The sequence below is a fragment of the Cornus florida genome, unplaced genomic scaffold (assembly GCF_030987335.1).
Source record: "Cornus florida cultivar Cherokee Brave unplaced genomic scaffold, ASM3098733v1 CherokeeBrave_3.0.0_Hap2_Chr06, whole genome shotgun sequence".
NCBI lineage: Eukaryota > Viridiplantae > Streptophyta > Magnoliopsida > Cornales > Cornaceae > Cornus > Cornus florida.
In genome coordinates, this window is record NW_026775576.1 from 34,225,324 (window position 1) to 34,297,412 (window position 72,089).

At 35.6% G+C, this 72,089-nt stretch overlaps 3 protein-coding genes and 1 non-coding gene across 5 annotated transcripts; all 4 read left to right on the forward strand.

Moving 5' to 3' along the window:
* Positions 1-4,913: 4,913 nt before the first annotated feature.
* On the forward strand, positions 4,914-5,023 carry LOC132315282 (small nucleolar RNA R71). The gene has a single exon (XR_009483612.1). It is a non-coding gene; the product is annotated as a small nucleolar RNA R71 (small nucleolar RNA).
* Positions 5,024-25,160: 20,137 nt separating this feature from the next.
* Positions 25,161-35,038, forward strand: LOC132311310 (enoyl-[acyl-carrier-protein] reductase [NADH], chloroplastic-like). 2 transcript variants are annotated; one of them, XM_059809190.1, is made up of 13 exons: positions 25,161-25,370; positions 26,569-26,906; positions 27,466-27,575; positions 27,735-27,790; positions 27,869-27,953; positions 28,044-28,091; positions 32,626-32,700; positions 32,782-32,893; positions 33,039-33,090; positions 33,222-33,273; positions 33,367-33,424; positions 34,314-34,412; positions 34,519-35,038. In XM_059809190.1, the coding sequence occupies exons 2-13, from the start codon at positions 26,630-26,632 to the stop codon at positions 34,671-34,673; spliced, it is 1,179 nt and encodes a 392-aa protein (XP_059665173.1). In that variant the 5' UTR covers positions 25,161-25,370; positions 26,569-26,629; the 3' UTR covers positions 34,674-35,038. The 2 variants fall into 2 exon arrangements, with proteins under 2 accessions (XP_059665173.1, XP_059665172.1); XM_059809189.1 differs by having other exon boundaries at positions 26,593-26,906.
* A 4,070-nt stretch (positions 35,039-39,108) lies between these two features.
* On the forward strand, positions 39,109-45,673 carry LOC132311311 (octanoyltransferase LIP2, mitochondrial). Its single transcript, XM_059809191.1, has 3 exons — positions 39,109-39,299; positions 41,904-42,016; positions 44,753-45,673. Exon 3 carries the CDS (start codon positions 44,756-44,758, stop codon positions 45,431-45,433), a length of 678 nt encoding a protein of 225 aa, XP_059665174.1. The 5' UTR covers positions 39,109-39,299; positions 41,904-42,016; positions 44,753-44,755; the 3' UTR covers positions 45,434-45,673.
* Positions 45,674-48,875: 3,202 nt separating this feature from the next.
* LOC132314836 (G-type lectin S-receptor-like serine/threonine-protein kinase LECRK3) lies at positions 48,876-50,507 on the forward strand. The gene has a single exon (XM_059813640.1). The coding sequence runs from the start codon at positions 48,954-48,956 to the stop codon at positions 50,247-50,249; it is 1,296 nt and encodes a 431-aa protein (XP_059669623.1). The 5' UTR covers positions 48,876-48,953; the 3' UTR covers positions 50,250-50,507.
* The last annotated feature ends 21,582 nt before the right edge of the window (positions 50,508-72,089 follow it).

Consider the following 72,089-nt stretch of genomic DNA (forward strand, 5'->3'; position numbering starts at 1 on the left):
TAGCCCACTTGGGCTTGGCCTTGCTGATGTAGTCAACGTAGATCTTCATCATAAAGCTCTAATATAAGGCCAGAATAGAAACCCAGTACCCTGTGTAGAAAGCATACAGGGGAGTCAAATAATCGCTTCGCCTCTTAATCTTGTGGCCGGCCATAAACACGTTTCGGTACAAGACCGAATCGAAGAACCACAAATCATCGGGCAAACAGGTCTGAGTAGCAAATGTCTCGCCTTCACTATAATGGCCTGTAAGTGCTACAACCATGTCTACATAAGAAGGCCTCCTCTCCAGAATGGGATAATCGAGCTCAAGCTCAGGAGGGCAAACATGTGGGCATCGGCAAGATCTAGCCAGAGTTTCCACTATAATGCTGATAGGATGGCCATCGATAGTAGTGCGCAGCTCCGTCAGATTACTCGGGGCAGGTCGGAGGTTCTAGAAGAACATCCGAACAAGTCTCGGGTAAATTGGGTATGTAGCAGGGGCTATAATGGCTGAAATGCCCCTGCGGTCGATGTCCTCGTAGGCTGCCCAGGTCAGAATGTACCGAGAGAAGAAAGAGATGTCGAAAACTGACTCATGCTCCATTGTAACGTGTGAGTATCTTGGCAGAGGTCTGTCTAAGGCCTGGCCTGGCTGTGCATGAGTCGGAGATGGAAAAAGTGATGGTGTATCCTCAGCCTCATCATGGGATGATGAAGATGCAGTGGCTGAAGACTGTAGTCTAGAGTCAGCTGAGGGGGACTGAGCTGGATTTGCCTCGATATAAACTTCTAATTGCTTTGGCTACTCATGAATATGAGAGGGCTCTGCCTGATGCTCGGGCTGCTCCTAAACATGAGAGGGCTCGTCTGGCCCCTCTATCTTGGGCCTGACTCGGCGTGGATGATGCCTATGGGCAACAGTCTTTACCCTAGCCATGGCCTACAAAACAGAAAGAAAAACACTTGCAGAAAAGTCAGTACAGGCATAAAGAAGTGAAGCACAGTATATAGAAACATGTTTGTCAAATAAGATAGACAACACAGAACATGAATCTACGCAAGTGATGATGTAACTAAATAAACAGTGACATTAAGTGAAGCATGCTAAATAATATAAGTATGAAATGCATCCAATACGAAAAATACAAGCATTGGGCGTGTATGAGATAGTATGAAATCACAAAAAAGAATGTGTAAAGTGTGGGATACAAATCTGTGAAGTTCGATTGATCACAAAAATGTGAGATCGATCTCTGTGAGATGGATCTGAGATATGTTTCGATCGATCGAAATGGTACGAGAAATTTGAAAAGTCACAGATCTGTGACGTGAATGGCCCGGGGGCACCCAAGCAAGCTTATGGGGCCCTCTCACACAACAACACAACAAGATTGGTCACTTGTTTGGCCTGTGACCCCCAAAATCAATTTAAAAATGAAATATATATAAAAACCTATACATATATATATACACACATATATACAAAAGCTTGACAACTTCAAATATGGCAAGAAATTCAACATAGCAACTTAGATCTAGCAAGGAAACTATAAAATCATGTAGATTGATGCTCGAAAATGGAAATTAAAACCCCAACTTACTAAAATGGAAGAGAGAACTGGTGGTCGAGAGAGAGAGAGACGAGTAGATCTTAGATGAGGGAGAGAGATTCGAGGTACAGGAATGCCGTCGGAGATGGGAGAGGTAGGGTTTGCAGCGGCGAGGGAGATGAGGGCTTAGATCGATTTCTTGAAATCGATCTAATGACCCTAGGGTTTTATTTTTAAAAACATTCCCCGACAAGTTCGATCGATCAGGGAAAATTTTCGATCGATTGAGGATAGATCGCTCGAAAAAATGTTGAGATCGATCTCCCTTCACTAAACGACAAAAAAAAAAAAAAAAAAAAAAAAAAAAAAAAAATTGAAATATTTTGAATTTTAAAAAATTAAAATTAAAAGTATTTTTGAATTTTTGGAGATAAAACAAAAGAAAATTGTTTTAGGGATTTTTGAATATATTTGTAAATAATTAATTAAAAATAAAGAAAATATATGGTTTTTTTTTTGGAATTTTTTGAAAATATTTGTAAATAATTAATTAAAAATAAAGAAAATATTTGCTTTTTTATTTTGAAAATTTTAAAATGAAAATAAAAGTAGAAATTAAAATAAAAAATCTTTTTGAGGTTTTTGAAGATAAAAAAAAATAAAATAAAATAAATTAAACGCTAAAAATAAAAATAAAAATGTAGTCAAAGTTAAAGTCAAGGTCAACAAAGGAGCACAGATCGATAGATCGATCGAAAGTTACTTCGATCGATCGAACAGGTGAAAACCTGCGGAGAAGTTCGAACGATGCATAGAGAGGCCTTTTTGTGGATCTCAAAAAAATTTCTAAGTGTGGAGTGAAGATCAATCTAAGAAAAGTTGGATCGATCTAGGAACTTTTAGATTGATACAAAGAAATTTTTGAACGATACGCAGAGAGCTAATTTATGCAGGAAATTTCAGATCGATGGAACAGAGCAATGATTGGATGTAGGGATGGGTGTTCGATCGATCGAACCTTTTTTGAGATCAATTGAACAAGGACAAAATGCCTATTTTTAGAATGAAAGTGTATGCATGCTCAATCAAAATCCTAGCCATGTGTATAAATTCTAAAACATATCTAGACGACGCAAGAAATGAAAGATAAAATATAAATGAGGGAGGAATATGGTTGTAAACCCTACAAAGCATTTATTAGTCTTTAACGTCTCTAGCAAGACGTTGGGCTCTTTTAGCCCGGATCAAACATCTTATAATGCATCCCCTCCTTGTCGGGGTGATAAGTACTTTGAATTCCACCCAACAAACGGTTCCCTAAAGAACTTGTTGGATTAGGTTCAAAGGAGATTGTTGGTCCGTTGTCAATATGATCTTTGGGCTTCTATGCCCTCTCAAAGCAAGATTTTGGAACATCATTGTTTGGATTCAAGGTTGAAGATGATTTTTTTTAAGTTTTGGTTTCAAGCAAAGACTACATTCTTTCACATTCATTGTCTAGACATTTTTCTACAACATTTACTTCTTTATGTTTGTCAAATGAATTTGGGGTCAGATTGAAGAAATTCAACTTCACTTTCATATGCCCAAATGAAATTTTCATTACCCCCGTCCTACAATTGATATTGGCATTTGCGGTTGCCAAGAAAGGACGGCTAAGAATAACGGGAATTTGGCTTTTGGGATTTGGAACCGGTTCCATGTCAATGACAACGAAATCGACCAAAAAGAATAATTTATCAATTTTAATCAAGACATCCTCAATGATACCCCTAGGCTTTTTGATGGATCGGTCAGCAAGTTGCAAAACCACCGATGTCAGTTTCAAGTCTCCTAAGCCCAATTTGACATATACCGAGTATGAAAGAAGATTAACACCTGCTCCTAAGTTTAGAAGAGCCCGATTAATGACATAGTCAGCAATGATGCAAGAAGTAGTAGGTGAACCGGGGTCTTTAAACTTTGGGAGGATGTTATGTTGCAAGATTGAGCTCACTTCCTCGGTCAAGACCACTTTCCTAGGTGCTTGGCTCTTGTTCTTCCTCTTTTGGGTGCAAAGATCTTTTAAGAACTTGGCATAAGTCAGAATTTGCTTAATTGCATCCAAAAGTGAAAGATTAATCTTCACTTGCCTAAACATTTCAAAGATTTCATTGGTCTTGGTCTTTTGTTTATCAAGATAAATGGATCCTTTCAAGGCATCCGGAAATGGAACGCTTGGCTCAAAAGTTTTTTCAAAAATTTTCTTTGAAGAATCTTCAACATAAGAATTTTAAAAATCCTTTTTCAAAGCTTTGTTCAATTCATTTTTCAAATCAATTTTGGACTCACTTTCCAAATCACTTTCTAACACTTTCTCATTTGAATGATCATGCATATGCAATGAAGGAGGAATAGGATATGAAACTGGACGGGTGTAAACTTTTGGTTGCACTGGTTCATTCTCTTCATTGGGAATACCTACTTTGTTGTCCACAATCTTCCCACTTCTCAAGGTTGTCACCGTATTGAAATGCTCAATTGTGGGGCCTTCCGATGAGGAATGAGTCTTCACAACACCTTGTTGCTTTGGTGGGTCATTCAAAGGCATTTTCCCTTTCTCTCTAGCATTTAAGGTATTAGCTATTTGCCTGACTTGGGTTTCTAGCTTAGCAATGGATTGAGAATGGGAATGAAGCAATTGAGTGTTCGCCTCTAGAGTGCCTAGAACGGTCAAAACTTTCTCTTCAAAGGTGGGACTCCTAGAGTTTCCTTGAGAATATGATGATTGGTTAGGAAAATGAGAGTTAGAAAATTGATTGCCATGTGATTGAAATGATGATGATTTAAAACCTTGGGAACCTTGGCTTTGCATTGGTGGCGGAACATACTTCCCTTGAAAACCACCTTGGGGAGGGTTTGAGCCTTCCCCTTGGCTTTTCCAAGAAAAGTTCGGATGGTTCCTCCAACTTGAATTGTAATGAGTGCCATAGGGATTATTCCCTTGATTGACAAATGTAGCATTGACTTGCTCATAGGGCTCACTTTGCACATGTCTATGAGGACAATTGGAAGTAGAATGCAAGACACTTGAACAAGCCATGCAAGATTCGTTAGATGCACGATGATGAATATGAGTAGGGGAGAAAGATACTTGATTTGCCAAATTTTGGTTGATCAAAAATTGATCAAACCTTTGAGATAAGGATTTTATTTCGGCGGCTATGTCATTGGAGTTGTCAACTTGATGTAAGCCAACATTCTTCCTTCCACGTAGGTTTATACCATTTTTAGAAGATAAGGACCTATGCATGGAATTTTCACTCATACTTTTATACAATTGCCACACATCATTTTCATGTTTATCAAGATAAGAACCACCCATAGATGCATCAACTATACCCTTGTGATGAGGGCATTTTCTAAGCAAATCATTAAACCTTTCCCATGCCTCATGAAACATTTCCCCATCCCCTTGAGAAAATTCTGTAAATGAAGTTCTCATGGCATTGGTTTTAGAAACCGGATAGTATTTTTTTAAGAACTCTTGTTGCATTTCCGCCCAAGAGGTTATCGAAAAAGGCCTAAGATTGTTGAACCAATATTTTACCTTGTCTTTAAGGGTGAAAAGAAAAAGTTTAAATCTTAAAACTTCTTCCGGCATGTCCGTGTATTTCACGGTGGAACACACTTCAAGAAACTCATCCAAATGCTTATAAGGTTCTTCACTGGGAAGTCCATGATACTTAGGAAGCATTTGAATGGTTTGTGGTTTGATTTCATAGTGATGTGCTCTAAATGGAGGCAATTGAATGCAAGTGGGTGCATTATACTCATTAGGCACATAATGGTCTCTTAATGCAATGGGAGGATTCACAATTGGTGGTGCTACACAAACACCTTGATTAGCTTGAACCATGGGAGGTTGTGGAATAAAGATTGGTTGAGGCATTCCCAATGGAATTTGGCCTTGTTGTTGTGGTGGAATGAATGGTCTAGGCATGCCTAATGGTACTTGGACATTTTCATGATGCACATTAGGGTGGAGGATGCCTTGTTGGTCTATATGGCCAAGGTCCTTCACATAGTCGTTATTCAAATTCTCCATTGATGAAATGGAGTGATGAGAATTACCTCTTCCCCTAGGATTATGAATAACTGATTCAAGATGAAAATTAAGAGGGATAAGAGTAGGATTTAATGACCTACGACCATGCATGCACTAGCAAAGACAAATAACAAGCAAATAAGTAAGTAACAAACACTTCGCCCCCACAACAAATTAATCAATAAATCTTCACATACAATGATCCCATGGTCCCATGCTTGAACGACATGCAAGGAAAAGTAAATTGCCTTCATATGGGTTCATGATTTATCTAAAAAATGAAAAACAAACCTCCAAGCGGGCCGACGATTTAACTAGAGCTTGAGTTAGAAAGATCTCACAAAGGGTCCTTAAGCAACTTCAATTCATTTTCAACTTCCAAGCTTTGCTATGCTTTGTATTTTTTAGATTTTTAGTCCTTTTTGTGCTTAGCTTAACTCCTTACTTTGAATTCTCCTTTATTCAACTTCCTTCACTAAATTCACCTAGCCAAATAAGAACAAGCACAATAAGTAATCAAAAAAAAAATTAATAAAGACACGATCAAAAGAGTACTAATTCCTAAATGTTTCCAAAACACGGCGTTGCCAATTCAATCCCCAGCAACGGTGCCAAAATTTGACGGTGGCCGTTCCTATTTGCCAAAATAATGTAGTGAATGCACGGTTCAAGAAAAGCCTTTTGGGTCAAGTTTAAATTTATAAAAACCACTACTACCACTACTACTAACGTAGTAAGGGTGAGTAGGGATCGTCCCAATGGATTGGAGGGCTACTAGTAATGGAAACAATGCTTAGGGTTAGTAGGTCGAATGATCAAATGTAGATTGTTTGGTTGATTAAACTACAATTAAGATTAAGCAAGCTCAATATAAAACAAGTAATTAAAGGATAGAGAAAACAAGAGAGAGATAGGTCCTAGGACTTAGAGATCACCACTAAGCATCACTTTTCTATACACTCAATTCATAACTAATGAGGGAGAAAACACATGTTGCAACAATAGTGAGTGTGTGTGGTTGTTTCAACAAGTATGGATGACCAATTAAGTGTAAATTGTCTAAACAACACAATGAATAACACAATATATTAAACTAAATCATTAATCCTTCCTTTAAGCTCACAATCCAAATGCATCACATAATTAGAGAAATATACTACTTGCATTCATAAGTATAGAACATCAAACAACAAGCATGGATTGTCCTCCCATTTAACAACTAAGGTAACTACACTATATCTAAACTAATGACATGAAAATTAAACTAATTAAACTAAGGGCTATCTCCATGGTAGCCACTCATAAATGGTGTCCTCCAACTCTCAAGGGCTATCTCCATGGTAGAAATGTTCTTCTTCTTGAAGTAGATGGAAGACCTCCCAAGAATGTGTCTCTAGCCTCCTCTTCTCTTTTCTTCCTCTATAAGAATAATCAAAAATTGTATATATTAACTCCTAAAAGCATATCCAGAAAAAACTCCTTTGTAAAAGTGGCTCATAATCCTTATATAGGTAGCTCAAATGTCACACCCAATGGTCTAGGCTCGTACACAAGGGCTCCTCCAATGATTGCACCATGAGACAACTTTTAATGAGTTGGAAATTAATTTAATTCGTACTTAATTGAGAGGGTTCGATTGATCGAACCTATACTGAGATCGATCAAACTTGGCTGAGATCTATCAAACTTTGGCTGGATCGATCCTCCTATGACGGCGCCTTTTGGATAAGGACAGATCTGAGATATTTTAGGGAAAGAGACAAAAGTGGTAAATAGGGTGGTACAACAGGATAAGATGAAATCTTTTCATTCGATCTGAGAATTGTTGGATCGATCGAACTTTGTTGGATCTTTGGATAAGGATAAAAGAGCTTGGATCCATCTTGGAGAGTCTAGATCGATGAACTTTCGATCGATCGAAGTATTCTTGAGATTGATGGAACATGTTGATTTCCACACTTTTCTTCAATCTACTTCCACTTTGCTCATTTTTTCCATCCAGCTTGAGTTAGCTTCTTTTAAGGTCTTATTTGGCTAAATTAGCTTATTTTGGGGATAAGCACCTAACAAGATCAATAACACGAAATTAGTCTAAAATGGGAAAGTAAGATAGATAAAGGTCCTAGAATACCTAAGCTTAAGGGGTTTAAATGCACACTTTTCAGCGCTCATCACACCCCCAAACTTAAATATTGCTAGTCCCTAGCAATGAATTACAAAGTAAAGGAATGAAATGAAAAACTATATAACTATGAATCTAGAAAGTAATAAATGGATAACGCTACTTTCGTAGGGAACACAATTGCATTCAACACCTTGACCTTTTTGCCAAGTTGATTTTCAACCTCATTTTTTTAATATTTAAACATTTCTAAGGTTTTATCTTTACTTCGTAGCAAATATAGATAACAGTATCTTGTGTAATCATTGATAAAAGTAACGAAGTACCCATTTCCATGTCTAGTTGGCATAAATTTAAAATAATATAATATACTATATAATATTATATTACAAAAATAACTTAACCAATATTGAATTATATCAATAATCTATTTATATAAGATGTTTCAATTTCACATAATATTGAACACATCAATATTTAGCATATTATCATATAATAATGTATATAATATTATTTTATTATATCTCAACTATTAGTATAAAATCTACTTGTTTATATCTTAAATAAAAATATATAATAAAATCTACGCAAGGAATGAATCTGTCTTAAGATTGTTGAAAAAATATATGCTTCAAATGATATTTAAGATATAAGTAACCCTATACTAATATGCCATAAGATTTTTATGATATGCTAAAATAATTAATTAAATATTCACCTAGAATTTTAATTAAACATGCAAATTAAATCAATAAAATAATAATAATACTAAATAAAGAACCTGGACCGAGGCTAGTATTGGATACTATGTCCTTAAGACAAATTCGCCCCGTTATGGTGCTAATGGATTCAATGGCGTCTATCTACTAGGATACAACGGTCTACATTCACTAGTAGTAGTACTACACACTCGTGAATACAAGGAACCTCCTTCGTGTAATACTCTCTCTGACTCAAAAATGCATCTATACTATATAAATAATGAATTGGGTGCAATCTGAACCAAATGGCTTGGACCAAATTTAACATGGCTCAATGAAATTGGCTTTGGGCCTAAGTGGCTCAGACCACTTAACCATGGCTTGAACCCACACCCACTTCGGTTGGGTTCATCTTAAGAGAAGGAGAGAATAATGAATTGCGCACTTTAAATGGCAACCAATGGTGGGTATTTATAGAAAAACTGGTGCCTCTTGGTTAATGGACATGTCCCTTTACTCGCATCCATTCTACAAAATCTGGTTTAAATTACCCTTCACACACCTGTTCACTTTGGGTGCGGTTCACATTGAACCGACATAAATTTGGGTTGCATCTCTTCTTATCACAACCCTTTATCGCACCTTTTAAGTGCAATGCAACCCTTTGGAAATTTTCATTCAAAATACCAACATATTTTTCTCTTATATTAGATAAACATGGGTTTAGATATTGATTTGAATTTATTCCATGAAGAATATGACAAAGAGAAGGTTCCATGTGAAAATGAAAATATGATAGATGGTGAGAATAATAAGGAAGTGGAAAAAGAATTGGAACCATACAGTTGTCTGGAATTTGATTCACATGAAAAGGCATATTCATTTTACTTAAAATATGCAAAGTCCATAGGGTTTGGTGCCTCAACGAAAACTAGTCGCAAGTCAAGAGCAAGTGATGAAGTTATTGATGTAAAGTTTGCATGTACAAGATATGGGTTTAAACGAGGGTCTAATGCTTTCAATTCATGACCTTTTTTGAATATTGATTGTAAAACAATTTTACATGTAAAGAGAAGACAAGATGGAAAATGGTTTGTTCATGATTTCATCAAAGAACATAAACATAAACTTTTTCCTATCCATGCACACTATTTTCCGTGTCATAGGAGCATCAATCCTACTATCTAGCATAACACTGATACTTTGCATGGAGTTGGCGTGAAGACAAGTAAGATTTTTACTGCAATAACCAAACAAAATGGTGGGTATGAAAATATTGATTTTTTGGAGAAAGACATTAGAAACCATATTGACAAGGAAAAACGTTTGGAGTTAGCATCAGGGGATGCTTAAGCAATGTCTGAGTATTTTATGAAGATGCAAGAAGAAAACACTAATTTTTTTTTTTATGCATTGGATTTAGATGAAGATTAACGTTTAGGAAATGTTTTTTGGGTTGATGCAAAAGGACGAGAAGATTATAAAATTTTTAGAGATGTCCTTTATATATATATATACACACTACAATATAAGATGTCATTTCCTCCATTTGTTGGTGTAAATAATGACTTCCAAACTACATTTCTTGGATGCGCATTGCTTGCAGATGAGACTACATCAACATTTATTTGGCTAATGCAAATATGGATCAGAGCAATGGGTGGAAAATCTCCAACTGTTATACTAACTGACCAAAACAAGGCTATGAAAGCAGCTATTTCAAAGGTATTCCCAAATGCATGACATCAATTTTGTTTATTGCATATATTGAGAAAGATTACTGAAAAGCTTGGTCATGTAATAAGAAAGTATGAAAACTTTATACGAATATTTAGTAGATGTATATATAATTCATGGACCGAAGAGGACTTTGAGAAAAAATGGATGAATGTGGTTGAAAGATTTGAACTTACAAAGAATGAATGGATTGGTGCTTTATTTAAGGATCATAAGCATTGTGCTCCTATTTGCATGAGAGAATTTTATTTTGTTGGAATATTTACAAATTAAAGATCTGAAAGTATAAAATCTTTCTTTGATAAATGCGTGAGCAATAAAACTTCATTAAAGGAGTTTGTTGAATAACACATGGTGGCTTTACAAGAAAAAGAAGAGAAAAAGGCGTATGCTGATTTTTGTACATTGTACAAAATGCCTGCTTTAAAGTCTTCTTCACCTTTCAAGAAGCTGATGTCAATGATTTACACATATGAAGTCTTCAAGAAATTCCCAAGTTGAGGTTTTAAGAATATTTATATGTTATCCTAAAGAGGAATTGGATGTTGGTACAGTTAAGAGTTTAAAAGTTCAAGATTTTGAAAAAAAAAATTGAAGATTTCATGGTAGTATGGGATGCAAGCAAGGAAGAAATATTGTGTTTATGTCGTCTCTTTGAATACAATGGGTATCTTTGTAGACATGTGTTGGTAGTACTCCAATCTTTTGGAGTTTTTAGCATTCCATCTCAATACATCTTAGAAAAATGGACTAAAGATGCAAAAAGTGTTAATACTGCAGGACACATTCCAAAAGATGTTCATCCGAAGAAGCAACGTTTTAATGAGCTCCTTCAAGAAGCCACCAAGTTAAGTGAGGAGAGGTTAATATGCCTTGAGAGTTTTAAAATTGCATATCATGCACTAAAGGAAGATTTGAAAAAATGTGCAATGGTTAATAATTCTCTGAAGGGTTTTAAAGAACCTAATTGTTCTCCTGGTCTTGATAAAGAGAATGTTGACAATATTATGATGCGCGATATCTCAGTGTTTGATCCACAAGTAACAAATACAAAAGGAGCTCTTAAAAGGATCGAAAATGGGATTGAGAACAAGAGTAAAGAAGATGCAACAAATAATGAAGATGGAAGAATATGTTGTTAATTTATCTTTATCTATTTGCTTGGAGACACTGTTTTCTCTGTTGCTGAAGAATTGTTTAACTTTTGCTCTATGATGTTCTAAAGCTTATTTGTTGCATGTGTCTTTGTTAATTTGTATGTGTTTTTGTTAATTTGAAGAATTGTATCACTTTTACTTTATGTTGTTCTAAAGCTTATTAATAGTACGTGTTTTTGTTAATTTGAAGAATTATATAACTTTTGTCCTATGTTGTTCTAAGGCTTGTTTAAGATGTTTTATTCATTTTTTAGTTGCTTTCTGTTAATTGAGAATGTGAACGCCAGTTTAGAAAGAGAGAGAAAACAGTGGATATGCAAAGAGTCTCAACACTTTTGATAAAGTTAGCATTTTTCCTTTTTTTTTTGGTAAAGTTGGCGCCTTTTTCACCTGAGCTAAAGAAATTTGACTTCCTTCATGTGGGTGGCTTTCTTGTAATATTTGTAGAATAATGACCACTTTGTATTGTAGTTACCAACGCCTTTTTAATATAAAGTGGGATATATAATTAAACTTTAAAGAACCAATAACAGAGCACCACGTGGTGCAAGTGTCATGCGACTGCGACTACGACTGCCACTAGCAGTCCTCTTAAAACATATGTTTTTAAAATATGTATGTATTTTTTATTTTTAAAAAAAGGAAAAAAAAAATGTATTAACACTTGTGGATCAATAATCATGATTTGTGACAATATGGATGGTATACAACAGGGAATGTCGATCAAAGAGACATGCACTGTCGATTGATCGAAGGGTTGTTTACTTTTAATTTGATTAAAATTATAACATTTTGTGTTGATCAAATCAATTCTAAGGGTTATTTATATATACAATTTTTTTTTTATAAAACCTAGAGAGAGTTTTGTTACGTAAACCATATTTTTCACAAAGGTACGTTAATATGTTAAATCATATTTTCTTTCATTTTTTTTCATGATCATACTATTAATATTTCATTGAGTGTTTTCTTGTGAGTTTTTTAAGTATAGAGTTTATTTATTTTCACCATTCATCATACATGTTAGTGGTGGTGAGTAGATGATGTTTAGTTGGTGTTGATACTATTGTTATGGAGTTAGAAAGATCAAGTCAAAGTTGTAAAGTTGCACACTGCCATCTCATCTTTCTTTATCTCAAGTTTGTTTGAACTTTCACCTCATTAGTCTGCTTTGGAACTCTACTATGTCACAAGTAACGTCTCATTATTACGAATACAAAACTCACATCTACAAGTCCAATGGAGAGAAATTCGGTAGCTTACAATCTTGGACAATATGATACCCCTCGATTCCATAACACGGGTTGATCAGGCCCAAGCCCAAAACCGAAGGAATACCAAATAATTAAGGTAATAAATGAACACATAATACAAAAGATAAATAATAATAAATAATAAAACTGAAAATAAAACTAAATAATAAATTCTCCAACAATAATCCAATAAAATACTCCTCCAATATAAATAATCTAAATCCTCTGATACCATAAACCATTTAAATTACAACTTGGGAATCCATTATGTGGAACCCTAATAAAATCCCAACAGTAACAGCTAAAATAAAACCAAATTCAAAGACTGAAACATAAAGAAGAATCTTACGTAGAATCAGAAGAGTGAAGTAAACAGTCTTTACTCAGCACGAACAAGCTCTAAGTTTGGATTTGACGAACACTTGAAAAATAATAGTGTGTAACGACCTGGTCATTTGCCTTCATTTCCTTTTTCCTAAAATTTTACGGATAATTTTTTTTCGTTTAATTTTCTCTTCTGAACTCTGTTTCGTGTCGCTTAGTGTCATCTTAAGTGCTCGGAATTGGTTTCTGAGACTCTTTCATGTGAATTGACAACTTCCTTTGAGGACCGAGTCATTTCTGCATTTTCACTTTCGGACACTATGTGCTATTTCGTCCTTTTCCTTATTCTATCTTATCTCCGTTTGTCAATTTTTGGCACAACCTCACTTCTCATGCTCGGAGTTGGTTTTGACTTCACGTGCCTTCATCTTGAGTGGTTTTCTCGAAATACGTATCTTTACTTTTGCAAGAAAGTACTCTGGTTGCTCCCGGTGCTCACAGGGGCATGGATGCACAATTCTTTAGAATCTTTTTCATTTCTTGGGGTATTTTTCATAAATATCTTTTGAAGATATTTTATTTCAGGGGTATCTAAGAAAATATCTTTTGGAAGATATTTTCATTCTGGGGCAATTTCACAGTTAACCCTTTTGTAGGGGCCATTGTGCAATTAACGAAAGTTATTGTAAAATGTCTCGTCTGGAGTCTGGATCCTCGTACTGGATTCATTTTCACATTTCGTCGAGTTGTGGACTCTTAGAATTCCATTCTAGTCATTTTTCTCCAGTTTCAGAGTTTCTGGACCCGGTTGTCGCCGAACTTGTTCGGGGCATAACTTTCTGCTCGGAACTCAGTTTTCGATGCCGTTTCTTCCGTTATTTATATTTTCTCATTTTAAATCTTTTTCATTCATGGAGTTTTATCGTTTAAGCGCGTCTGCTCAAAATCCACTTTTCCAGACCCTGTAGGGCCCTTTCGAGACACTTTTTGTAATTTTCTATAAATAGGGGGTTTGAAAAATTAAAACATAATTTTCCTCTTCTTCCCTACATGTTCTGGACCAGATCCCATAGCCTTCCATGGCTGCCATCTTCTCTCTCCTCTTTTGGTTCACTTTTCTTTGATGAAAAGTCTTCCGCCTTAACGTTTAATGCTTGTCTTGACGCCGCGCCTCTTATGCCTTTATTAAAATCCATTTCCGATGATTTTTTGAGTTCAGGTTTGGAGTCAAGTTGGGATTTTCATGGGGCTTCTTGCGGATTCTTGTTCACAGTGTTGTCCCCGACAAAACCTCTAGGTATCGTCGGATTCGGAGCACTTTCGTTTCGGTTGGGATTTGAGATTTTCATCTTAAATTGAGGTAGGAGATGTTCTAGGTTTAAATTCTTGTTATATAGCATGCTTGTGATGCTTATACTACTTGTTTGCATGATTAAATATAAAATTTAGAGATTTTATTATTTATTTTTCTTGTACGGGATCTAATTTTCCCGATTGCTCGTGACTTGGTTTAAAAATGTAGCATGATATTATATTACCCCATGATATGCTCATTGTCGTGTATTAAAATTAGAGCATTTAAATAAGTACTAAAGCTTTTATTTAATATTTATCTTAGGTGAAAGATTAATTCACATGGCCTTAACTAACTTGAAATTAATATGTGTTAGCATATTATATTAGGCCCTAGCATGCTCTTCAACATAGATTAAATTGAGAGAAATCAGAATTGTTTTGAAATCTAGTAATATTTAATTAATTTGATTAATTAATTTATTTCGGGTGTACTATTCACCCCATTGGAATTCCGACTTGACATTCTTGGTATGCATGCTATATGGTTTCACATATATTAAATTTAGAATATTTGGTTAGGTTTTGAAATCTATCATTTATTATTTTTCTAGTATTAAAGTTTAATGCTCATGGCCATTCATTGCATGGAATTCATTTGTGTCGTGTTTTTAAATCATGTCTTGGTATGTTGTATAACATATTTAAAATTGAGATAATTTGGAAGACTTTCAAAAACTAGAGATTTTAATTAATGAAATTAATTAAAATCCATTCAATGGTTCCATGGACTTAACTCACATGGTGGTGTCTTGTATGCAATGAACTTGTAATTTGACATTAAATTCATCCATGACATGATCCTTGACTTGCCTTGTAACCTTAATAATTTAATCCCTTAAGTAGATTAAATTCCCTTGTATGCTTCCATCGAGTTAATCATACCTTGTTATTGAATTCTTATTAAGCTTGTGAATTTGACTTGCATTTCAAGAACTTATACCTTTTATCAAGCATCGTAATCCCTTGTATCTTGGTTTCATTAATGTATTTAATGAACTTACTCATTTGTCTTGGAATGGTTTATTTACACATGTGTTGCTTAGTGAGTACTTGAATCATGTATCTTATACTTGTGGTATATCTACTTCAATAGAATCCTTATGCTATGTACCTTGGTTATAATGTATATAGATGCATACTATGATTTCTTGACGTTTCACATTCCATCATAGTTGAGTACTTAAGGCATGACTTATATGTTCTAAAATCTTGGTTGTGCATGAAACGTGGTTAATGCATTTCTTGTATTTGATACAATCTTGACTTGCACAACTTGTTGATTTTGGGACTTGGGATATCAATCAAGAATTGTCATGGCTAGAACTTGATTCTAGTACAGGGTAATGTCCTCCTACAACTATAGTGCGCACTAGGGGAAAGGTACCCATGGGTTAGTAGCCCTAAAGTGATCTCAAGAGTATGGTTTTAATCCGGGCGATATCCGAGTTTTCACATTGGTTGATTTCACTCTTTAAATTTCAAGTTGCTATTCCTTGAAGATTTAAACTTGTCGTGTTATGTGAAATGCTCCAATCTTGTTTCATGGCATAGATATTATGCCCCATTCGTGATTTCAAGTATACTCTTTGTTATGTTAATTACATTGATAACATAATTCTTGTTAACATATGTCCGAGCATACTTATTGTCATATTATATGGAATTTTCCATCATTGTATACTTGCATAGATATTATGCCTTGTTCTTGATTCCGTGTACAATTCTCATCGTGCTAATTGATTTAATTCCAATCATGTAAATTGCATTGATAATGTGATCCTTATATTCCATTGTTTTCGTGTCGTGTTGTATGGATTGTCCCTAACCTTGTTCAATTACATAGATAATATGATTCATGGAAGATGGTAAACTTGTCATGTTGATCTGTATTCAAGTATCTTTCTTATCGTGTTCTTTGGATTATTCCAAACTTGACTTGTTTCATATGTGTATATGTATCATGATTCTTGTTGCTTATGCTCCATGATAGCTTAGGATGCGTCTTGAGTCTCACTTTGACATAGACGTTAGGTGGCATGAGCCCCTTTGACATGTTTCACCTTAAGGTGATAAAATTGTAAAATGCTAGGTTGATGCATGCTCATCTCCTACGAGTAACTTTATGTTGCTCACCCCTACGTTACTGGGGCATATTTTAGGTAAGAAGACTTGGTTCGTGATGCTTAGCATTCCTTGGATGTCGTGTAGCTTCAAGTTTCTATTTCATGCAATGGTTAGCATGAAATGTCATTTTGTAGACTTATATGTAAAACTTGTTTTCTTTGATTCCATGTATGTAATGTGTACTTAAGTGCACTCCTTTCAATGTATTCAACATGTATGAGATGAGGCCTATGATACCCCCTAATTTCAGAACACGGGTTGATCAAGTCCGCGCATAAAACTAGAGGATATCAAAACAATTAAAGTATTTAAACAAGCACGGATTACAAAAAGAATTAAAAAGAATAAATGATTCGCTGAAGAAAAACTAATAAATAAAAATTAATTAATGATTCTCCAACAATTACAACTCGGAAATCCCATAACTCAAGGACCCCTTAAAACATTATCCAATAATCTAATACTACTTAAAAAAAAAATACACAAGATGAATAGATGAATGACAGTCTCCCAGCTGCGGATCCTCAACCTCGAGACTGGAACCTCTAATAACCTGAAAAATAAATCGTGGGTTAAACTCTACGAGCAAGTTCTTTATACCAGACCTCTGAAAACCGATAAGTAGATCATCTCTGATCAAAACCAAACCTAATAAAATTTTAACCTTAATATATCATAATATACACATATATATAAATAATTATATACAGTATAACAATAACATCTAGAACTAAGTGCATTAATTCCAAAACCATTATCAAAGATTAAATAATTCACACCTAGTCCAATCCAATTTTCTTTTTAAAGAAACTCCTCTAATCTTAATTCCATCCTAGATAGCAATTTAATAATTTAACAATAACTTATAATTAAAGGAAGATTATATTTAATTCCAAAATCAATAATGATTTTAAGTATTTAAATCACATAACCAATATTTAGGCTCTGACAAATCATCCATGTCACCACCAGTATTATTTTATTAATATGTATAAAATAATACATTAACCTGTAAGTACTAGACTATTCTAGTTTAAGAATATCTAATCTTAATCCAACTTATCCATACAATAACAATAGATGATATATTTAAATCATCTAACACATAGCAGTATAATTACACTTTGGTAAATCAACCATGTCATTAGAAATATATTTATTTATATATTGACAATTCAATCATGCCTCCTGAAAGTATATTAATTTATACCTTGGCAATTCAACTATGCCTCCTTAAGTATATATTTTTATACTTTTAACTTAGCAACTCATCCATACTTTCTATTTATATTTTATTCATTCCTATACTTAGGCGATATATTTACACCTTTGGCAACTTATTCATGCCTACAATTCAACCATGTACCAAACCTTAGAAATTAATTTACCAACCAAACAATTCATACATAGACAAATTAACTTATCAATAAAATAACCCATACCTAGGCATTCCATGCATATCACATGCATATAAATAATTTAATAACCAGCCTATCCATATATACCGAACAAGACTAATATTTTAACAATCGTAAATGATATATACATACCAATATATTATACAATATATATATGTATAATACCTCCCACATATAATATATATATATATATATATATATATATATATATATATATATCCACCTCTCATTCCATCACAAAAAGTATTAATTAACTATGTAAACGTCAATTAAATGCTACTAATACTTAGTACTACTCTATGGCTCTCCGAACACCAATAATACCTCTTCTAATGGTTGCTTTCGACCCTAACAGCTTAAATATCAACTCTGAGAATTCACCAAACCCCACAGGAGCTTTCGGGACTCCAAACACTGCCTTACGCGCCGTTACGCGCTGCCACACGCGCCCAGACCTGCTGCACGCGCGTCCACGCGCTTCCCTCATTAGCAGGCGCGTCCACGCGCCTACACGCGCCCTTACGCGCTTGTTATACTCTCGGCGTGAGGTGGCTGATTCCTATTCGCTATTCCTCTGCGGTCTAATGAGCCGCGCCGCATTGAATCTATCTTCCTTCCTTCAATGCATCAGATCTGCTGTGCACTGAGATTTGGTGTACCTCCCTTCACCGGATCAATCGCCCATTGAGCTAGCCACATCAACAGCCATATCCGCATGTACATCAAACTACTATGTGCCGCTACACACCGGATATTCCGCTGTTCATCAGGACCATCCTATGGTCCTGATTTGGGGTGCACCGTAGTGCTGTGTGCTGCGCCGCGTAGAATCACAACCCTTTTTTGAATGCGCCGATGCACAGCCTCCAGTATATAACTACAGTGTGTGTGTGTATATATATATATATATATATATATATATATATATATATGTAATTTTACAAACAAAATAATAGGAAAATAAATTCTAATAAATTCCTAAAAATATCATAAAAATTCCAGAAAAATTCCAAAAAATAAAGAAACCCTAATAAACCTTCTTGGATCATAGATTCACCTATAGATTGATTTTAAAATATATATACAACACCTATATCTATTAATTAAAATCTAATAATCCAAAAATCAAATATAATAGTTATACTTTTAATTAATCCAATCCAACAATGATTTTTAAATAAGTAAATTTAATCTTAACATTGATACTCAAGGTGATAAACTTATGGGTTCTAAGAGGAGAGTTAGAAAAGAACTTGCCTGAAGGTTTTGAAACGAAACCGACGCTTCAAGCCTTGATTGTCTTTTCCAATTCCGGCATCCTCTTTCTAGATCTGACATCCTCCTTGTCAGCCATCTCTTCTTCTCTCTCTACCTCTTTTATTTTTCTAACGTGACAAACTTTTTAACCCTAAACCTTATGTGTATATTTATACACATTAAAACCTAAATCCTATTCCAACTAGGACTACCTAATAAGATAATAACCTTTAAATAGTATAATATATATAAACATATATTATATTACACACATATATATATTTATCTTCCATAATTAACCATTAGTTAATTAAATCATATAAACCTATATATATCAATAAATATATATCTCTATATATATCCTTCCCTAACAATTATTAATTAATTATATTTATATATAATTTTATATTTATTATAATTAATACAAAAATGATCATTTAAATAATTAAATAACCAAGGGCCTTTATTAATTAACCCAATAAGGCCTCCTTCAAGCCCAAGACCATATCCTTTGATCCAATTTCCCTTAAGCCCAAATCCAATTAATTTAAATAAAACGAATAATTAAATAAATACATAAATTAAAATAACTAATTATAATTAATTCACAATAAAATCACACTAGCATAAAAATTACACGTAATCAAATAAGTAACCTAAAACAACACAATCATGACATTCTCATAAAGCAAACCAACACATTAACTCATCAAATATAATCACGAAACATAATTTAATAAAAAATAAAAAATATTGACCATAACACTCAATTAAATAAAATAAATCATTTAAAAATAAAATAAAAGCAATTAATTCCAATTGAATCAAACAAATCATTTAAAAATCAAATAAAAGTAATTAATCTTAATTAATAAATCCTTTAAACAATCGGGGTATTACAAGGCCGGAGGCCATTGACATGTATATTGAATTTTTTGTAACTTCTAACTTCTTGAAATATTAGGAAAATATTGAAAAACTCCAAATCATTATCTCACCATGGTTGCATCGGGTGTGGGAATTCCGTTTTCATTCTTTCATAGGGTCTTATAAATCATGTTTAAAATGTGGCCAAGGGCCAAACGGTCATTTGACCCCGTTTTGTATTTTTGGATTCCGAGTTTTCATTCCAAGTTTTATTTTTGCCTTTTTGCCTCTTGGGGAGTCGGATTTTGCATCAGTGGTATTTTTAAGTCGTGAACTATTGTAGCACGTCCTAATAGGTAAGTTACGTTTGCGTGCATGGTCGATTCCGGGTAAAACTTCATCCTTGGTGATTTGAGCCTCTTGTGAATTCATTTCACATTTTTTTTGCATAATCTGACATAGGGGCATTCTGGACCTTTTACATCAGTTTTATTTTCTTTTTTTGATATAGTCGCTTAGAAAACATAATTTTAGGGGGGGTTTCTTTTTCGTGTTTTTTCAGAAAATGTCTTCTTGGTACCGGAAATCGATCGCAAAGTTCAGTTTTTTGTTTTTTTTTTTAGCAGCTTTTTGGACCTCCATGACCAGATTTCATGGAGGGGCATTTTGGGCATTTTACATTGGTTTTTTTTTTTTTTTTTTTTTTAATTCTCTCGTGTGTCACGTAGAAAACTCAATTTTGAGGGGGGTTTCTTCTTTGTGTTTTTTCATAAAAATTCATCTTCTAACCCGTTTTTGCTCTCTGTTGTGGGTAGATTTTGAAAAAACTCATGTAGCAGCTTTTTGGGTCCATCTTGACCTATGCTGTTCAAGGGGCATTTTAGGGACTTTACATCGTGTTTTTTTTTGGTTTCTTCCATGATGACAGGTAGAAAACGTGATTTTAAAGAGGGTTTCTTCTTTGTGTTTTTCCAGAAAAACTCGTTTAAGGGTCCGTTCATAGCCTCAGTTCTGTAAAGAAAAAAAAAAAATCAAATGTGGCTTACTGTTACAACACTATTCATGCCCAGATTTTTGACCCAGAAAGTGAGTCTATTTTTTTGAAACTTTGAGGCTTCATATCTTCATCATCCGGACTCCAAATCAAGTGATTTTTGAGTCTAAGTTTATTAACTTTTGCTTGTTTATCCAACGGTATGCACAATTGCATCCAATTCTATCTGAAAAGACCATTTTACCCCTTTGTCAAATACCCATGCCGCACTGTTTTTAAACCCAAAAGTTGATTTTTTTGAAACTTTGACATTTCATATCTTCTTCGTCCGGACTCGAATCAAGTGATTCTTGAGTCTAGATTCATTAATTTTTTTCGGTCTATCTAATGGTAAGCTTGGTTGCATTTTGTTTGGTCTGAAAGGACCATTTCAACCCATGTAAAGTACCTTTGCCGCATTGATTTCAAAAACCCAAAAGTTTGATTTTATGAAACTATAGAGTTTCATATCTTCTTCAACCGGACCCCGAATCATGTGATTCTTGAGTCTACCTTCATTAGTTTTTCATTGTCTTTCCAGCGGTGAGCTCGGTGGCACCTGAATCCATAGTTTCAGAAATGACCATTTTGCCCCTAGGGGCTTAATTGTTATTTTTCTGATCTTTTGCTTTCGCGTCAGTTTTTATTGAGTTGCACGACCTCATGGAAGGTCACTTTGACTTCTTAGAGTCTTGTTTCTTGCTTCCGTATCTGGATCCGTTATCGGGTCAATCTTCGATTCATCACAGGACACGCTAACCTAAAAATCAGGGTCGTTACATAGTGGGTCAGGCCCACAAACAAGTTCTACTTTACTACATTCCAAAAAGAGACCCGATATACATATACATCCTAGTCAACTCAACAATAATTATATAATCCATATATATATAGGTACACACTAAAGGACTCTCACTGGACTATAAGGCGACATCAACCTGAATAGTAGGCAACATGTAAAACGCACATATAATGGGCATGAGTACCATGATCTATTAGGGCACACAACTATCCACTATATCCAGCTATGCATCCCAAGCAATATACCCTCCCTAACCATTAATCCTGAAACTCAAGCTTATATCATGGCATATAACCATATATATATAAGTCCATCCTATCCAGAACATAAAAGTAAACATTCCGCCATAGTTTTTCAATAGTATGTCATCCAACTGGTTTCGTGGCCTGACACGAATAGATATGACTTAACTTAATAGTTAATCCATCCATTATATGCTCCCATATCTTGACAATGGTACATTAAATCCATAACTTAACAATTGATGTAACATATAAATTTTTACATCAAATAATCCAGAAATAGCATGATATAAATCATAGAGATATTTATTGCGTCTATTTAAGCAATGATGATAATTTAAATAGCATGCAGTTAACTTACACCCAGGGACGGAGCCAGGAAATTGTGTGAGACGAGGCGATAGTGTAAATTTTTAGTAATTTTAGTGGGGGCGATTGTGTAATTTTATAAGTATATATATCAAAATAAATAAAATAGTAGTATATATTACTAAAAATAAAATAATTCAATGGGGGCAATTGTCCCCACTGAATTATTTAAACACTTATTTCAATTGTTAAAACAATTAAATAAATCAAAGCATTCATTACACAACATAGAAGTTATTTAAATTCACCTATTGTCCAATCCCTTAGTACATAAAAGGTATATTATGCAGTTTAGGAATTTTCCAAGTCCATTTAACCCTTAAAATTTATTAAAATAGGTTAAAAAAAAATATTTGGGTGATTACAACATTGAACCCAGGTCGCAGCCTAACTTAGTCAGCTCCTTCACAGAAGGAGTAGACTCGATTCCTAACTGAGTTGGCTTATTCTCAAACTAGTCGGCTCGGTTCATAAATCCAGTCGACTTAGTTCCAACCGAGTCGACTCGATTAGCAACTGATTCGACTCGTTCCTGTTACAAGTCGTCTTCTTCTTCTCCGGCGACCTCTTTCTGCTTCGTTCTCCTCCGTTAAGGGTCCTAAGTGTCTGTACTAAGTCCCAAACGATCCAAAATATTTATTTTAATCCTTTATGCATAATTTAAACAAATTAAAACAAGTTTTTATGCATCAAATATCAAAATCAAACAATCATATACACAAAAACATAAACATTGTATTTAATCCTTTTGAGCATGCATACATGGTCGATTTTACTGTTTAATAACTCTAGAATTGTCCTAGCCATGTATAGAACACGTGATCGAAGGAAAATAGTTAGAATAATAACTTACCTTAAGGATTTCGGGTTGAAAACCTTAAACTCCTTCTTTATGCTCTTTCTCAGATTCCCGCGACCTTTGGGTTGCCTTCACTGCTCTCTGCTGATCTGGCCTAGCCACAAACAACCCTCCTTCTTCTCCTTCCTTGGTCACACACCCAATCCTCTCTTTCTTCTGACGTTCTCTCTCTCTAAAATACTTTGTATCTTACATCTCCTTCTCTTTGCCTCTTCTATATGTAAATAGGGTTTTGTAACCCTTTGGCAGACTATCATAACATACATATATGTAATTAAATCCTAATCCCTTTCCACTTCTAATTACCTTAATGACAAAGAAAAGAAAAAAAAAATAAAACATATATATGCATCTGCTATATATGTATGTACATATATAATGCTAAAACATTAATACACATATATATATACCTATATAACTAAATATCCATATATTACTATTAATACTAAAATAATAATAATAGCAATAATAATAATAATAATATCCTTATATATATATATACCCATATATATACAACTATCAATGGGTAATTATTCATACCCATCAAGACTCATATCCAAGTAGTTTATGTGACCTATTATTATTATTTTTTTTCCTGAATGTTCATGTGACCCATTGGGTTGGTCAATTACTACTATCCAAATCCATTTCCTTTAGAAATAAAATAAAATAAATTTGATTTCTAAATAAATACACATAATCATGTAGCATTTAACCAAATAATTTCATACTCATAACTAATTAAAATACACAATTTAAGCATATAATCAATTTAAACAATTAATCCAATTAAACACATAAACAATTAGCCACGTAATCAAATAATTAATTAAAAATGCAATACAATCAATAAATAAACTCCAAAACTATCATTTTAAAATTAGAAGTATTACAGACAGCATGCAAGGATAGACTCATTAAGGGCTTAGTGGAGGCAGTTACCCCCATTGAAAATTTTTTATTTACAAATTTACTTATAAATTTTGTGAAAATCTTAAAAATATCTCTATTTTTTGTGATTTTTTAAAAAACATTCTCTGCCCCATGCCTATCTGGATTAATGATGATGTGAAATCTGGTTGTACTTTCTAACCTTGATCAAAATTCATTTTTCTATACTTAGGAAAAAATAAAATAAAATAAAATAAACTAAACATCAAGCCTTGTATCAATTACTTAAATTCAACTGCATGTTTGTAATTTCACTTCTAATATAGTTTTGTATTTGCTATCAAGTTTCAATTTCTAATTGAATCCTTGTTTATTTATTTATTTTTTGTAATTTAAAACGAGCTAAGTGAAAAAAAAAACACTCATTATGTTTAAATTTTGGGCAAATATCACTTTTAAGGTTTTTTTTTTTTTTTTGGTAAATAAGTGTGTTAATTAAATGATCAAAGAATGGCTTAAAGTCACTCTTTGGTTACAAATTTACTCATGTGTGTTGCACATGACATTTGTAAAATATAAAATTTTAAAAATATCATTTTCTCTACCAATAATGTCCTTATATATAAGAAAAAAAAGAAAAAAAGGGACATTTTATTCGTTTAATATTTAATTATTTGTTTATTTAGTTATAGAGGGACAATTTAGTCTTTTTAATATTCAGACCATTGTTTGTTAAAAAATTAAATATTAAGAATCTTTCAAAACGTATAAAAAATTATAAACTCTATATCATATTATTGGAGTGTTTTTCGCTCACCAGCCATTCAAAATTGATTGTCAAAAGAAAAGACAATGAAAAACAAGAAATGAATATATCCAACCAACCCAAAATAGCTCAAAAAGAAAAAGACTACGTAAAACAATGTAGCGTACCAAACCTTCCCGAAAAAATAATAAAAAATGAAGCCCACCAACCCAAAATAGCACCATTAGCCCATTAAAAAGCCCAAGGACACACTAATACCTCAACTGGTACACTCTGCGAGAACATGAGCGCATAGATCTGATACTGTAGCCTTCCCTGGTCCCGGGAGAGAGCTTCGTTTTTATCGAAACCTATTTTTCTAGGGTTTCGACAAAAACAGCTGATTTCAACGAGAGTACCAATCTTCATTGATACAAATTTAATACACTATTTCAACGACTCTTCGCATTGGCGTCCGAGGTGGCACAGAGGTCAGGCTCCTCACCACTCTCTCCCTCTCTCTCTATTTACTTCTTTCTTTCTCTAAAATGTATGTTCGTTCGTTATTTTTCTACTCTAATATAGTTTTTGTCTCTCTCTAATTTTTTGCGATATGTTGATGTAGAATGTATAGATTTTGGGGTTATTTTTAATTTTTTTATTTGAAGTTAAAAAATGAAGTAAATATAACACCATTTCAAATGTGTTTGCATTTGATGAGAACAAATCACTGTTAAATGCTGTTTACTCAGTAGAATTTTAAGTATGGTTTCCTTAGTTTTCTCAACCCCCACACACAAAAGTTGAAAATCTTCATTTGAAACCCTTCAACTGTTTTTTATTTTACTTTTTATTTTTTTTGGGAGACCCATTAAATTCTGAGCTTTCTTTTCTACTTTTACTAGTTTATGTGAGTCATTGTTGGGATAATGATGCTTTTAATGTTCTAGTGAAGAACAACTCTACAGTATCGCTTTAAGTATCCTAGTTTCTTTAAAGCTTTTTTTCTTTGGGCTCCTTATTGATAAAGACTAAGGAAGTGCCCTCTTATTTATCTAGGAAAATTTTAAATAGGAAAATTTTAAATGTGAGGAGATTGGTCATCCAAAAGATATCTACTATCCTGAGAAGAAATTCCATTCAAATATTTAGGGGTTATTATGGTGTAGTTCTATTTGTGCTTCACAAATTATAAGCCCTCACATAATTGTTAATTTTACTAGCGCACTCACAATGTGAAATGTTAGAATTTGCATAATTGAATCTAAGGACAAGGGATATAATTTGTTGTTGATATTAGCAGAGGGTTTCAACTTTCAAGTTATTGTGAAAACAAGAAGAGTTTAAGAGGAAATAGAGGAAATGCTCAAAGTGGTATCCACAATTAGTTTGTCAAAACAAACAGAGTAGAAGGCAACTACTCAACAATGTTGAATTGAGTAGAGGTTTTTGCTTTCTTATGGTCTCAGATACTGAAGAATTTAACATTGACAACTCCAATTTTAGTTTATTTTTCTAGTTTTCTCAGCAGACAAATGATGTCTTGTACTGATTTTCTGTTAGTCACTTAGTCCCTTTTCTTCTTATTCTTATTTTATTATTTTCTAAGTTATTTAACTTCTTTTCAATTTAAGTTATATATTGTAGTGAGATATTTCATAGTCTTTACAGACCATTTTATGTAAACAGTTCTGTTTCTGGCATATACCACAGATTTATATTCTATTCTGCAAGATTTCATACATTAAAAATGGCGGCAACCATGGCTTCTGGCCTGCAAATTACTGCAGCAAGGCCCTCCATTTCCTCTACTCGCAGAATTTTTAAGGTTGGTGTGGCAAGTATTGGTGTCAGTTCTAGAGGGGCATCATGGACAAAGCTTGCTAGCACATGTCATATATCATCTGCACAATATTTTCAGCGCAGTTTCACATCATCACCTGCAAAATTTGAGAATGTTGTTACAAAGGCAATGTCTGGAGATAGTGAAAACAAGCCTTCGTCAGGGTTGCCAATCGATTTGAAAGGTTTGATCCTCGTGTTTCCCGCTTTTCTTCTTGTGAGCTAATAAGGTCATATATGGTTTCTTTCCTAGTTATAGGATGCTTGAAATGGTGGTTTATAACTTTTATTCAGCTATTATAATCTACCACTTGTCTTCATTCAGTATTTTAAATATCTTGGTAGGAAAAATGAATTTTAATAAAGCTACCATGTGATTTGATTGTAATCTGTACAAGGAGCCCTCCTACCGTGGCTTATGAATTATGTTATACATAATACATTTGTGTATGTTGGATGAATAAAGAACTCTCAGAAGCAACATTCTTCCAACATTCATTTACTTTCGTTTGAGTTATGTATACACACATACATTTTTTTCATTTAACTTTCAACTATTAGTAATATGGAGAAATTGCGTGATAACGGCTGGGGCTTTGTTATTTTTCATATTAAATGATTCTCTGACTTTGTGAATGTATATTGCAAAATCCATGCTAATGACTTCCTTCTGCCACTTTAATTCTTGAGGGCACTATACAACAGAATTCCTTCCTAAACTAAAACTAATTGTGCTGTCTCTAGGTAAAAGGGCATTCATTGCTGGTGTAGCTGATGATAATGGATATGGTTGGGCTATCGCAAAATCCCTGGCTGCTGCAGGTGCTGAAATTCTAGTTGGAACTTGGGTGCCTGTAAGTGGAATAGGCATAATATGTGGTGGCACATTACCTCCATTCAAGTGATTTCATAACAATTTCATTTTGTCCAATAATTGATTAATAAGCTATTCCAGAGATTTCGTAACAATTTCATTTTTTCCAATAATTTTGGTTAGTAAACTTCTATTGCAGGCTTTAAACATTTTTGAATCCAGCCTACGACGTGGGAAGTTTGATGAATCACGCGTGTAAGATGTTAGGTTTGTGTTTCTGTCATATTAAAATGGGCAATGCTTAATGAGTGGCTTTGTTATTGCATGTTTCAGTCTGCCTGATGGTTCTTTGATGGAGATTACCAAAGTATATCCCCTAGATGCTGTTTTTGACAACCTAGAAGATGTACCTGAAGATGTAATGAGACCTGTATAGTTTCATAATTCATAATTTTATGAAGGAAAATGTTCAACATTTCCACTGATATTATGATTTGACTTCACGCAGATAAAAACAAATAAGCGTTATGCTGGATCCTCCAAGTGGACAGTTCAGGTATTAGTAATTTCCCACTCATTTTTTTTGTTTTTACTTATCAAAAAAAAATTTCCCACTATTTTTGATGCATGTCTAATTATGGGCGGAGGAAACTTTTGGAGCCTTAAGTTAGAGGTTTGAAGGCCATATTTGGGCAGTTGTGTTTACGCTATATACAAATAAGAGTACAATACTGTCTGTATATGGGTTTCTTGCCAGCATATGGGGCCTGTGATTTGACCACCTATAGCATTTGAAGGCTTGCCCGTATCTTCATTTGTTGGTCTTATTTTAGTCTTCAAAGAACCCACTGAAATTGATATATATTAAGAAAATTATTTTTTATTTTATTTTATTTATCTAGAAGTCATGAATTATGTTGAAGAATTGGTTGTGGAGGTTCATGCTTTGGTAAACTTAGCATTCTACATAATGCTGCAATCAACCAAGCCGAGCCGAGCTAAGCGTTACCTTGTTTGGGCTTGGCTCGGCGAACTTGGTCAAGCCAGGCTTGAGCTTGGCTTGCCAACATTTTGGCGAGCTCGCTTACGTATCCAAGGAATCAAATTGAGAAGCTGTAGATCAATATACTTTCTGATTTGAAAGATGGAAGCAAATCATTGCCCTATCTCTTGTTGACCTCCGATCTCACTTGTTGATCTCCCAATTTCTTCCTCGAGAACTCAACGCTAATAATGATTCCACCAACACTAAAACGGGATTGAGAGAGAGAGAGAGAGAGAGAGAGAGATCCCATGGATTGTTGCTTGGCATTATGTTATAGACGAAACTGGTAATAGAATAAGTCTGTTTTAATTCAAATTCGCGAAAATATAAATCATTAACTTTAATTTTGGGAGTTGTCCAATTAACTAATAACTTTTCCATGCTAGCTCTATCTAACTTCACTAATATTTCTAATATGAGAGCCAGAACTACTGAAACTAGAATCTTTATGAAACATTGATCTCAATAATTTATCCATTAGAAATGATCTCTGGGTATCGGTCAACAAAACCCTTAACAAAGCCTAATGCCTTTCTCTACGGCTAAGCGGCAACAAAGGGTATAGATGCGACAAAGTGATTAACAGAGAATCACACTAATAGTAAATAATTGGGATCAATAAAACACAAAGGCTCTGATATCATACACGTACCAAGACTAGTCTTAAATAAACTAATAAGAAAGAAAACAACAAGAAATGACAAACACAAAAAATGACAAACACAAAAGACAATTAAAAATAATACAAAATAATATATTTCAAATAGTAAAGGATGAAACAACAATACAAACTTAAACAAGACTATTATACTTTTTTAAAGAGAAACTTACTTACAGAAGCAACAAGAAAGCTTGACCAAAAGCTTCCCATAGACTCCAAAGAAAATGCTATAAACTTAAAACATTCTGAAAAAAAACCTGATGTCCAAACACTAAGATTGGATCCCTTTTTATAAACAGGAGGAGTCCAGAATTCAAACCAATATTATATTACAATGGATAAGAGTTACTTTAATAAAAATACTTTATCAAAAGGAACAAAAACTTTATTAAAGCGGGGAACAAAAAAGTAGTATTTACATGCTATAAGTATAGTCTTTACATGCAGGGGGTTAAGTGTCCTAGATAATTATGGAGTCGAATGGGGTTACAGGGTAATTCCATAGCAGTTATCACCATTTGGTGGAAAAATAGATTCTTTTGACATAGATTGTTACCTGACAATATGTTATAGACGAAACTAGTAATGGTACTCCTTGTATTGCTAGACAAATGGCCTCAAAATGGTGGTTTAAGTTCAATTATGAAGATATTTCAATATCTCAAGTTGAGAGGATGGCAGATTTTTATGTTAAGGAAGAACGTTTCTCTAAAGCTCTTGAACCAGACCATGGATAAATTATCCACTTTCAAAAAAGAAATTAAAGCTAAAAGTCTTAGCAAAAATTCAAATATTTCTAAAGAAGAATTAAAAAGACAAATTGTTATTGAAATGAAATTCACCTTATTTGATTAAGATTCTGAAGATCACTTCGGGTCTGCTTGGTTTGTAATTCTGGAAATAGTTTTCTGTTCTCAGAGAACTGAAAACAGAAAACTGTACAAAAACTTTGCTTGGTTCAGTTTTCTGAAAACTATTTTCTGAAAACTCAGTTATAAAAAATGCCCATTTTCAGAGAACTATGAGAACAGTTTTATGTTTCCTGAGTTTTTTAGAACTGTTTTCATAGTTACAAACCAAACAGGCCCTTCGTATTCAAAAAAGATGAAGCCATGTCAGAAGAATCTGTTTTTTCACCAAATGGTGATGACTGTTATAGAATTACCCTATAACCTTTTTGACTTTTATGTCTATGGGCCCCATTCGACTCCATAATTATCCAGGATACCTGACCCTCTGCATGTGAAGACTATGCTTATAGCATGTGAAGACTACTTTTCTGTTCTCTGCTTTAATAAAGGTTTTGTTCCTTTTGATAAAGTTACTTTAATTAAAGCAATTCTCATCCATTGTAATTTAATGTTGGTTTGAATTCCGGACTCCTTCTGTCTATAAAAAGAGATCCAATCTTGGTGTTTGGGCATCTGTTTTTTTTTTTTTTCTTCAGAATGTTTCAAGTTTTTAGCATTTTCTTTGGAGTCTATTGGAAGCTTTAAGCTTGGTTAAGCTTTCTTGTTGCTTCTATAAGTAAGTTTCTGTTTAAAAATGTTTAATTTTGTATTGTTGTTTTGTCCTTTACTATTTGGAATCTATTATTTCTAATTGTCTTTTGTGTTTGTTCTTTCTTGTTATTTTCTTTCTTATTTGTTTATTTAAGACTAGTCTTGGGTACGTGTATGGTATCGTAGGTGTCTTGATCAGTAACTGGGTTACTTTTGGGTTTTGGAGAAGTATTTCAAATGATTTTGATATACTAAAGAATGGCTTGTTGTTCCTTGGTAGGATTATCAATTTGATCAAGGATGTCAAGAATATGGCATTTTCTTCCTTAGTTAAGACATTAGAGAGAGAGAGAGAGGCTGTCTTGAAGGGGAGTACTTGAGGCGGTATATAATTAGGGTTTCTATAACAGCCCTCACCATAGCCAGACACAATACTAACCGCTTTTGGCTCCCCCGAACCAGAGACTTCCCAAGGGGTCACCCATCCTGGTACTACTATAGAGTAAGCAAACTTAACTTTGGAGTTCTGATGGGTTCATGACCATCACGACTTTAAAACGCATTGTGTCATAAAAGGGTGTTGAACCTATATATAGCACTTCCCCTTCCCCATATGTGGGATCGTTACACTTTGTAGTCTGCCAGTGTGGTAGTTAGTCCAGTGTCTCGCACCTGCTTATAGAGGTCCTCACAATCACCCCCCGTGGGGCCCAATGTCCTCGTTGGCCACACTTCTGGCTGGGCTCCGGCTCTGATACTATTTGTAACAGTTCTCACCCTATCTAGATACAATATTGTCCGCTTTTGGCTTCCGGGACCAAAAACTTCCCAGGGCCATCTTGGTACTGTTCCAAGTTAAGCACGCTTAACTTTGGAGTTCTGATGGGTTCACGGCCATCACGGCTTTAAAACGCGTTGTGTATAGAAGGGTGTTGAACCTACATATAGTACTTTCCTTTCCCCAAGCGATGTGAGATCCAGTGCCTTGCACCCGCCCACATCACACGCGCTCACATAGGTTGTCACAGTTTCCATTACATATTTTTAATTGTTCAATCAATCCAATGGCTGATACAATGATGTATGGGATGATGGGCAACACATGTGAGTTTGGGCTTTTGAAAGGTATGTGAATTTGCTTGTGAAAAAAAGAAGAAAAGAAACGTATGTGAATTTGGGTTTATTAAATGTATGTGAGTTTGGGCTTATAAAGAGTAAAAGAGTTTGGCTCTATGAAAAGTGTTCTATATAGGAGAAGAAATGATGATAATGGAAAGAGATAGAAAATAGGAAATAATATCAATACTAGAGGATTATTCTCCACTGATTCCTCTAGTAACGGTAAAATCTTCAATAATAGGAAAGAGCATCAATACTGGAGGATTTTCCTTCACTGATTCCTCCAGTAAATCTTTAACACATCTGTTGAGTCCGATGAAGCAGGGAATAGACATGCTTTACCACTGTGTGAAAGCCAAGAATAAGGAGTGATGTTGGAGATTTATGTCCTCTTGCGAGTGCTAACAATATTATTTTCTTCATTCTCAAAGGTCCAAAGATCTGTGGTCCTTCAGAGTTCATGATAGCACATTGCTTACCGGGAGATATAAACCGAATTCATACTATGAATTGACCGGAAACAAAATCGTAAATTGGACTAATTCAATTTAGTAAATGTATTCCACGGTTCACTTATTCTTCCCCGATGTATCAAAAGTGTTCTGATAGTTTGAAGTTTGAATTTTTTTTGGTGCGTGCTAACATGTAATGATCAAGTTAAACTAGCTTTAGGATCTCTTGGGCTTGACCTTTGGCCTTTTATTCCAGATATTCGATAAGATGAATCATGCTCTCATTACTTGTTTATTTAAATTTCTCACAGGAAGTTGCAGAAACTGTTAAACTAGATTTTGGCAGCATTGACATTCTTGTGCATTCACTTGCTAATGGGCCGGAGGTATGTATATACATATTCTTTAAATGTATTATATCTACACGTCATTCAGTTCATTACTAAACACAGGCACCTTCTAATTAGGTGACTAAGCCTCTATTGGAGACATCCAGGAAAGGATATCTTGCTGCAATATCAGCCTCAAGTTATTCATATGTTTCTTTATTGAAGCATTTCATTCCAATTATGAACCCAGGCATTCCTCTCCTTCCAATACCCTGATATGTGTTTCCTTCTCATATTGGCTTCCTATTTCATTTCTCTTTTTTGCCTTTCAGATTATATACAATTTACTTTGGCGAGACATGTTATTAGAATTTGACCAGGTGTTGTTATTTCAGGTGGTTCTTCAATTTCTCTTACATACATTGCTTCTGAGAGGATCATTCCTGGGTATGTGTGATTTTCTTGTTCCCCATTTTGATTGGGTTATCAAACTTACATGCATGAGAGTGATTGTCTTCTTCAAGATCTCCTACATACATTACTTCTGAGAGTCCTTAAATTTAGACTACATGATACAGATACGGTGGAGGTATGAGTTCAGCAAAAGCAGCACTTGAGAGTGACACAAGAGTGAGTGCTCCTTTAATTGCTATTCAAGCTTTTGCATCCACCCAAATTATGTATTCTTTATTCACAATGGTGGAAATTTGTTGTCAAATTTAGGTGCTTGCTTTTGAAGCGGGAAGAAAACATAAGATCAGGGTCAACACGATATCAGCTGGTAAATTACCTTTTCATTTTCCTGTTATTAATTGAATTACCTTTTTCTAACATAAGGTGTTGTGAGAAAGTCTTTCAAATCCAATGTGTAAAATTTAATGGCAAATCCACCATTTGAATACCAGCATTTGCTAGAGATTGAGACATTAATGTCTTTGATTAAGCTAATGATAGAAGAATGGAGGATCTACCCCTTCACAATGGTGGTTCATACCAACTACACTTTTCTAGTTGGGTGTCTATCTTTAACCCGAAGAATTATTTACTTGACCACATGCTTTATATAGCTATGAGTTATGTCAAGTCATTGAACCCACACAAATTGAGAAACCATATGATCTTTCTTGATCATTCCGTGTGTATTTCGTAACATGGCAGAATAAAATGATTCTGTTGGATTAATGCATTATTTTGTTGGTTTCTCTGACTGAGGTTCTGAGTTCCTCTAAGGGCTCATGTTTCATCTTAAGGTATTTAATCATAGTTTTAGTCCAATGGGGTGGCTACTTCTGACTTAAGGGGTACATAACTAATGGTAAGACACCCTCCACAACTACCTTGCAGTAATTTACTCCACATCCATTTTCCTGCCCCATTGTATTTAAATGGGATTCCTTAGTGCCCTACTGTTAGAGGTGTCCCCATCGGATCCGGATGGGAAGTTAAATGGATATAAATAGGTGGGTATGCAACACTACTCAATAGCTTAAGCTTTTGAGTTAGAGGGCAAGCGGCCGACCCGTTACACCTACCAAGATGAGGTTGGGCCATATGAATATTATTACAAATATCTTGTATATCTGTCATTTATGTTGTAAACATGTTAGTATCTTTTTTTGTATTAGTATTACCTCAATCTTATATCTTAACTAAAAACATGAAAATTTTAGGCCCATTAAGAAGTCGTGCAGCAAAGGCAATTGGATTCATAGATACAATGATTGAATACTCAATAGCTAACGCACCTCTGCAAAAGGAACTGTCTGCAGGTAAAAATAAAGAACTTCTCAGCTTTAGCTCTATGCAGATGTTTCCTCTTCGTTTTTTCTGTTCATCTTACCCATTATTACTGAGCTTGAGAAACAAATGAAACAGATGAGGTGGGGAATGCTGCTGCGTTCTTGGCATCACCATTGGCTTCAGCTATCACCGGTGCTGTTATCTACGTCGACAATGGTCTCAACGCCATGGGTGTTGGAGTTGATAGTCCCATATTTAAAGACCTCGACATTCCGAAGTCCAAGCATTAGAAGGTAACACTAGGCAGTTTTTTAGGAGTGGGGCTTTTAAGTCTTAGCGTGTTTGTAGTGTTCTTGAGATCCTTTTTTACCCTCGTATGCTCATCGGCCAAGAATGGATTCGCCAGCGGAAATATCTTCTCATGTTGAGATTAGACAATTGTTTAATGAGGTTAGTGGTCTATATGCGTTATCTTGTGTGGTCTAGGATTGGTGCTGAATAACATCTCATTTCTGCAAATTAGAACAAGCAATTCAGAGGATTGAATCTGTCATATAGAGTTTGATAGATTGCATGAATAATGTTGGTCAGGTTGTTGAGAATTTGAATATGGTTTTGCCTCTGCACTGGATTAAACGTATTTTACTTTGGATTATTATGGAGTTATAAAATGAAACATTTTAAGCAGTAATGAAATATACAAACTGATACCACCAAGGGCCGTAGCCCAGTGGTGACGGGATACTTTAACACCCTCCAAAGTAGATTGTCGAGGATTTAAGTTCGTATACAAGTAATATGGGGTGTGTTGGATAATAGTTTCAAGACGAAAAAGGGTAGAAATCCCGAATTTTTTTTTTTAACACGCGCACACACATATATATGGGAAGTTAATGAAGTTGTGTGTAATTTTATATCCATAATCCATCATCTCACTTTGGGAATAACTAAAGGAATATTTTTGTAATTTTTTCTTCACAAATGGAAGAAAAATGGCTATTAATTGGCGTTTGGGAATTATTGTGTATGCTGTTTAAGTGAATTTATAAGGTGGGACTAATACATCTTTGTACTAGTGGGTCAAAATTGACGATTTGGGGTAATTAGCATAAATTTTCAGATGTTTGAGATTTATATGCACATATTAAATAGTAAGGGTATTTTTGTACATTTTTTATATAAATTTTTTTTGTATTTTTTGTTTTTTTCTCAAAAATAAATTTAGGTGTTTGCTTGCAAGGGAAATAAAAAATTATCTAATTTTTTTTTATAAAACATAATTTATTGTAAATTTTTGTTTTGGTACAAAACAATGGTTTTTAAAGCTGGAATATAATCTGCAAAAAAAAAAAATATGTTTGTCTACAAACACTGAATTTTTATCCGGTATCACTAGACATATTTTTGTGATGACGATTGGGTGTTGGACCTCTCAAGGTATTTCCATAATAATTTATTATTAGATACATGCAGTTCTTTCATTCTATGTGCATCATGGGTGACCTAAGGAATTTGAACTATTGACCTCTTTCTTTGCCATTAAGTAAGTTTAATTTATTGTTGAAGCCCGTCAAATTTAAAACGCCTATGTTACCGCATACCATCGGAAACCATGTACATATGATATTTGTTTGGAGAACAGCCATAGAGGCCCAACATCCCACTCGTCGGATTGAAGGCGAGGGCCTAATCAGAAAGAGACTAATCTCTTAAAACCACTGTTGAGCTGATTTGCGCTCAGTGAGAATGTTATTATTATTATTTTTTTTTGGTGGCAAACAGAGCACATTACGCATTACATAGAACTAATTTACACAAGCATCCTGACAAGAAACAAAAGATCCACAGCAATACCACTGGGCTATCCATTAATCCTGGCCAAACATTGTGCCTGAACTTACTAGGGGCGAGGAAGCATATTTGCCCACAAGTTGGAAAGGTGCATTAATATTGATTAGACTTGAAGTTCTATTTAACAGGCCCAGATTGTGGAGAAAAAATCGTCTTCGGGTTCGGCCGTGGCTCTGTCTCTGCCGAGTCAACTCGGTCTCAAAAATTCTCTTATTGCCTTCTCTCGCATCAATTGAAGAAGGTGTTGGTGAAGGATTGACACCCTCTAATTCAGCTTTGGGGTTTCTCAGAGAGAAGACGACGCAGACGATAAGTGCCAGAAAGACCCATTTGCTCATCATCACCGCCATTTTCGTTTCAAGAAATTGGAACAATCTTTAGAGAGAGACGAAAGAGTTTAGAAAGAGATCGAGAACGGTAGATAGGAGATTTAGAGAGAGAAACGAAACCGTCTAGAAAGAGAAAACAAAGCAGGAGATGGCTGAAAAATAGCTAAGAAAAAGCTCAAATCTGCCATTAATGAAGAAAAGAAGTAATCAAAAAGGTTTTGAAAGAGAGAAGGAAAAAAAAAGGAGAAAAATAAAAAGAACACTTTCTTTCTGAAAGAGAAAATGATGTTGAAGCTAAAACAGATCTGAACAGTGGTGTTGCCCGCGGTTGTGGTGGTGGCGGAGGAGGACCGGTGGTGAGGATGGTTTTGGTATATTGTATTCGTATATGGTAAGTACGTATATTGTCGGTAGTATTCGTATATGGTTAAAAAAGTAAGGTTAAAAAGTTATTGCTGACTTGGCGCTTCGTCATCGCTGACAAGGCAATGAAATGGCAAAGTAGGCTGAAGTGGCTTCGTCCCAGTAATTGGATCTGCCATGGACACCCTCCAGTGAGAGGTGCCATGGAGACGATTCGCGCCCCTTGCGGTCCATCTTGCTTCCACTAGAAGGTTCACCTAGACGTCAACCGTAAGTTATAATTATGGTATCAGACGAAAGGATGTCCATCTGAGCGGGCATCATCCTAAGGACTCCCATAAGGAATTGATCAATTTCCAGCTTTCATGGGCAAAAGAAACTCAGCTTTGATCTAATATTTTGAAAGCTGTACCACCATATCGTAAAATTTCCCCCGCAAGAGTGATAGAGTGCGCATTTTTTATGTACCCAACAAATCTGACGGGACAAACATGGAAGCCCCGAGAAAGACAAGATGGAATCCCTGGATACTTGATTTGCGATTCGCCGTCACCGGAATGGCCAACAACACTAATGAAACATCGCCAAGTACAGCGATTAACTGAAATCCCTGTACCAAAAGCTTGCTTTCCTTGCCAATAAATCCAGCTCACGGTTTCCTTTCTGGCCCGAAAACTCACATAAATGTCAAATAGGAGCAGGGACGGATCTAGGGATTCCCGAGGGGGGTTGAATATAAATACAAAAAAGTATAAATTTAAGGGTATAAAATGTAATAGTAAAAAAATTCGGTGCACTCCATTGAGCCTTTCGCATATCCGTGCCTGAATAGGAGAGTAGAGGGAAGCCAAAAACTCTAGCCATACATACAACCCGCAAGATCGAGCTTCCGATTGGATGAGAGATAGAAGTCATTATTCCAAAGCAAAGACCACTACCATGAAGAAATCTCCAACCTCGGATGCACAGAGAACCTCAATATTGTGAGGAACAGTAAACTCTCAAGGAGAGAGAAGTGTTTAAGCCTTGAGACTGTTATTATGAAAACTCTTATATTTGTAAATAAACAATCCTGACCGTATGATGAAATCCAACGATTTACTTTTAAGTCTTTTTTTTTTTTTTTTTTCAGTCAACTGCAAACTTTAAATTTTAAGAGGAGGACGAGAGGAGTAGACAGACAAGGATGACACCCAAAGAATTATTAGGGGTAATTTAATCCTCTTAAAACAATTTTACAATTTTTAATAAAAAAAACTAATATTGTGTTTGGAGTATGAATAGGCACTTTAGATTTAAAATTCGAGAAAATTTAGTCTAACTTTTTAAATTAAATTACCTTCAATTTCAAATTTAAATCACTGATTTGAAACTCCTAAACATAACACAAGTATTTTTGACCAAATTAACCTCAATTAATAACTTATTTGTAATTAAGTTTGATCACTATTTATCTTTTTATCAGTTTAAGGAATTATAGAGCAATTTTGTTTAATTTTAATAATCAAAATTTAATTTTGTGCAATATTCTAGGGATATTTATTATGTAATACCCGATCAATATATAAAGAATTTCCTATTTTTGGTGTACCGAGAAAAATGATAAATAGTAAAAGTTCAATTATCCTACTGATTTATACTCGACTGTGTTATTCTTAACTCCGTATCATTCATTACTCAAATGATAGTATCAATTGTTTCAAAGCGGAAGTATCCCGGGGTAATTTACCTTCTTCTCAGGCTTTCATTTGAATAGCCTTTAACGTCCATTTAGACTTTGAAACATGAACTTTCTAAACCTATTTTTTATAATTATAGGAATCTATCCTGTAATTTGAAAAATCACTCAAACTTTCATTAAAAATAAAATTAATACCTCCCATTTTAGTGATGACTATCAAATGCATTAATATATTTATCTAATTTATTGAAATGCCTTCAAATTATAATAATAAATGACTCTAGTACTATTTGTATGTGTGAAAGAGAGGAGATGGATAAAGGGTAATACAAAAAATTTTAATTTATTCAATATATGATATCAATAAAATTTATTATGGACTTGCGTTAACTGTAACACAAGAAATGTCAATGTAAATTTATTTCATTTTTAGGAAAGGTTTGTTTAATTTTTCAAACTGTATGAAAGGTGTCTATAATTATAACAAATCATAGAGGACGTGAGTGTAATTTACCCTTCTGCAAAATGTCCATGAAACTAATTGTGCTTCGCTGAAGATATGGTTTTCTTGCAAGAAGAGATCTTGTAGCTAGGAAGGGAGTGGTTGTGAGAGGCCAGTGGCGTCGTCGTAGTAGACTTGATTCCTGACCAATTCGGGTTATAATTCTCTCTCATTATCGAAGACTTCTCAGGTAATGTTTTGCTACAGCTCTTCCGTAATTTCTCTCTCTCTAAATACCAGCTCTGTTTTCTTCAAATTAAACCGATGATTCCCTTAATATTTACAAACTTAGATTGAATGCCTGAATCAATCACAAAAAGCATAGTGTGCTTGTGTGGATAAATGGGTTTTTCATAAATTACATGCCTATATGTTGTTTGATGAAATGCATCTACGAGTTTTTAATATGAAGTCAAGGTAGTGAGCCTTGTATATATATATTTATGCAAATATGTAGGGAACGAATTGACCCAGGATGATAAACTAGTGTACTAGTGTGGATAAATGGGTTTGATAAATTGAATGCCTATATTTTGTTTGATGAATTGCATCAGCCTTGCACACACAACACACACATAGTGTTAACAGAAAGATGTATAATTACCCAATCTCTAAAGAATAGTGGATGCAAAAAACTAATTCTTTCCTTTACAAATCTCAGGACATTGTTTTCTTCTTCCCCAAATTAGAAAGACTAGATGTCAAACTTTCTCCCCTTAGCCTCTTTTTCTATGTTGTTTTGGGCTCAGACCTTCTTGGACTTTTTGTCAACCCCTTTCTTACTTCTTCCTAAACAATATATTTATAACTCAACCCTTGAAATAGTCCCTACGTTCTGATGAGCGAGTGTGGTATTTCTTCAATGAAGCATGTGCTTTATGAAATTACTCATATAAGTTTGTATTTTGTTTAATTTCGGAAATATCTTCTCATTTTGAGATTAGACAATTGTTTAATGAGGTTAGTGGTCTATATGCATTATCTTGTGTGGTCTAGTTTATCTGGTTGGTATCTAGGATTGGTGCTGAATAACATCTCATTTCTAATTTCACAGACATCTAGTATATATATCTTGATGACTTTTCCCCTTTCATTGGTTTTTCAATTGAATGTTAATCCTTTAAAAAGGGTTTCGATTTACATTTTTTGACATCTGTGATCTTTTTACCCTCTATGTTCTGAATGCGCTACAATGTTATTAATCTCTCAGGTTCGCATTGCTTGATCATTAAAATATGTTTGTGCTTTCTAGATTTTTACTATGTCTCTAGGAATGGTATATCTTTTCACTTTCAGTAGAGCATGTGTAGGGGCTTTGAGCAATCCTGCCATTTGGTTTTTGGATTGTAATCAATTATTGTACATGTGCAAGATCAACTTATTTTTAGAGATCTTAGGTTGAGGAATTTGGTGCAAGGACGTTTCCTCAAATCAATTGGGTCCATGTGGATTAAACCTCATTTGAACTTTGTGGAGAGTGTGGGTATTTGGGTTTTATTGTGGTGATGAAGTTATTACATGTCATATGGTGGAAATTCCAGTAGGTTGGGTTGAGGAGTGAAAATCGGGTTTACATATATAGAGAGAGAATTCTGAGGTCAATAGTTCCCTTATTTCAAAAGCTAGTTTTAATTGAAAATTCATTTGTCCCATATGGTTCTGAGCTGGCCCTGTTTGGGACAAAGGCAAGGATGATGACTATGATGTTTCTGCAACCCAAGATGGAGTAGTGGTCACTGCTATTTATAGAGGAATATAAACATAGAGGGGAGTAAATGCATGTGTTCAAATGGCATGATTTAATGTGGATGATACAACTTCATAGGAGAAAGAGCTTCACATAGTGCCTTCTCTGTTAGAAAGATGTGCAGACTGTGAATGAAAAACATTATTTCAGCTTCCAAGCCACAAACCTCTGTAATTCCAAGTAGATCACGATGTATCTTTAAAATTCACTCCAGAGTTGTGCATTAAGTTCGAATAGCTTGTTAGGTCCTAACCCGACTCCAATGCGTTTGAGTGCATGTGTGTTGAGACATTTGATGGGGCCAGAGCGAGGCAGTGGAAGTCCTTTTTCAGGGAAAACTAATTGCACTATTAGAGATTGTGTAAAATCATGTGTAGATATGGCATGCTGGTGCTGGAGATTGTTCAGTGCAACCAGTCATAAAAATAGTAATCTGTGTGGCCTGAGAGTCTGCACTGACAGAGATAGCCCTTACTATTTGTGGTATTGCATTTAGAAACATTGCTCTGGCTTCTTTGTTAGAGTCTGATGTCTAGGCATCATAGACGTTGACTGATGGACTGACATAAGTGGATAACACCATGGAAATTTGACTTGTATCATAATTTAAGGAGACTACGTGTGTTATGAAAATATATATGTATGTCAGCTTTAAAATGGAGAATTATATCATTGATAGTGCCACATTGTGGTTGCAAAATGGGATTAGATATGTAAACAGACCGAACTGATTGCTGTTCGTATGCGGATAATTAACATGAAACTCTGCTGCCAATGTTATCTGCAATAAAGCATGATCTAATTTTTAGTCTTATGTGATTTATAAACCTTGCTGTTTAAGTAAGTGACTTTTTTTTTTATGTCTGTATGGGTTGCATGGCACCTTCCATGGCTCAAAGAGACCCCCAAAGTTTTTTTTTTCGATTTACTTTGATGATCATGTTTTGTGCCATTTATGTGGCTTTATTTATGCTACTTTTAGTTTTTGTTTTTGTCATGGTTATGCTAAAGGTTCACTAAAAGCAATGATTTTTATTTGGCCTGCAGGAGGTGGAGTCTCGGCGTCTTCAAAAAATTACTATGTCAGCCTGAGAAGTCTTGATCTCAGAACTTAGGCAGCTGGGTTCTTGTGAGAGATCCATATTGCATTTTAACTAGAGGTATGCCGTAATGCAAAATTGGTTGGTTAAAAATGGCTAAATATGTTGTGATTACATTCTTAAAAGACACATAAAGTTTGCAGTTCCTTTTTCCTAGAGAACACTGATACATGATTGAAATCTGTGGAATTCAAAATTGAGCATGTCCATACCATAAAACTTTCAATATTCACAAAATCAGCCTTCTGGTGAAATATTAAAAAATACATTGTTGTTTATTCTTGTGCATACGAACTTCTCTGGCATATGCGGAGCCAGGATTTTGCCTTTTATGGTGGGTTGGGGGACAGGGGAAGTCATAGTTGGGCCACTACATATATCATCTATTGGAAATCACTACTTTTAGCCAGCAGAGTGTTGATTGACAACAAATGACATAGTACACGAATAAATCAGCCTTGGTTAGTTTATTGTTGCTTAAAGAATATAATCTGATTGGCAGAATTAGAATTTTGCCTTAACTACATAGCGAAGTCTAGTAATATTAGTTAATCACTTCACTCTCAATTCAGACATCAAAAAGAAAAAAAGAAGGTGAAAAACTTCAAGTGGTCATATATGATACTTAAAGTAGCTTAGGACCTTGGGCAATCTTTTCAAAACTTCAGGAGGAGCAATCCTGCCCCCCTGCCTTTGTCATTTAGTAATTTTGGCACTGTGGCTTTGCCATCTGTCGGTATTCTGGGCTGTGGAACATATTGATTCCTATGAGGATGTTATTCTGTTTCGGTTTGTGATGGAAACCTTTAGTGATGACTGAAAAACAAGGTTGCTTGGACTGCATATTGGTCCTGGTTGAAAACTCGTGCATTGCTTGTTAATGTTGAAAGGTCCATTATAGATGGGCTTTTGTTTCATGACCATGACCATGTTATTGGTAGTACACTATCAAGATACAGTTGGAATGAGTCTATGATGATATCTTCTTCATGTTAAATTGTATGGTGGTTTGTAGAGTCAGATGAGATGAGTCTATTTTCTTCAGTAGGAAAAGGTGATACGGAAACACATTTCATTTTCAGTTTCATCACATTTGCTGCATCTTCTTTAAGGAAACTTAGGATAAGGGCACATGATTTTAAAGCAGCATGCTGTGACAGCTGTCACTGGGGTGGTACATGGAATCTGTATACTTGTGTCTCCTAGAAGAGTGATGAATGTGCTGCTGGCCCCATATCTTTTCTGTTCTCTTCCTATATTTACCATTTCAACTTTTCCATGCATTAGCATCTTGTTGACTAATTCTTCTTAGTCGTAGCAGAACATCAGAAAATTAGTGGGTAGAATCACTCTTCTGATGTTTTCCTTAGTGTTTCCTCTTGATTTCTTTATGGGAACTTTTCCTTAACAATCACAAGAGGCTAATTAAATTGTTGTGCTTAACTTTTTCTCTTTTTTTCTATCCCTTTTTGTTTTTTTCTTATGTTTTCTGAAATTTGAAAATGTGTAATGATTTAAATCAGAATTGCATTTGGTCTTCATTTCTGCTATTTATTCTACATACCTTTGTTACATGGACTCAGATACATGAATCGAGTACGGGTATGTATCCATCGTCGGACATGTTGAATCTCCAAATACAAGGACACAGCAAAAATTCATTTCATTTATTATTTTATTTTATTTTCTAGAGTAAAATAATGTTTTATGTAACATAGTGTTCAATATAACCATTTAACTATTTTAGAGTTATAATATAATAAAATTGAATGATTGAATGTGTTTTTTAAGTACATGTCCAACCAAAAGTGTCGGACACATGTCCCATACCCTAAGAAGCACGGACACGCCAAAATGGGTGAAGAATCTGTGTCCGACACGTGTCGGACACAGAAACGCGTCGGACACGCTCCGACACGTGTCGGACACACCAAAAAACGTATCTGGAATTTTTTATTATTTTTTTAAATTTTCGGACACGGCTCGGATGTGGCACGGACATTCCGCGTGTCTGGAATTTTTTTTTTTGAATGCTGATATGTTCTGTTTTTTGTTTTGTACTACTCTTTTGGTATTGTAAATGGTAAAAGTTCTAGGTCAAATGATGGATGGAAATAGATGATAGTACATTGACTTGTTTTTGTATCTTTTTTGGGGACTAGCCTTTAGGTTTTTGTGAATGTTAAGTGCTAACAGTAAAGTCCTGAATGTTAAACAGTCATGAATGTTAATATTCCTTTCTGTCTATGCTTTTGTATTTGGAATAAAGTTGCAATGATAATTAAATGATAATAGTTATTATTCTAATGTCTTATTTTATATTTGGTTTTATAACTCTCAACACTGTTCTTTTATAGTTTATTAGTTATTAGTTATGATTTGTGTTTTTTTTTTTTCATTGTGAGGTTGATGAAAATATCAATACTCAGTAATTTTTAAAGTACTACATCATATATATATATACTATTCGCCGTGTCCCCGCCGTGTCCGTGTCCGTGTCTTAATATTTTTGGATTTGCCATATCGCCGTGTCCGTGTCGTGTCGTATCTGTGTCCATGCTTCTTAGCCCATACCCATGTCCAAGCAATATGTGTCCGGCACGGGTACTTTACTACTTTTAAAGAGTCCATATAACATAGCTAAATACTACAAGCTTTATGCTAGCCAATTTTGCATAATTGCCACGGTTTCATTTGCGATAAGATTCAGTAGCTGAACTCTGCAAATAATTTCCCTTTAGTGGATATCCCTCAACTTTATCAAGAAGATGAAATTGATTATGCTGTGTTTCTCAGGGAATGAGAGTTCCTCGATGCCTTGAGGTTTGGAAACTGGGTACCGTCAACTACTTGGATGCGCTTAAACTGCAGGAAAAACTTTTCTCTGATAGGAAAACTCATAAGATTTCTGATACTCTTTTGTCCCTACAACATACACCAACGTATACCCTTGGCAAACGGCGTACAGATCACAATTTATTAGTACCTGAGTCTGAACTAAGAAATATGGGCGCTGAACTTCACTACACACAAAGAGGAGGAGACATTACATTTCATGGTCCACATCAAGCAATCTTATATCCCATAATATCTCTTCGCGATAATGGACTTGGTGCTCGGAATTATGTGGAGAAACTTGAGTTGACAATGATCGAATTGGCATCTTTATATGGTGTGAAAGCTTGTGCTGGTCGAACAGGTGAGACTGGAGTTTGGGTTGGAGATCGAAAAATTGGCGCAATTGGGGTTCGGATTTCATCTGGGATTACATCTCATGGATTGGCATTTAACATCGATCCTGATTTAAGCTATTTTAAGCATATCGTACCTTGTGGTATTGCGGATAAAGAAGTTACATCATTGAGAAAAGAGTCAGACAGGGCGCTTCCTGCTGAAGAAGTGATTCATGAGCAGCTGATTTCTTGTTTTGCAAGAATATTTGGTTTTAGTGATATTATTTGGAAAGATAATGCATAGGTATTCTATGGTAACCAAGAAACTGAGTGAGGTATTTGGGTGTGGTATTCCAGAAAATAAACTTTAGGAATTCTTCAATTTTGCATTTTTTTTTTTTTTTTAATTTATAATTTTTATATATGTATTCATCCTTGGCTTAGGGGAAAAAAGTATTCATCCCTTATTCTTCTTCTTCTTCTTCTTCTTTTTAAAATGTATTCATCTTTTCTTTTAAAATTTCAATATTTTTCTTCTGGTGTATGGATGCGTTGAATGTTTGAATAAATCGTGTTCGTGATGTATATATATATACACGCAAGCTTCTTGGAAACTTGTATATTTGGAAAATTTGACACAAATGCAGGATTTTAAAATTCACTATGCTATTTTGTTGGTGATTTACTTGTTGTGTCCTTTTGGTTTTAGGTCTAAGAGTTTTGCAGGATGTTATTATAATGCTAGCAACAGGATCACATATATTCCCATCAGTAGAGAAACTTCTATGCACATTCATTTCTGCATCCAAGTGCATAGAAAACACACTTAAAATCTTCTTCATTTTGATTCTACCTGAGGAGATGGAATCTTAATATAATAATAATATTAAAAGAATGTAAAAATTATATTAAATTAAGTAGAACTGATCTCATTAGTGATGCAAAGAAAGTATTTGAATGGAGAAAAACTATGTTTACTAAATTATTATTTGTTTATTTATATTCTCCTAAAATTGCAGATAGGATCCGCGGAATCCGGCTGCTGGGCAACACTTAAAAAAATGCTTCCAAGATGTTGAAATCCATGTTCCACACCCTCTATGAATCTTGGAAAATCAAGGGGCCACATGAAAATACCTCTTTAAAGTATAAATCTGAATCCTAAAGGGTTTCAGTCAGGGCCTGCTAAATTAGAATGTTTGCTTTGTTGAGTTAAGTTGGAAGGCTTTTTTTAGGGAAAGCAGCATGTGAAAATCTTGATTCTAACAACTTATATTTATCTATGGGTAAATTATAATGCCATCTCTTGTAGAATGCCTAAAAAACGTAACCTCTCATTCTAAAAAATAATACTGATCTCTCTTATAGTTCTGGTCAAAGTAACACTTACCTATCCTATTATTATTGTTGATGTGATGTCGAATGAAATATGAAAATCCAAATTTGCCTTTAAAATGCTTGAAATGACATTTGTGTCTATATGTTGTAATGGTAAGAGTACAACGGGTATAATTGTCATTTCACGCTTTCGGTAAATTGACAACACTGACAGGGGAGATTAGTGTAATTTTTGAAATCATAGGAAAAATCCCAATTATTTAGGATTCTACATGAAAGCTTAGTGTAGTTTACCCTTTATTTATTTATTTTTATTTTTTAACCTTGACAAAATGAATGACTTGATTGGATGAAGAAACATGTAAATTATACAAAGTGAAAGAGAAACAGGGTGTTTTTCTAGTATAAGATGTGTAATCATTGTTACAAAAAAGCAGGCTTATCCAGCTAGCTTTAGCTGTGCTTGTGACACTTACTAGAGTTAACAAACAGATTAAAAATCTATTTAGACAAAGGACCATATGAAGGTGGCTAATTAGGAGTCATGTGACAATTCACATGAGACATGTTCAATCTGTAAAGATTGCATGGAAGTGAGAACAATATTAGTTAATTGTGCATCACATGATAACCTTGCTTCCTAGTTCTAACCTATTGACAATGGAGAAGGATTTCACTACAATATCACACTGTAAAATACACTTTGTCTATATATATATATATATATATATATTACACATGCTTTGTCAGGCTTAAGCACAAGTTGCTACAGGAAACAAGCATGTATTACCATCTTTCTTAAATACAGATCTCCATATGATTCATCTCCAACTTTGCATCAATGTCCCATCTCTAGTTCCATTTTCTTTCCAAACAAACACTGCAATGAAAAACTGTCAGAGACCATTTATGGTTCTTTTTTCCTTGATTTTCATCCATTTGCTTGTGTGTTCTCTAATCTCTCTCCCCAGCAGAGGAAAAACTCTTCAAAGGAGTCAATCAAGAAGATTGCTAATCTCTGTAAATTCACTTCCTGCTAAGTCAACGAAGGAAGAGCCTGAGGGATCTTTGGATGCTAGTCTTCGGAAGCGGCCTCCGAGCTCTTCAAATCCTAAGCAGAACAAGTAGTGCTGATGGCATTTGTTAGAGATCTCAAGATGAGAGAGAACTAAAATCTCTATCTTCACATATTTTTGCAGTTCCTTTTTGTGTGTGTGTGTGTGTTGGATAGGAAGGAGGCTTCAATCAATACAATATTTTTGCTTTAACTTTTAACTCCCCCGCACTTCTTCTTCTTCTTCTTTCTTTCTTTCTTTCTTTCATTTATTTTTTTTTTATTTTTATTTTTTTATTTTTTATACTTCAAACTATGTGTGAGAAAATATTAGAGATAGAAATTAGAATTAGTTGTTTCATGAATGACTCTATCAGCAATTTTCTTTTTTATGCTTCATTTTTTTTTTTTTTTTAAATTATTTTTTTCATATCCTAGTTTTTAATTACAATTTGTTTCATGCTGAGTCATAGGCAGGTGTAAAGAGAGGTGCACATGTTTGATCTTCCAATAACAACAATGCTATCCTCTTTGATTGTGCTCCTTCAAATGACCATGTTTTTTTGGCCTCATCATCTTACTAACAGTTTTATAAATTATGGAATTTTAATGAAGAAGTTGTATTTGATTGGGATCAACTTCATATGACTAAAAAAGCATATGAAAATATTTTTCAATAATATTTGTGTTCCTAACCTTAGAAGTGAAATTATTTATTGTTTTCCAGTTAGGCGAACTTTGACCAATGCAGAGCACATTGGAGCAAAAACTTGATTGAAATTTCTACAAATTAAATATTCATTTTGGCATTAATAATTTTATAATACATTCTCGATTAGAATGGAGATTTGAAGAAGCATGTAAAAATGGCAGATGGAAATGGCAAGAGAAAAAAATGGCAGATGGAAAGAATATTTTTGAGAAACTTCCACAATTAACAATATATTTGACCAAAAAAGCATCCAATTTCCACACTTCTAGAATCATTACACCTTTGAGAGATTCTAAATTTTCTCTTCTTTTTTCCACAGATTCAAAATCATATATATACCTCCTGTCTAAAAGGTCAACAATTACACTCAAAATGTTGATTTTTATCTTCGTGATAATCTCGCTGTATGAAATTCCACAATTCCATTACTCCGTCAATCAAGACATTTGTTTGATATCATAAACAGAAGAACACTCGGGGCACTTAAACGACAATAATTTGAATTCTTCCTAAATATATATAAAAAAATAAAATAAAAATAAAAAGTCACTGTATTGATTTATTCAATGAAAATGATAGAGATTAATTATCTGCAACAAATGCTACTTCTTCCTCATAGTCTATATATGAAGATGTCCAAGTTTCTGCTATTAGCCAGACACAATAGCGCAAAGAATTTAGTGTTGCCTTCTTCTAGAGGGATATATATTTCTTTACACCATGGCCTTTTCTGTACCAAACCTTATCTTTTGTATCCTACTTTTGTTGTCACATCTCACCATTGCTCAAACTAACAAAAACATAAATTTGGGCTCATCACTCACTGCCACTGACGATAACTCTTCGTGGCCATCCCCTTCCGGTGACTTTGCCTTCGGCTTCCAACGAATTGGAACCGGGGGTTTCTTACTGGCTATCTGGTTCAACAAAGTGCCTGAGAAAACCATAATTTGGTCAGCCAATCGCAACAATTTAGCTCAAGAAGGATCCAAAATTCAACTTACAAAGGATGGCAGGTTCGTTCTCAGTGACCCTAAAGGCAATGAGACATGGTCTGCTAATTTAGGCAAGACCAGAGCTTCCAATGGAGCAATTCTTGACAGTGGGAACTTTGTGCTGTCAAGCAGCGACTCTGTGACTTTGTGGCAGAGTTTTGACGAGCCAACAGACACAATATTACCGACGCAGAGATTGAATTTAGGCAGCAGACTCATTGCTAGCTTCTCCAAAACAGACTACTCAAATGGGAGATTCGGATTCATGCTACAAACCGATGGAGATCTCATGCTTTACACCACCAATTTCCCTCTGGATTCAAACAATTCTGCATATTGGTCAACCAGAACTAGAGGCAGTGGCTTTCAAGTGGTCTTCAACCAATCTGGCTACATCTACCTCGCATCAAGGGATGGAAAAATACTTGAATTAATATCTTCAATCGCATCTTCAACCGATCAATTCTATCAGCGCGCAGTTCTTGAATTCGATGGAGTGTTCAGGCATTATGTCTACCCAAAGTCTGCAGGCTCAAATGGTGAGAGGCCCATGGAATGGTCCATTTTGTCCTTCATACCTTCAGATATATGCACAAGTATTGTGCAAGATACAGGTAGTGGGGCTTGTGGATTCAACAGTTATTGCATACTAGGAAATGATCAGAGGCCAAAATGTGAGTGCCCATCTGGTTACACTTTCATTGATACTAATGATCCTTTGAGTTCATGCCAGCCAAACTTTGCTCCACAAAGTTGCGATAAAGGATCGCAGGAAACAAATCTTTTTGGCTTCATGGACATGCCCAACACTGACTGGCCACTGTCTGATTACGAGTACTACCAACCGGTGACTGAAGGTTTTTGCAGAAATGCTTGCTTGGGTGACTGTTTTTGTGCTGTTGCCATTTTTAGAGATGATAATTGTTGGAAGAAGAAGAACCCTCTCTCAAATGGGAGGATTGATCCCAGTGTTGGTGGTAAAGCTTTGATAAAAGTTAGAAAAGACAATTCCACCACATAAATCTGCAGGTGCAAGGAAAATAAAGATATATCAGTCCACTCTGATCATCACTGAGGTGGTGCTTAAGGGTATACTATATTTATAGAACATTATAATAATCTAACAATATACCTCTCAGCAGCTATGTTTTGTGTGTGATTAATAAAATCTCAGATAAACTCTTTTAATCATGATGTGAAGAACAATATTGCCTCTATTATTAATCTCCTGTGTTTCTTTTAGATAAATTTTGATTGATGAGTTTAAAAGTTCACATGAAATGAGAACCACATTGTTAGCTTCTCAGTTCTAGTTGAAAATTCCAGTCTAACCAGTTGATGTCTCCATTGTTATATATTATTAGAGGTGGCAATTTAAGCCCAAATCCATTAAATCGCTCAAATTCATCCACTATTATTAAATTATTTGGGTACCTAAATTTAAGTGAGTTGGTCAATAATGGGTAAAAAGTGGGTACACATTTTGTGACGTCTCGGATTTTTCCAAATTTTTTTTTTCAATTTCGTTAATTTTTTTATGCATCGTTTTGCATGCTGTGCATCGATTAGTGTGCCATGAGGACTTCGGTGGTCATTTGGGGCATTTCTTAGAGTTAGAACTCTTAGAAATGTATTTTGGTGCATTTTAGCATTTTTAGGATTTTCGGGTCGGGAGGTCCCGTGCGGGCCTCACACCTGCAATTTTTTTGTTCAAATTTATTTTCTGGATTCATGTACATGTTATACATGTTATTTGGTGTATAGGTGAGGGTATATGTGGGTTTTTTCATGTTAGTGGGCATGTGAGGGCATTTTGGTCATTTTGTGAGTCAACCTGTAACGACCCGAACCCGTGGGTCCGAACCACTAATCGGGTCCTTACCCGAACCCGAGGTCACTTAAGTCCATCATGTCATGTCTAAGGTCAAAACATCATTCTTAGGTCAAAATTATGCTTTACAAGGAATTCTAATAAACATCATAAGGTTCTAGATGGTTAATACCGAAACAAGGAGCAAAAAAGACTAAGCAACATCAATTTGTTCGACCAAAGTGATGCTTCGGTCGGCCGAAGCAAACCCCTCCTGAACCGGTCAGTCGAAGTGGCCAATCGGTGGACCGGTTGTGGTCTCTACAGTAGTTGAGGCTACTGGAAGAATTGGTTGGCCGAAACAGACATTTCAGCTGGCCGAAATGGCTCCACGGGTTGGTCCTGGTACTGGAAATGCTATGAACTTGCAATTGTGTAATGGTCTATGGGGAACTTTGCAAATCAACTCTAACCAGTCCTAAAACACTGCAAAAAAAATGATAAGTTACCATTTGTAATTATGAACATCAACGTTATTATACAAACAACTCCTTTCTCCCATTCCAATACAAGGTAATACATGATCTTTACATTTAATTTATATATACAACAAAGTAGAGTCAAAACATGTAGTTATATTACAAAGCCATGCTTTACAAATTGATACACCTCAAAATAATACTTTTTGTTAGTCATTAATTAACTCTAGAGGGGGGTGAATAGAGTCAAGGGCCAATTTTTGCAATTTAAAAAATATTAAATCTAACAAACTATTAAGCACAGAGAAATTGAAATATTCAAGCAGTGTATGGCACAAGTATAAGAGAGATAGAGATGAGAGATTGCAAACTATGACTCGGCGATTTAGCGAGATTCGGAAACTCCTACTCCTCGGCTCAAGGTCCCCCTTGAGACTTCCCAAATTCACTAGAGCTTCTCCTTAATGGTGGAGAGCAAACCTTCAATTGAAGCAAGACCTTGCTTCTCTTCCTTGCTAAGAGAACACCCTTCTCCTAGGCTTTCTTTTGGGTCACACCAACCCTTTTACAATAATTTAGAATAGAAATGAATTACACAATAAATCTCTCAAAGATAGAAGTACACAATTCTGATCACGACTATAGTAAAGATGAATATATATATGAAGCTCAGAATTACTACAGTAGAATGAAATGTAAGAGAGGAAATGAAAGCAGAGGGAATGAAAGCTCAACGAATGCTTCTTTTATACTTTTCAAGAATGGTAGAATGCTCTCTGTAATGGTGTATTTTATGATGCAGACCAACCTCTGTATTTATAGATAAACAATGGTCAATATAGCTGTTGTAGGTGGTTGGAAAACAATAAATGAAAAAGTTTCCGTTGTAGATCAAAACCCTAGAAGGAGCCAGCTCTTGTAAACAAGAGGAGGCGGCTCCCTAGCCTTGAGAGTCGGCTCTCCATTTTGGGAGCCTGCTCTTTGGATGGAAACTTCATTTTTTGTTGAAAAATAGCTTTGAGAGCCGTCTCTATTTGAAATAGAGCCTGCTCTAATTTTCTGAGCCTTCTATAGTTTTGTAGAGCCTTCTCTACTTTTGTAAAGCCTTCTCTACTTTCATGAGCCTTCTCTAATTTTTTTGTAGAGCCTTCTCTACTCTCCTGAGCCTTCTCTAATTTTTTGTAGAGCCTTCTCTACTTTCAGTAAGAGACTTAAAATGAATTCCAGTATGATGTGAGACTTATGTGTGAATGTGTTCAAAAACCTAATAAGCTGATTTTATGTTCTTTGAAAAATGAAATGAGAATAATATGCATGAATTGTAATTTTGAGCTTCAAAATATATTCAACTGAACTTTGACATTAAACCTTAAGCTCTCACCATCCTATCTACCATTTTCTTCATTTCTTGACCATGATCGTTTAGGCTTGATGAAGATTTGCTGAAAAGCTTGAATGATCTTTGAAGTCCAAGTTCTTCTTTAATTTCTTGCACTTTGATGCTTCCTTGAATCCATTGCTTGAGTGTTTGGAATGCTTGAAATGGAACTTCTAGCTCATCATTGAGGATTGAATGATTGATCAACTATACATCACTCAATGAAAATATTAGAACATAAACATCATTAATGGTTTGTAATAATCAAAATATAAGATTGACCTTTAGATAAAATCCTTAGGCCAACAATCTCCCCATTTTTGATGATGACAAAACATTGATGTGTTTACAGTCAACATGGAGTTGCATTAGAAGGAATGCTCCCCCTATCAATAAGCATATTTTGAAAATCATATCATGCTTGATTCTATAACAATTATTTTAGACAATTTGAAAGCAGTTAAATTTCAAAGACATTTTGAGAAGTCTCCCCTATCAATATGCATCTATCAAGATATTTAAAAAGCAATAGAATAGACACATAGCACATCAGCATAATAACACATCTTTCTCCCCTTTTGTCATCTAAAAAAAAATGGGAGACTAAATGAATAAATAAAGAAAAATAACTTGCCATTTCAGGAAATATCAGAGAAGAATGAATTAAAGGGCAAAAGATGAGCAAATATGGCATTTTATAGATAACAGAAAGAGACTTTTTTAAGAAGACTACTATATGACAGATAAGAGCATAGTTTATAAAACACAAAAAAATACTTCTCTAAAGCAAATAAAGCTAATAAGTGCACACAAAGTAGTAGGTTTGAAATGGAGAAAAACTGTTCTAAGGAGAAGAAGGTCCATATTGGTTTCAAAATTCTGCAAAATCCTCATTAAAATGAGCGATTGCCATGTGCATTTCGTCAAGTTGAGTTTGTTGTTTTTCAAGAGTGGCTTGGTTTTGACGAGTGCCTTTGAGAATTTCTAACAAGAGAGCACAATTGGTACGATTTTCAACTGGAACTTCCTCATATTCATCATCGTCATCACTTTCATGTTTGTCTTCATCCCCATCATCAACATCCTCAACCTCTTCTCCTCTAGCTCTAGCCTCTTCGAACCTGCGCTGCCTAGGATAAAACCACACTCCATTGGAATCCCTTTTTAGCCCCATTGACGCAAGATTTGAGGCAGTGAGAATGTGTCTTGGCCCTGGTTTGACTGCTTCACGACTATCAAGCGGAACTTTCTTAGCCATAAATATGTGAGTGAGAACCATGGCATAATATAGAGAGACCTTTTTCTTTCTTTTGCATGTAAGAAGGTGATGAAATATGATGTATGCAAGATCAAAGTGCTTGCCATTTAAGACACACCAAATAAGAAAGACGTCCATGTGGGAAACTTTGGATCGACTGCCGGATTTGGGAAGAATAGAGTACATGATGATCTTGTGAATCAACCGGGCTTCCATAGTTAATTGCTTGGTGTTGACCTCTTTGGTATTGGTTACATTGGAATCATAACTCGTTTGCCGAATAGCCACGAGTTTATCAAAACCTTGTCCTTTAAACCAGTTGAAATGAGAATAGAATTGAATTCCATCCATAGGGGGAAGGTGAAGGATTCGAGCAATGCTGTCTGTATCAAGGTGAAAATATATTCCAGCCACATAGCAGTTAAGTTTTTCTTCTCCAGGCATTTCTTCAAGATGAGTGTAGAATAACTTTACTGATTTTGGATAATATCCTTCATTCATCCCAAAAAATGATCCAAGGCCAATTGCATCAAATAATCTATAGGTGTTGAGATGAAGATCATTGCAAATCGTATCAGACCACCATTGTTGTGGCCACTTTTCGATGCTGAAAGAATTTGTCATATATGCTTTTGTATGTGGGGTTTTTATATAGCATGGTGGCAGAGATTTGAAGTGGAGGAGGATTTGGTTCACTAGGGCCTGATTTATCATTATGTTGAGTAGACCATTTTTGTCCACGAGAAGGATTCTTTCTACGTGAGGATGAAGCCATGAACATTTCTAGAAATTAAACTGAAATTACAGAGGAATTCTCTGAATAAAAATCCAATTTAAAAGACAATGAAAAATTCAAATCTCAAATAAGTTTAGACTGAAGATTAATATTAGAATTAATAAAACAAATTGAACCAATGAAAAGGCCCAGTTTTAAAATGCTCATTCAGTTAGAATTTTGAGTGTAAAAAAAAATTTGTCTAGACATGAAGAACCAAAATGGAATCATAATAGATGATTCAAATTTAAACTTAAATGGAAGCATATGGAATTTTGACAAGTCAGTGCATGGAAAAAACTTAAAATGTTTGCTTGATAAACCCAAAAAAAAAAATTTATATAACATGCTCTAGGGATTGAAATATATAAATTCATCTTAAGAGTAGAAATTCGACAGAATTTTGAAATGTACTACCCAAATGAACCATAGTCATCACATGTTTCAAATTTATTCAAAAATAAATTCAAATAAAAAATGGGATTGATACCAAAATTTATACAATAACTCAAGATTTGATCTAAATATAATGGATCAACAAATTGATTAAAGGACAAATGGAAGCTTGTGAAATAAATTTTGAATTTACAGACCATAAACAAACAAATTTCATATGGAAGAGAAAAACTACGGTAGTTAAGGGATTCATGGAATGATGGATTTAAAGGATGAAATTAAAAATTAATGACTGAAAATATAATTAAAAGGCAATGAATTTATGAAATGTGGAAAGAATTAGATGGAAATTCACTTACTTGTGAAGAAACTGGAGGAGAATGAAGAATGCCCTTGCCGAGATGCTTTCTGGAAGTGGATGAGTTTATGCCCAATAGTGAATAGATGTATATAAATCTAACATCCAACAGTGTAAAGATGAATTCGTGTGTGCCTATATTCAGGAAATGGAGCCGGCTCTTGGAATTTTAATGGATCCGGCTCTTAGATTGTTGAGCCGGCTCTTTGTCCATTGGCAGCCGGCTCTTAAAAAAATGATAGAGCCAGCTCTTAGAAATTTTAGAGCCGGCTCCTTGCCAAGAAAAGAAAAAAAAATAAAACAGCTGGCTCAAGGAAGAATTTAGAGACGGCTCAAAACATTTTTTTGGAGACGGCTCAATAAATTTTTAGAGCCGGCTCTTTTAGGCTTTTCAGAGATGCCGAGAGTTAGATGTTTAAGGCATTTTAGGAGCTAGCTCTTCCTTTTTGTTGAGCAGGCTTAATTGTCTGCAGAGGAGATCCCGAGAGTTGGAAAAAAAATAGCACTGAAGGAGCCGACTCTACCTTTTTCTAGAGACGGCTCTTCCTATTCCAATTTGTATGCAGGTTGGGGAGCCGGCTCTTGTTTTTATAGAGCAGGCTTTTTCTTAAAATTTTTGAGATCTCGAGAGCAAGCAATTTGATATCATCTGTGGAGACTGCTCTTCCTTGTGTAGAGACGGCTCTTTTTCTTCAAAGAGACGACTCTTTTTCCGAATGGAGCTGGCTCTGCTGCTGCTTTGCTTTACTGCTGTATTTCTTCTTCTGAGCACATTCCAATTTCCCTTCTAAGTAAACAAAACCTATCTTCTTGGAGTGGTTTTGTAAAAATATCAGCCAATTGTTTCTCCGTATTGACAAACATAAGTTCAATGTCGCCCTTAGAGACATGATCCCTAAGAAAGTGGTACCTAATTTCTATATGCTTTGTCCTAGAATGTTGAATCGGATTTTTTGAAATACAAATTGCACTTGTATTATCACACATTATAGGAACATGATCAAAATGAAGTCCAAAGTCCTCAAGTTGTTGCTTAATGTAAAGCGTTTGAGCACAACAACTACCGGTTGCAATATACTTGGCTTCCGCCGTTGATAAAGCTACAGAGTTTTGTTTCTTACAGGACCAAGATACCAGTAATTGTCCAATGAAGTGACAAGTCCCGATAGTGCTTTTTTTGTCAACTTTGCATCCTCCAAAGTCAGCATCCGAGTAACCAACAAGTTTAAATGATGTATGTCTAGGATACCAAAGACCTAAGAATGCAGTATAACTTAAATAGCGAAAGATGCGTTTAACGGCACATAGATGAGATTCTTTAGGGCAAGATTGAAAACGAGCACATAAGCATACACTAAACATGATGTCCGGTCTACTTGCGGTTAAATATAAGAGACTACCAATCATACCTATATATTTTTTAATATCCACATTAATGCCCTTTTCATCTTTGTCAAGTTTCAAAGATGAGCTCATTGGAGTAATGGCATGTTTGACTTCCTCTAAGCCAAATTTCTTTAGCAAATCCTTAACATACTTAGATTGGCAAACAAAAATACCATCAAGTGTTTGTTTGATTTGCAACCCTAAGAAGAAGGTTAGTTCACCCATCATACTCATTTCAAATTCATTTTGCATAGTAGAGGCAAACTTTTCACATAATACACTATTGGTTGATCCAAAGATAATATCATCAACATAAATTTGAATGACCAACAAGTTGCAATCAATGGTTTTAGTGAAAAGAGTATTGTCAATTTTTCCTCGAATGAATCCTCGAATGAATCCATTAGCAAGTAAAAAACCACTTAGTCTTCATACCAAGCTCTTGGAGCTTGTTTCAAACCATACAATGCTTTTGTCAATTTGAAAACATGGTTTGGACAATTATAGCTTTCAAAGCCAGGTGGTTGTTTAACATACACTTCTTCTTAAATGAAGTCATTTAAGAAAGCACTTTTTACATCCATTTGATATAACTTAAAGTTTTTATGAGATGCAAATGCAAGGAGCATTCTTATAGCTTCAAATCGAGCTACGGGGGCAAAGGTTTCCTCATAATCAATTCCTTCTTCTTGATTATAACCTTGGGCAACAAGCCTTGCCTTATTTCTCACAATTGTTCCCGATTCATCCTTTTTATTTCTAAACACCCACTATGTACCAATGACAGTTTTATCTTTAAGTCTTGGAACCAAATGCCAAACTTCATTTCTTTCAAATTCATTAAGTTCTTCTTGCATGGCCAAGATCCAAGATTCATCATTTTCGACTTTAAGAATATTCTTTGGTTCAAGTTGGGAAACAAAGGCTACATAGTTGCAAACATTACTTATTTGAGATCTAGTGCTTACTCTTTTAGATGGATTGCCAAAAATTTGATTTATTGGATGATTAGACACTTGCTTCCAAGCCTTAGGAAGAGTATCTTCATGAGAGTGACTATCTTTTGGAACATCTTTGGAGTGATCTTCAATAGATGAACCATTTAAATCAAGATTTTCAATGTTCTTTTCAATCTCAATCACATCTTCATTATCATCCAATGAGCACCTAAGAGGGGGTAATGGTGATTCATCAAATACGACGTGCATAGATTCCACAACCACTAGTGTAATACCCCTAATTTTAAAAGGCTATTCCTGGAATTTAATTTATGGTTTATTTGCATTTTATTTGCTTATTTGCGTAATAGTTTTATTTAATTAAGGTTTATTTGTTTAATTAGTCATGTTACTTAATTAATTATTTTTGGTAATTGTTTATTTAATTTTTTTTATTTAATTGTGTTTATTTAATTGTTTAATCATTTTTATTTAATGGAAATTTAAATTTAAGGGAATTTAGTTTTTCTGTTCTCTACGTGAATTTAGGTTTGCAATTCACATGGGTGGCCGACGTAGGTATATATCCTAGGTTGGTTTATGGGCCGAGATGGGCTCTGGCTTTAAGGTTACAAGGATCAGGGTTCAGAGTTAAGCTTATAAATATATTACGTGCGGTAAGCTTAGGGTTTTTTTAGATTCATAGCAGTTAACTCGGAGACATGAATTGAGTTCTGTGAAAGACACAGAAACTGTGAGGTACAGAGGGAGAACATAGGAAGATAGGAGGTGTCTCTGGGTTGAACCAAGTTACTGGAAAGCAGACTTGCAGTTTAGGACACAAACATATCACCATAGAAGCTGAGAATTTAGAGTTTCAAGTCTGAAGCTCAAAGGCAAGTTCTTTTCCTTCTTTTTCCCTTTGCTTGTGTTCTGTGCACCTAGGTGGCCTCTAGGATTTAATTAAGAATTAACTGAGTTTCTTATGTATATTTGATGGTATATCAATGTTCTGTATGTGTGAAAATTTATTCAGTTATAGTTTGTGCGTGTCTGTGATTTATTTGTTTCTTGAAGCATGAAAAATCTGATGAATCTGTAGCCTCTGTTTTTGTATTTAACTGCTGTAAACACATCTTGGGAATGATACTGGACTTAGATGGAACTCTTAGGATCAGTTTAAAACCAACTAGATAGGTTGTGAATGGCTGGAAACAATGCAGAAAGTTGTAGGAGCAACAGAGGTTGAAGGAGGCTCGAGGAGAAGGAGAGAGCTGGCTCTGGAATACAAAGAGCCGGCTCCCCCATCAAAGAGCCGGCTCTAGGAGAGGTAGAGCCAGCTCTACCCTCCTTAGAGGTGGCTCTAGGAATTCCAAGAGCATGCTCTTTCAAAAGTAGAGCAGACTCTCTCTCAAACTTTGTTCTGAAGTTGAATTTTAGCGAGCTGTTTGGAATTTCAAGGGTCTGAACTATGTCTAAAAATTCTGGGACTTTTTAGTGTGACTAAGAAGCTAATTTTAAGTGCTAATAGGATCCTTGATTGATCAAAGCTTGCCTTTGAATTAACAGAACAAATTGTAGAAAGGTTATGTACATTGTATACGATTAACAGACGGAAGGAGACTTAGTTGCTTAGGCTAAACTTTGTGAATCCAGTGGATTAACATGAACTTATATGTTGATTCTAAATGCATGTTAGGGTTATCTGTTTAATAAATGTGTTATATGCATGCTCTGGATATTAATGGTTGACAAATTTAAATCTTTTCTACAATTAACTAAATTTTTGCTCGGATTTAAATTGCTAGAATATAAACTGCTTTTCTGCAATTACATGGATTAGGATTTGAATTGTAAATCACTTAATAATTGTTTATAGGTTATAATCTGCATGATTATGAAGGATTGTATGCACCGGTATGGGACGGTGGCATACTCGGGGATGGTTTAGCTTAAAAACGCTAACCTAACCTATCGGATGGAAAATATGGATTGTAAAATATGAAATCCATTAATGTGTTTAAGTTGAATCAACTGACTAGGTTGAGTGATTTCCTGGATTAATTGGTTGTAATTAAGTCACTTCAACTGAATAAGTTGAGTGCTTATCTGGACGGTATTTTGTATGTCTCCTCATTGAATAAGTGAATGACATACTATGGTTTTGGATGGACTTTAGATATATGGTTATGGTACCACGATATGAGCGTGAGTCTCAAAGTTGTTGGTTAAGGTGCGTATATGTAGTGGATGCGTAGCTGGATATAGCAGGTAGGTGTACCCTGTTAGATTTAGGTACTCATGCGCACCTTTGGGTGCGTTTTCGCATGTTGCCTTCTATTCAGGTTGAGACCTCCAGTATAGTTCAGTGAATGTCCTTAGTGTGGATATATATGTATATTTATGGATTACGTAGTTATGTTGAGGGTATCTAGGGTGTATCTGCGTATCGGGCACTGTATGGATTACAGTTGGTTTAGGACTTGCATGTGGGCCTGACCCACTTCTTTATTATTCTTTTCACACAACGGGCGGTTCCAGTCTCAAGCTTGATCGTGCTAAGCAGGGACTCTCATTCATTCTACCGACGATGTAGGATTTCACTTCATGATCTAGTTTTGGAATATCTTTACTTTCAGTTTTTCAGTTTCAGTTGGAGTTTTATTTCAGGGTCCACTAGTTGGATTCCCAGGTTGTAACCTTGAATGTTTTTGAGCTGGATTATTGGTCTTTAGTATTTGAGGATTTTATTTTAGTTTGTATCAGCTTAAACTTTATTTTCTTATTTCGGTTTGTATTCTGTGTTCATTATAAAATATTAATTGTTTGATATCCCTCGGGTTTGGGCCTGGGCCTGATCAACTCGTGTCTCGGATCTGAGGGGTATCACAGTTGGTATCAGAGCACTCCAGGTTCAAGTGTCTCTAGGATGTTTCGTATTAAGACTTCTGCGTAGCGTTTTCTCTTGATTAGAGCTTAAGTTTAGGATTCATTGTATTCCTTTACGGTTCGTTTAAACTCGTACTGATATCTGTCTTTCCTTGTTAACAGGATGGTTAATGCTAGAAGAGGATAGATGAACAGTCAACAGAGGAGAATGGCTCGTAGGTAACAGGAATGCTTGCGGCGTCAGGGAGAGCAGCATTTGCCAGAGTTTCAGGATGATGGTCAGTTCCATGAAGAGCAGGAGGATGTTCAGCAGACTCGGGATTAGGGAGGAGATCCAGAGTTTACTCCTCGCATCAATGACCTCATTGCTCGGGCTATAGAAGCTGGGGTAATAGCTGCACTTCGGAATCAGCCTCAGGTACAGCCGGCACTGCTACCAGCACCGGTTGTTCAGACTGATACTTGGGAGAAGGCAAGGAGTTTTTTCACAAAGGGGAGCCCACCTGAGTTCACAGGCTCCACCGATGCGAGAGTAGCTCACCAATGGAAACAGGACATCGAGCGACATCTTCGCTTGGTTCAGTGCACGGAGGTTCAGAAGCAGATGCTTACTACATTCAAGCTAGTTGGGGATGCATTACAGTGGTGGGAGTCAGTTACCACCGTAGAGGAGAGGATGGCATTGACTTACGATCAGTTCAGTGCACGCTTTGATGAAAAGTACTTTCCTTATGCAGTCAGGGCAGCTATAAAGACCGAGTTTCTAAATCTCCAGCAGGGGAACATAACAGTGGTAGAGCATGAGTAGTAGTTCACACACTTGTCTCTTTTTGCACCAGAGGTGGTGGATATAGAAGAGAAGAAGCGCAACAGTCTCGTCAAGGGACTGATGTGGTCTATCAAGAGAGCTATTACAGGTAGTCCAGCCTATACTACCTATGCTCAGGTGGTAGACGCTGCTCTACAGTAGTACCAGTTGACCGTGGACATCAGACAGGCCGAGGGTGAGAAACAGGGTAACAGAGACTCTGCTAACCAGTCAGTTGTGAAAGGGATTGGAACGGACACCGACAGAACGACAAGGGTAGATTCCAGGGACAGCAGCCTTGGAAGAAGCACAAGGGTGGTTCAGATACTCCCAAGGATGTGGCACCTATTCAACATCAACAGAATGGGGGACCACAGGCAGGACAGGGTCAGCCACAGGCTAATCGACAGAGGAGGCCATTTGGTACTTTCCAGGGTAGTTGTTACACTTGTAGAGAGTATGGTCACACTTCCAGGCAGTGTCCTACAGTTAGACAGGGACAGGGACAGAGACGGGGGCAGGGACAACATGTGCAGCAGGGGCAGAGAGCACCAGTGCCTCTACCAGCTCCACAGGTTCCACGAATTTAGGGACAAACTTATCCGGCATTACCGGCACCGCTGCAGCCTCAGTGATAGGCACCGTAGCAGTTACATTATGGCAGGGTGTATAACCCTAAGCCACAAGATATGCAGGCACCTCAGGCTATTAAAGGTAAGTTTTCTATACATGTAATTGCAGGAAACAGTTTAATAGTTTACACAACTAGCATCCAAAGCATGCATAGACCCAATCCAATATATCAATGACTCTATCATGCATTTAGAACAAATTCTATAATCCCATTATAGTCCAACAAATTGCTAAATTAACCTAAACAATTTATTTCGTCCCACCCGATAACAGTGTACTAAGTCATTCGCTTTTATACTGCTTTATCCTTTATCTTAGAGACTTAAACCATGCATCAACTAGTTTAATCACACTTAGAATCAAGTAATTAAATCCCTTGAAAAGTCCCCACAATCCATTAGAAGCATCCCAAGGCTCAAACAGTGTCCAGAATACCAAACAGTGCCTTAAAACTAAAAAAAAATAAAAATTAAACGTATATTGCAAAAGGGAGCCTGCTCCAAATTTTGGGAGTAGGCTCTTTCAGCCTAGAGCCAGCTCTAGGAGTCCTTAGAGCTGGCTCTACTTGTTATGGGAGCTGGCTCCCACATCCATGGAGCCGGCTCTCACCTCCTTTGAGAGCCTCTGTCCCCGTTGCTTCGTTTCAGTCCATCTGCTCCCTCTCTGATCAACTCCTACCACTCTGTTGGTTTCTAAAGTAGATCTTAAGCATCTTATTAACACCCAGGAGCAACCCAAAGGTTTGATAACAACCATTAGAAACAATTATAGAGGTTAAATTTGCTACCGAACTAACACGCGTTAGGAACAAATCTGAAACTTTGCAATAACAGTTCTAGTTCAACCCCTCTGTTCCTCTTCACTACTGATCTTTAGAGTCCTATAACACCCCATAATCATCCCCATGATTTATTTACAGAGGTTAAAAAATAATTAAAGAAACAAAAATTGCTAACAACCATTACATGCTTAAACAGAGAACAGAAACAAGACTTGCAAACATTTAACAGAATTTATTTTAACACACAGAGATCATCAATATTTTATATGGTAAGCATTTAAGTTCTGATTTAATAATTAATTAAACCCTAGAGATTATCTAGGTGCACAAAACACAAGCCAGATGGAAGGAGGAAGAGAAGAACTTGCCTGTAGTTTTAGACTCAAAACTGGTCGCCGTCGTCCTAACTTTCGGCAACCACTGCAACACTGTCTAGCCTCCTATTACTTCTGTTCTTCCCTTTTCCTAAGCTAAATCTTGAAGCCTCGGTTGGAAACCTCACAAACTTGCTCTGCTCTCTCAAAGCCTCACTCTGTAACTCTCTGTCTCTATGTTACGTGAGTAGGGGTTTTCCAACCCTTAATACAGATACAACTATGTATAAATAGGCGTAAAAATCCTAAACCCTAAGCTTTGTTTAATTCAGCCAGAGCCCTAATGTAAAACTCTAGTCAGTCGGCCCATATAGCAATCTAGGTTATAAGATACTCGGCTACATACACGTAACCTCTTAGAGAACCCTACTGTTTAAAATTAGACCAGTTAGTAATTTATTTTAACACAGTAACTGATACTAATTTAAACTATAATTTAATCTAATTAAAATATTTAAATAAACCAATTTACACATTAGAATGACTAACTAATCCATGTCACATAAAATTAATAAATAAAAATAATTAAACCAAATAATCACGCAAAAATATAATAAAAATAATAAATAAATGCCGAGACTATCCTTTTAAAATTAGGGGTATTACAGGACTACTATATCGTTGGATAACATACCGATTGTACAGGATTTCCCGGATGTATTTCAGGAGATTCCAGGGTTGCCACCTAGTTGCGAGATTGATTTTGTGATAGACTTAGCTCCAGGCACTATGCCTATTGCTAGGGCACCTTATAGGATGGCACCAGTAGAGATGCGCGAGCTGAGGGATCAGATTCAGCAGCTACTCAGCTAGGGTTTCATTCGCAGGAGTACTTCACCCTGGGGAGCACCAGTGTTATTTGTGAAGAAGAAAGATGGTTCGCTTTGCCTATGTATAGATTACAGGGAGTTGAACAAGGTTGCTATTCGTAACAAGTACCTTCTACCCAGGATCGATGATTTGTTTGATCAGTTACGGGGAGCTACATACTTCTCCAAGATTGATCTGCGTTCTGGATATCATCAGCTGAGGGTTAGGGAGCAGGATGTTCCTAAGACAGCATTTCTCATGAGATATGGTTTTTATGAGTTTCGTGTCATGCCGTTTGGGATGACTAACGCACCAGCAGTGTTTATGGACTTAATGAACAGAGTCTTCCGGGCTTATTTGGATCAGTTTGTTATTGTCTTTATTGATGACATCTTGATCTATTCTCGGTCGGAGGACGATCATGCTAGGCATCTACGGATAGTGTTGCAGACGCTTCGTGAGCACCAATCATATGCCAAGTTCGAGATGTGTGAATTTTGGCAGCGGGAAGTGAAGTTTCTGGGTCACGTGGTGTCAGAAGGGGGGATAGCGGTTGATCCAGCTAAGGTTTCAGCTGTGGTTGAGTGGGGACAGCCTACTTCACCTACCGAGATTCAGAGTTTTCTCGGATTGGCAGGATACTATCGGAGGTTCATTCAGGGGTTCTCCAAGATAGTAGGACCACTCACTTATCTGACCAAGAAGGGTGTACAGTTCATATGTGATGAGCACTGTCAACGAGCTTTTGATAAGCTGAAAAGGAAGTTGACTTCTGCACCGGTTCTGGCTACTCCACAGAGCAGGATAGAGTATCTTGTCTACACGGATGCTTCGTTGCAGGGTCTTGGATGTGTTTTGATGCAGGAGGAGCGACTGATTTCTTATGGATCTCGGAAGCTTAAGCCTCATGAGCTTAATTATCCAACACATGATCTGGAGTTGGCAGCTGTGGTCATTGCCTTACGTATTTGGAGGCATTATCTATTGGGTGAGTCCTTCAGATTATTCAGCGATCACAAGAGTCTGCAGTATTTATTCACTCAGCGGGAGTTGAATATGAGACAGCGCAGATGGTTAGAGTTTGTAAAAGACTATCACTTTTCTATACAGTATCATCCAGGGAAAGCGAATGTGGTGGCAGATGCACTCAGTCGCCAACCTATTGGTAGTCTTTTTGCTTTGTTCACTACTGAGTGAAATGTGTTGAAGAAGGTGGATGAATTGTCGGATGCGTTCATGGCTTGTATGGTAGTTACACCTTCTATCATTCACAAAGCACAACTCGCAGATCAGTAATGCACCGACAAAGTTGCAAAGATAGAGTCCGGCGAGGTTCCATTTTACTATATTGGGGCTGATGGAGGTTTGAGGTACAAGGGACGGTTAGTGGTACCTTCTGCTGATGGTTTGAGGAAGGATGTGATGACTGAAACTCACCACTCTGAGTTCTCTGTTCATCTAGGACGCGATAAAATGTATCAGGATATAAAATGGCAGTTTTGGTGGGCAGGTATAAAGAGGGACATTGTTCTTTTTGTTTCTCAGTGTAGTACTTGTCAGATGATTAAGATTGATCATCAGAGGCCGCCAGGAGCTCTACAGCCCCTATCGATTCCGGAGTGGAAATGGGAGAGCATATCTATGGATTTTGTGGAAGGATTGCCGAATTCTTTAAAGGGGCATAATTCTATATGGGTCATTATGGATAGGTTGACCAAGTTAACTCATTTCTTGCCTATTTGCACTGATTTCACTTCGGAGCAGTTGGCAAGGCTTTACATCTCAGAAATTGTGAAGTTGCACGACATTCCATTGTCTATTATATTAGACAGGGATTCGAGCTTTGTGTCTGGCTTTTGGAAGAGTTTTCTGCTGGTTTTGGGTACGGAATTGCACCTTAGCATTGCCTATCATCCTCAGACTGATGGACAGACTGAGAAGGTTAATCAGATCATGGAAGACATGCTACGATCGTGTGCCCTTGACTTCAAGGGACACTGGGAGGATTATTTGCCACTTGTGGAGTTTGCTTATAACAATAGTTTTCCAGAAGACTATTGGGATGGCACCTTTTGAGGCGTTATACGGCCGACCGTGTCGATCGCCCGTTTGTTGGATGGAGGTTGGCGAGAGCCGATTCTTGGGTCCTGAGTTCATCAAAGATACTTCTGAGAAGATAACTCTTATATGAGATCATATGCGTACTGCCCAAAGTAGGCAGAAGAGCTATGCGGATCGCCGCACTCGTGCTTTGGAGTTTTGGGTTGGGGATCATGTTCTTCTCAAAGTATCTCCTATGAAGGGTGTTATGCGCTTTGGGAAGAAAGGGAAGTTGTCTCCGCGGTTTGTCGGTCCATTCATGATTACGGATCGTGTTGGGGCTGTGGCTTATTGGTTGGCACTTCCGGATAACTCGGATCGCGTCTATAACGTGTTCCATGTTTCCATGTTACGGAAATTTCTGCGAGATGAGGATTGGTATCAGCATATCGATGTTGGGGAGATTAAGTTGTAGCCGGATGCCACTTATTTGGAGCCACCGTGTCGTATTGTCGACCGGCGGGATCAAATTCTTCGTAACAAGGTTATTCCATTGGTTCGTGTTCAGTGGAGCCATCACAATGCGGCTGAGTCCACTTGGGAACGGGAGGATGTGATTCGCTCGCAGTTTCCTGAAAATTGGATGAAGGTAAGAGCGAATTCCGAGGACGGAATTCCTTTTGTTAGGGGGGAAGAATGTAATACCCCTAATTTTAAAAGGCTATTCTTGGAATTTAATTTATGGTTTATTTGCATTTTATTTGCTTATTTGCGTAATAGTTTTATTTAATTAAGGTTTATTTGTTTAATTAGTCATGCTACTTAATTAATTGTTTTTGGTAATTGTTTATTTAATTTTTTTTATTTAATTGTGTTTATTTAATTGTTTAATCATTTTTATTTAATGGAAATTTAAATTTAAGAGAATTTAGTTTTTCTGTTCTCTACGTGAATTTAGGTTTGCAATTCACATGGGTGGCTGACGTAGGTATATATCCTAGGTTGGTTTATGGGCCGAGATGGGCTCTGGCTTTAAGGTTACAAGGATTAGGGTTCAGAGTTAAGCTAATAAATATATTACGTGCGGTAAGCTTAGGGTTTTTTTTGGATTCATAACAGTTAACTCGGAGACGTGAATTGATTTCTGTGAAAGACACAGAAACTGTGAGGTACAGAGGGAGAACATAGGAAGATAGGAGGTGTCTCTGGGTTGAACCAAGTTACTGGGGAAGCTGACTTGCAGTTTAGGACACAAACATATCACCACAAAAGCTGAGAATTTAGAGTTTCAAGTCTGAAACTCAAAGGCAAGTTCTTTTCCTTCTTTTTCCCTTTGCTTGTATAAGAATTAACTGAGTTTCTTATGTATATTTGATGGTATATCAATGTTCTGTATGTGTGAAAATTTATTCAGTTACAGTTTGTGCGTGTCTGTGATTTATTTGTTTCTTGAAGCATAAAAAATTTGATGAATCTGTAGCCTCTATTTTTGTATTTAACTGTTGTAAACACATCTTGGGAATGATACTGGACTTAGATGGAAATCTTAGGATCAGTTTGAAACCAACTAGACAGGTTGTGAATGGTCGGAAACACTGCAGAAAGTTGTAGGAGCAACAGAGGTTGAAGGAGGCTCGAGGAGGAGGAGAGAGCCGGTTCTGGAATACAAAGAGCCGGCTCCCCCATCAAAGAGCCGGCTCTAGGAGAGGTAGAGCCGGCTCTACCCTCCTTAGAGGCGTCTCTAGGAATTCCAAGAGCATGCTCTTTCAAAAGTAGAGCAGACTCTCTCTCAAACTTTGTTCTGAAGTTGAATTTTAGCGAGCTGTTTGGAATTTCAAGGGTCTGAACTATGTCTAAAAATTCTGGGACTTTTTAGTGTGACTAAGAAGCTAATTTTAAGTGCTAATAGGATCCTTGATTGATCAAAGCTTGCCTTTGAATTAACAGAACAAATTGTAGAAAGGTTATGTACATTGTATACGATTAACCGACGGAAGGAGACTTAGTTGCTTAGGCTAAACTTTGTGAATCCAGTGGATTAACATGAACTTATATGTTGATTCTAAATGCATGTTAGGGTTATCTATTTAACAAATGTGTTATATGCATGCTCTGGATATTAATGGTTGACAAATTTAAATCTTTTCTGCAATTAACTAAATTTTTGCTCGGATTTAAATTGTTAGAATATAAACTGCTTTTCTGCAATTACATGGATGAGGATTTGAACTGTAAATCACTTAATAATTGTTTATAGGTTATAATCTGCATGATTATGGAGGATTGTATGCACCGGTATGGGACGGTGGCATACTAGGGGATGGTTTAGCTTAAAAACGCTAACCTAACCTACCGGATGGAAAATATGGATTATAAAATATGGAATCCATTAATGCGTTTAAGTCGAATCAACTGACTAGGTTGAGTGATTTCCTAGATTAATTGGTTGTAATTAAGTCAATTCAACTAAATAAGTTGAGCGCTTATCTGGACGGTATTTTGTATGTCTCCTCATTGAATAAGTGAATGACATACTATGGTTTTGGATAGACTTTAGATATATGGTTATGGTACCACGATATGAGTGTGAGTCTCAGAGTCGTTGGTTAAGGTGCGTATATGCAGTGGATGCGTAGCTGGATATAGTAGGCAGGTGTACCCTGTTAGGTCTAGGTACTCATGCTCACCTTTGGGTGCATTTTCACATGTTGCCTTCTATTCAGGTTGAGACCTCTACTATAGTTCAGTGAATGTCCTTAGTGTGGATATATATGTATATTTATGGATTACGTAGTTATGTTGAGGGTATCTAGGGTGTATCTGCGTATCGGGCATTGTATGGATTACAGTTGGTTTAGGACTTGCATGTGGGCCTGACCCACTTCTTTGTTATTCTTTTCAGGCAACGGACGTTTCCAGTCTTAAGCTTGATCGTGCTAAGCAGGGACTCTTATTCATTCTACCGACGATGTAGGATTTCACTTCATGATCTAGTTTTGGAATATCTTTACTTTCAGTTTTTCAGTTTCAGTTGGAGTTTTATTTCGGGGTCCACTAGTTGGATTCCCAGGTTGTAACCTTGAAGGTTTTTGAGCTAGATTATTGGATCTTTAGTATTTGAGGATTTTATTTTAGTTTCTATCAGTTTAAACTTTATTTTCTTATTTCGGTTTGTATTCTGTGTTCATTATAAAATATTAATTGTTTGATATCCCTCGGGTTTGGGCCTGGGCCTGATCAACCCGTGTCTCGGATCCAAGGGGTATCACAACTAGTGTTTTCTTGTTGAACACTCTAAATGCTTTACTACGAGTTGAATATCCTAGAAAAATACCTTCATCCGATTTAGGTTCAAATTTTTCTAGACTATCTTTGTCATTCAACACGAAGCATTTACACCCAAAAACTTTAAAGTATCCAATATTTGGCTTCCTTTTGTTCCAAAGTTCATATGGAGTCTTATTAAGAAGTTTTCTAATGATGACTCTATTTATGACATAGCATGATGTACTAACGGCTTCGGCCCATAGAGTTTTAGGAGATTTATGTTCATTTAACATAGTCCTAGCCATTTCTTGGAGAGACCTATTTTTCCTTTCAACAACTCCATTTTGTTGAGGAGTTCTAGGAGCCGAAAGATTATGATTATATCCATTTTCATCACAAAATCTTTCTACATCTTGGTTATCGAACTCTCTTCCTCTATCATTTCTAATGGACTTAATCTTACACTCTTTCTCGTTCTCGACTCTCTTACAAAATATATCAAAGATTGCATGAGCCTCATTTTTGTGTGTAAGGAAAAATACCCAAGAGAATCTAGAGTAATCATCAACAATGACAAATGCATAGAGTTTTCCACCAAGACTAGCAATTCTCTCCGGACTGAATAAGTCCATATGAATTAATTCAAGTGGCCTTGTAGTTGTTATATCCTTTTTCCTTTTAAATGATGTCTTGATTTGCTTGCCTATTTGGCATGCGCTACAAGTTTTATCTTTAGAAAAATTAGTCTTTGGGAGGCCTTTGACTAATTCATTTCTAAATAGCTTTGAAATCAAATCCATACTAGCATGACCTAACCTTCTATGCCACAACCAACAATTTTCGTTTGAGGATACAAGGCACTTGACATCTTGATCATGTAATTCACACAAAAGCAAAGTGTACACATTACCATTTCTTAGAGCATGAAAAACTTCATTATTATCCTTTTTGACAATGCATTTATCCGATTTAAACAAAACATCATATCCTTAATCACATAGTTGGCTAATACTAAATAAGTTGTGTTTTAAGCCTTTAACAAGCAAAACATCATCAATAGATAAGAAGAGCAGATACCAATAGTTCCAATCCCAATGACCTTGCCTTTTGAATTGTCGCTGAATGTAACATTTCCTCCTTTGTGAGGTTTGATGGAGCGAACTTTTGATTGATCTCCCGTCATATGTCTTGAGCATTCACTATCAAGGAACCATTTGTCCTTGGATGAATATGAAGACTTCACGCAAACCTACAAAATGAATTTGAGTAATCTTCTTTTGGTACCCACATTCATTTGGGTCCATGAGAGTTAGGAAGAAGCACATAAGTCCCTTTAACAACTCAAACTTCTTTTGTCCTACATGGCCTAATAGGACAATGATTGATCTTATGTCCTATCTTTTTACAATAATTGCATGTTGGACTAAAGGAGGAATTTTTAACAAAGTAATTGTTCAAGGGTTTTCTCCTTTTCAATAAACATGAATCTTTGTTATGAGGATCAAATCCAAGCCCATCCTTAGCATAAGCATTTCGTTGCTTTCCAAGAATGATGCCTAAATTCTCTCTACCTTTTGTGAATTTGGCTAAGGTTTCAACTTGATCCTCAATAATGACTTTCAATGATTCATTTTCAGAAATTAACTCAATTGAGGCCGCTTCTTTAGCTAATTCTTTTTCCTTTTTCAAGGTTTCATTTTCAAGTTGAGATTTTTTAAGGTTTTGAGAGATGATAAGCTTTTCTCTTCTAAGGCTAGCACACTTTTGAACCATTTTGCCTAATTCATCATGTAATTCTTTAAAAGCATCTAGCAAATAATTATGTGCATCAACTAATTCATCATATGAAGTTTCTAAATCAAATGATTCATGATTAGAATTGACCTCATCTTCATCGGCCATGAGACAAAGATTGACCAATTCATTGAGTTCATCGTCACTTTCGGATCCATTTGAATCATCATCTTCCCATGTAGCTCGCATGGCTTTGCCTTTCTTTTTCCCTTCCTTTTCATTTTTGTAGGCATAGCAATCGGATTTGAAATGCCCCAGTTTTCCACAATGAAAACATGTAGGTGCTTCTCTTTTTCCTTGCTCACTTGATGCACCATTTCTTTTGAAGTTGTTACTCTTTTGGAACTTTTTCATTTGAAGAACTCTTCTCACAGTCTTGGTAATGAGAGCAACTTCTTCTTCTTCTTCTTCACCAGTAGGAGCTTTATCAATTGTGACTTCTTTGGTAGTAGCTTGAATAGCTATATCCTTCTTTTAAGCTTCTTTGTCTTCATCTCTATCATTTATCTCTAACTTATAGGCCATTAATGAGCCAATGAGTTCATCTATGGGGAGTGTATTGAGATCTTTGGCCTCTTGGATGGCGGTCTTCTTGGCTTCCCAATTTTTAGGCAAAGACCTAAGAATTTTTCTCACATTGTCGGACGATGTATATGATCTTCCAAGAGCCTTCAAAGGATTCACAAT

What these genes read in the sequence shown, in the direction of transcription:
- LOC132311310 (XM_059809190.1), top strand. Translation starts at nt 26,630, where the DNA reads ATGGCGGCAACCATGGCTTCTGGCCTGCAAATTACTGCAGCAAGGCCC. An exon ending in CACTTGCTAATGGGCCGGAG is followed by an intron (nt 32,701 to 32,781) that starts GTATGTATATAC and finishes CCTTCTAATTAG; the next exon opens with GTGACTAAGCCTCTATTGGA. An exon ending in GGTCAACACGATATCAGCTG is followed by an intron (nt 33,425 to 34,313) that starts GTAAATTACCTT and finishes TGAAAATTTTAG; the next exon opens with GCCCATTAAGAAGTCGTGCA.
- LOC132311311 (XM_059809191.1), top strand. Translation starts at nt 44,756, where the DNA reads ATGAGAGTTCCTCGATGCCTTGAGGTTTGGAAACTGGGTACCGTCAAC.
- LOC132314836 (XM_059813640.1), top strand. Translation starts at nt 48,954, where the DNA reads ATGGCCTTTTCTGTACCAAACCTTATCTTTTGTATCCTACTTTTGTTG.